General features: G+C 36.4%; 1 protein-coding gene across 9 annotated transcripts; it reads left to right on the top strand.

Annotated features, from left to right (window-relative positions):
* Positions 1 to 31838: 31838 nt before the first annotated feature.
* On the top strand, positions 31839 to 42701 carry LOC114296805 (uncharacterized). Of its 9 annotated transcripts, none has more exons than XR_014365009.1 (10): positions 31839 to 32562; positions 32697 to 32725; positions 32818 to 32889; positions 34675 to 34824; positions 36565 to 36681; positions 36832 to 36907; positions 37059 to 37154; positions 40627 to 40887; positions 42070 to 42306; positions 42448 to 42701. XR_014365009.1 is itself a non-coding variant. In XM_082921697.1 (8 exons), the coding sequence occupies exons 3-8, from the start codon at positions 32872 to 32874 to the stop codon at positions 42598 to 42600; spliced, it is 936 nt and encodes a 311-aa protein (XP_082777823.1). In that variant the 5' UTR covers positions 31839 to 32562; positions 32697 to 32725; positions 32818 to 32871; the 3' UTR covers positions 42601 to 42701. The 9 variants fall into 9 exon arrangements, 5 of the variants coding, with proteins under 5 accessions (XP_082777823.1, XP_082777828.1, XP_082777827.1 ...); XR_014365008.1 differs by having other exon boundaries at positions 40627 to 40891; XR_014365006.1 differs by lacking the exon at positions 40627 to 40887.
* The last annotated feature ends 29388 nt before the right edge of the window (positions 42702 to 72089 follow it).

Below are 72089 nucleotides of genomic sequence, written 5' to 3'. Positions count from 1 at the left end.
CAATTTATAATGCGGACAAATTGGCTATACTCTATATTGATGAGATTGTTAGACTGCATGGAGTGCCCGTGTCCATTGTTTCTGATAGGGACTCGAAATTTACATCGAGATTCTGGCAAAGCCCACAGACTGCATTGGGTACTGAACTGAGATTGAGTAGTGCATACCATCCTCAGACAGATAGCCAGTAAGAAAGGACCATCCAGACTCTGGAGAACTTACTGAGAATGTGTGTCCTTGATTTTCAAGGAAATTGGAAAAGCCATTTGCCATTGGCTGAATTCCCCTACAACAACAATTATCACTCAAGTATTGGTATGGCGCCTTTCGAGGCATTGTATGGCAGAAAATGTCGATCTCCGATTTGCTGGGCAGAAGTTGGAGATGGGCCTTTGCTTGGCCCTGAGATTGTGTATGAAACGACTGAGAAAGTAAAACTGATACAACAGAGACTGAAAACTGCACAGAGCCGACAAAAAAATTATGCGAATGTCAGAAGACGAGACAAAGAGTATGAAGTAGGTGATCACGTTTTTGTGAAAGTGACACCGATGAAAGGCCAGACTCGTTTTGGAGTCAAGGGCAAACTGGCGCTGAGATATGTCGAACAGTATAAGACTATTGAGAAAATCAATCCGATGGCGTATCAAGTAGCGCTTCCTCCTGAAATGGAGTATACGCATAACGTGTTCCACATTTCTATGTTGAGGGACTACCTCCGGGATCCTTTTTATGTGATAGAGCCGACTCGTGTAGTGCTGAGTGATGACTACACTTATGAGGAATGACCTGTTCAGATTGTAAAAAGACGGATCAAGAAGTTGAGAAACAAAGAGATTCCGCTAGTGAAAGTTGACTGGCAAAACCATGGTGGCCTGTATGCCACTTAGGAAAGGGAAGATGACATGGCCAAGAGATATTCTGAACTGTTCCCTCTGAATCCTGTTTTCTTCCAGAATGAAAGTAACTGGAGCTTAGAGGACTAAACTCTTTTTAAGGAGGGGAGACTGTAATAACCCTCACCACTGATTACTGATAACCCTACTCATTACTGCTAAACTGAGATTGATTATGAAAAGTAATTGAATCGACTGAAATACTGAACTGACTGATTGAATGTACTAGTTTAAATGCATATCTATCTGTTGACTATTAAACTTATCTATCCATGTTTTATGTTTAAACTGCAAATTGAAGGCCTTATCAGCGGCCGAATCTGAAATTGATTGATGACTTATGATCATTAGAATTTATGCGATTTTATGACATATTTAATTAAAATGTGATTTGGTGTGTTTAAATTAAATTGAATTGAGCTAAATTGTAATAGTTGGCTTAATTACCAACATACCACTTAGTGGGCCAAGTCTTAAGCCTTTACTTGATTCACATATGTGAGCCTTAACACATTTCATCAGCCATTTGAGAGACACAAAACCGACTCTGAGAGAGAGGTAGAGGAACTTAGCTTCATCTTGAATTTTGCTTGGAAATTTGAAGGAATTGAAGGATTGAGTGCATATTTGAGCTTGCATATCTTGCATCCTAGACCTAAGGTAAGAACTCATCTTCTTGATTGTTAAATTAAGTCTTATGTTGCATGGTTTATGGAAGTCTAGAGATTAAGGTCATGAATTAGCTTAATTTGGTGAGTGAAAGCTTGAATCATGCATGCATGTTTATATCCTAGCATTTTGAGGTTGAAGACATGGAATTTGGAACATGCATGTTCATATTATTGGTGTAGCCCATGGTTTCATCATGTTTTGGAAAGAATTGGCTCAATTGAGCTAGCTTTTGAAGCTTTGAAGTTGTTGAATTCATACATGTTACACATTCATCATGTTCTTGAAGTATTATTAGAAATTGGGTTTAATTCCCTCACATTTGGGCCTTGATTTTACAAATTGAGCTTTGAATCATGTCATACTATGTATTTACAAGTGTTTCCCAGAAAATGGGCCCAAAGGAATCGAATTTGTTACATTTGTAGTTGAATTTGAGCTTGAGGTACAAATTTGGGAATTCCAGATTTTGAACTCACTCTCGAGTGGGGTGACTGGCACTCGAACGTGGAAATCGTGCTCCCAGCATTTTGTTTTATTTTGAAGTCAGCTCGAGTGGGGTAATTTACGCTCGAGCGGGTGTCGAGCGCCCAATTGAGCGTGAATTTCACCTATCCAGCATTTTTGACTGTTTTTCAGTACGCTCGAGCGGGTAAGTCTGCGCTCGAGCAGAAACCTTTGTCTGCATTTACGCTTGAGCGGATTAACCGACGCTCGAGCGGGACTCCTGTTTTCTGAAAACTCTAAAAATGCTTTTAACGTGCATCTTTGCATCCTCATTTCATCTTAGGCATTCTTAGGCCTAGTTTAAGGCATCTTAATGAGGATATAGATGTAGAACCACACTGAGGCAAATTAGGGATTAAGTTATTATTTTTCCCAACTGTGTAGCTTAGTGTGTGTTCAATCTGTAACTGTGTAGGGTTGGCATCTGGGGACACGCTCTAGCTTAACTGTAGCCCAGAACTCTGTGAGTAACAACTGTGTAAAGATATGTTCAAATATGATTATCTTCTGAACAATTGAACTGTACTGTTTTTTGAAATGATACTGTTACTGAATGAATGATGTCCTAATTGTGAACTGTATTGTGGCATCCTTAGCAACTACTGTTACTGTTACTGTTACTGCTACTGCTACTGTTACAGAGATCTCTGTCGGTTCCCATGTTGGAACCATTACTATTTACTGATATGATGGCCATCAACTGACTGTTCGGTCTGATAAGACCTACTGTACTGTTTTGCTACTGGATGTACCACATATGACTGTAATGACTGAATAACTGACATACTGATTGAAATGATTGTTTTCAATACTGCAAGGGCATTCATTCTTAACCTCTTTACGCATTTTGTTATTCACTGGGCTTTAGGTCACTACTCATATATATATGTAGGTGTACAGGCACCGGACCGTTACTAGAAGCGTCGGGGTAAACTCTAGTTTTGTCAAGCCAACCTATGTGCCACACTGCGAGGTTCCGAGCCTGCCAAGCTATGGCTTAGGGGTGTTTTAATTTTCCCCCGTCTGTCTCTGTATCTGTTTTGTATTATTGTATAGACTGATATCACTGCACTGTACTGTCTTAATAGGGATTAAGTTCCTGACCTGGATGATTGTAAATGTTGTACAAACTGTTTTGCACTGATTGTATATATGTATGAAAAGTCTTTTGCATACAGACTGTCACAGCTCATTGGACATCGTCTATTTACTGTTTTGGCTTCCGCCATGCCCCTATACTCTGTATTATTGTTTGACTGTTAAGCAGGCCTTCGGTAATCACGGATTACTGGCCGGTTATGGTGCTAAACCCATAGGAGCGGGTTTGGGTCGTGACACTTTCATTCAGATCATACTGGCCTCTGGCCCATTCATTCTATCATTCAAGTCATACTGGCCTCTGGCCCATTTATTCATTTATGTCAGACTGGCCTTCGGCCCGTTCATTCATTCCTTCATGTCAAACTGGCCTTTGGCTCATTCATACTTTCATGTCAAACTAGGCTTTGGCCCATTCATACTTTCATGTCAAACTGGCCTTTGGCCCATTCATTTGGTATAGCAAACATTGTCCACCAATCAAATCAACAAACTTATAAACCTTCATAGAAGTAAGCAATTGGACAACAACATGTTTTAGATATCTTTGTCAAGATATTACTCACAGTGATCGGTTGGTTGGTTTGCCCAGGAGCTTGACCCTACACATCACATAACACATACGGGTCACAAATGATTCAATTCGTTTTTTAATTCACATATTCCTCTTTAGGCTTTATTCTTATCCCTTTAATTCATTTACAATGCTTAATGCATGCCTAAGAGTACTTAGAAGTGAAAAAGAACGGAAAACGAAACACAGAATGCACTTTCAAAATTTTCAGAAATAGGGTCCCTGCTCGACTGTGGACTTCCCTGCTCGAGCAGACCCATGAGGTCTGCAAAAGTACTGGATGCATGAAAATTACGCTTGAGCGTGAAGTCAAGCGCTCGAGCTGAAGATCTGTCTACATAGCTCCTCGCTCGAGCGTGAATTTCCCCTGCTCGAGCGGACACCTTGTCTGCAAAAAAATACTGGGAGCTCGTATTTCTCGTTCGAGCAGCGGTTCTCCTGCTCGAGCGGACATCAAAATTTCTGGGTTTTTCAGTAATGTTCTTGAGCTCAAATTCAACCTTCAAATCAACATATCTTGCATTTTATGGCTCAATCTTCACATAAACATGTACTAACATAGTACAAACACCGAATTACAACATTATGAAGCTCAATTCCATGAATAAAACACATGTATGTTCCAAATTGACTCAAACTCATCACCAACACACTAATTTCAAACATTCAAAGCTCACACTTTCATGATTTGCTCATGCATGTGGGAGATACTCATTATCCTCAACTTAATTGGTGAAGAGATGATCAAATACATGGACCTCAATCAAAAATCAACATGGATTACATACTCTATGCCCAAACATGGAAATTCATAGCAATTTCCTGCATGCATGCATACATTGACCTTCAATTCAACATGATCAACTCAATTTCATTTCAATTCTCACTCTTGATTACCCAACTAGCTTGAATACACAATTTACAAACTAAAATCCATGAGTCAATGGTTGATTAAACACCTAGGAGCCTTAATTCTCACAATTTATGGTAAGTTCTTGAGTGTGCCTTCAAGATCACTAAGCTTCTTGAGCAAAATTGCACAATTCTCCCCTCTCTCTCTCTATAGCCGGCCTTCTTACCCTCACAAATGTATAACTCAGATTTTGAGCTCAAAAGAAACAAATGAGAGTGTATATGGCCCTTTAAATAAAAGTCCCACTAACCAAAATTATAAATATTAAATAATTGGGCACTATATCCTTAATTTAATCTAATTAATTTGATCCGAATGAATTTCCAATTAAATTTCACCGTAGGCTCTAAAATTTATGCCAATGAAAATGGCGCAATCAATTTCGGGTTTCGTGGCCGATAAGGCCTCCAATTTAAATTCCAAAGCAAATAATCAAACAGGTATTCCTACGGCAAATAGATAGAAATTCAAAACCACATATTTTCACATAATGGCACACAAAATCATATCAAACACATAATCACATTCATAATAAGGACCAATTAGCATAATAAGGAACAGGGTTATCACAGTCTTCCCCTCTTTAGGAAGTTTGGTCCTCCAAACTTAATTTACCTTCATCGGGAAACAAATGGGGATATCGTAGTCGCATTTCATCCTCTTTTTCCCATGTAGCATCCGTCCTATAGTGTTTTTTTCCATTCCATTTTTACCATTGGGATGGACTTGCTTCTCAGCTATTTCACTTGCCGGTCAATGATTCGTTCCGGCCATTCGGCGTACTCTATATTTTCACCAATAGCTACCCGGTGATAATCAATCACATGAAACGGGTCTCGGAGGTAACCCCTTAACATCGACACATGAAACACATTATGGATTTGCTCAAATCCTGGTGGCAAAGCAACTCTATAAGCAACTGGGCCAAGCCTTTCCAAAATCTGAAATGGCCCAATGTAACGGGGCGACAACTTGTCCTTCTTTCCAAACCTGATTTGGCCTTTCATTGGGGACACACTAATAAACACATGGTCACCGACCTCATACTCAAGAGGTCTTCTGCGAACATCTGCATAATTCTTTTGTTGGTCCTGAGCCGTTTTGCGCCTTTGTCGAATAGTTTTGATCTTCTTAGAAGTGTCTTGCACAATTTCAGGCCCAAGTAAAGCTCTATCCCCGACTTCTGTCCAACAAATCGGTGATCTACACCTTCTACCATACAAAGCCTTATATGGTGTCATACCGATGCTGGAGTGAAAGCTGTTATTGTATGCAAATTCCACAAGTGGCAAATAGTCTTCCCAACTCCCTTGAAAATCTAAAGCATACATTCGAAGCATATCTTCCAAAGTTTGTATTGTTCGTTCTGACTGCCCATCTGTCTGTGGATGGAATACAATACTGAACCTTAGTTCTATCCCCATAGCTTCCTGCAAACTCTTTCACAATCTTGAAACAAATTTCGGGTTCCTATCCGACACAATAGATATTGGAACTCCGTGTAAACGGACAATCTCATCAATATATATTGTAGCCAATCTATAAGCATTAAATGTAGTTTTAACTGGTAGAAAATGTACAGATTTAGTCAGTCTATCAACTACAACCCAAATAGAATCTATACCTCGAAGGGTCCAAGATAGGCCAACAACAAAATTCATAGTCACATGCTCCTACTTCCATTCAAGAATAGGGAGAGGTTGAAGTAGACCACCCGGTTTCTGATGTTCAGCTTTAACCTGCTGACACTGAAGACATTTTGACACATATTCTGCAATCTCTTTCTTCATTTTAGGCCACCAATAACTTTGTTTCAAATCCCGATACATTTTATTGTTGCTCGGATACATAGCAAATACTAATTTATGGGCTTCATCTAAAACCCTTTTCTTTAATTCCGGAATATCTGGGACGCACATTCGGTTTCGAAACCTCAACACTTCATTTTCAATGTTAAACTCTGCTTTCGGGCTTGTCTCAAATTCATCAATCACTTTCTTGAGGAATTCATCCTCTTTCTGCTTCTGTTTAATTTCATCAATGATTGCCGGTTCAGCTGAAATAGCGACTATTAATCTGCCCTGTTCACACAACACTACTTTAATTTCAGACTTCTCAAAATCTTGCAGGATTTCTTTCTGTTCAATAAGCAAACAAGCCATACTCCCCGTTGATTTTCTACTCAAGCCATCAACAACTGTATTAGCTTTCCCGGGGTGATACTGGATCTCAAGATCATAGTCTTTTATCAGTTCAAGCCATCTCCTCTGTCGCATATTCAATTCCTTCTGCGTAAAGAAGTATTTCAGACTTTTGTGATCCGTGTAGACTTCACACTTTGCCCCATACAAACAATGCAGCCAGATCTTCAAAGCAAACACAACTGCAGCCAATTCTAAATCGTGTGTTGGGTAGTTTTTCTCGTATGGTTTTAGCTGTCGGGAGGCATAAGCAATAACCTTTCCGTTCTGCATTAATACATAACCCAAACCTTTACCAGACGCATCACTGAAAATTACGAAATTTTCCGTACCTGTGGACAATGTCAGTACTGGTGCAGTGGTCAGTCTCGTTTTCAATTCATAAAAGACAGATTCTCTTTCGTTATTCCATTCAAATGATTGCCCCTTGCGTGTCAGTTGGGTAAGAGGTACAGCTATTTTTGAGAAATCCTTCACAAATCTCCTGTAGGACCCAGCTAAGCCCATGAAGTTGCAGACTTCTGTCACATTAGTCGGTGTAGGCCAATTCACAATTGCCTCTATTTTCTGTGGGTCCACTGAAATTCCTTCCTTGTTGATCACATGCCCTAAGAAAACAACTTCATCCAACCAAAACTCACATTTCTTTAGTTTAGCAAATAATTTCCTTTCCCGAAGTATTTGTAGGACAGTTTTCAAATGATGTTCATGTTCAAGTCTATTCTTAGAGTATATCAGAATATCATCAATAAAAACCACAACAAATTTGTCAAGGTAGGTTTTAAAAATTCGATTCATTAAGTCCATGAATGCTGCCAGAGCATTGGTCACCCCAAATGGCATAACAAGAAATTCAAAATGACCATACCTCATTCTAAATGTGGTTTTCTCAACATCTTCTGCCTTTACGTTTAGCTGATGATACCCGGATCTCAAATCAATCTTGGAAAACACTTGCGAGCCCAGTAACTGGTCAAACACGTCATCAATACGGGGTAAGGGATATTTATTCTTTATTGTTACCTTGTTCAATTCTCGATAGTCAATACACAAACGTAGGGTTCCATCCTTCTTCTTCACAAACAATACAGGTGCACCCCATGGTGAAGTGCTAGGTCGGATAAACCCTTTTTTAAGCAGGTCTTGCAATTGTTCTTTCAATTCTTTCATTTCAGTAGCAACCATTCTGTAGGGAGCTTTAGAAATAGGTTGGGTGCTGTAGACGTCCCCGAACGTCGTTGGAGGAAATCCCGTTTTGTTCATTGGGCTCACTACAGTTCGGACTCGATGTCACGGTTCTTAATCTGATATCGCAAAATGCAATACGAGATTGATAAATCACCAAAGAGTCCAAATTCGACAAATCATTTTGAAAAATTGATTTTTAAAAGAAGTGCCAAACATGGACTGCTTTGCCAGATATAGAGTCGCCACCTAAATATTTTATTTTGGGGGAATTTAGGAAACCCTGACTCGTGCCTAAGGCCACGTGTCCGTCATCACCAAAGTTGCCACGGCTCGGGAACTTGGGTACGATTGGGGAAGGTCATTTTATGAGCACCCTCGCTCGTCCAATCAAAAATAGGCCACTACTAAGCATGATATCTTGTTTTTGAAAAACACATGTGCTCTTATTCCGGTTATTAACCTAGAATTACTATGTGATGCGCACAGCATACAAGTATAGACTAAATTGCCTAAGTTGGAATAAAGCATCTCATATCCGTTTATTTTGAAAATGAATTGAAGTTTGCTACTCGCAAGTAGGCTAAAACATGGGTTTCAATGAATTATTCTAACTCAAGCAACCCAACCTTCACCCACAGACATTCAGGCAGTTATATCACATAAGCACATAGCCTCCTGGTAAGCATGCTATCATGGCAGTCACTCACACGCATGCAAGGATGCTAAAGCAAAAGCACTCACCGAGTACTCCAAGCCAAAACAGAAACTAGTTAGTAATCAATGCATAATCCTAGTTCATGTTAAGATGGCTAATGCAACACATGCAAAATGCAACTAAGATAGGCTCGGCTATTCTAAACATGGCATATGAAATGCAACAGATAACATGTATTCAACTTGAAATTGAAATACAATGCAGTTAGTATGATACGCCGAGCCCGGTGCATGCAAGACAGATGAATGGATGCAAACATGCGAGCATAAGGATGCTAATTGAAACGTGTCCTAAAACTAACCATCGAAAGTAAGTAAGTAAAAGGGAGAAAGACGTGGGGTTGGAAGACATACATCATACACACGCACACTTATTACAACATTACCCTCCTCAGAGGGTTCGAATGAATAATACACAACCAACTAACTAATCTAAGCTAATCAAGCTAATTATTACACAACATTAGCTAATTAACAAATTAACTAAATAAGCAAATGAACTAGCATGCAAACTACATATGATGGACTGCCTCAGCTCTGCTTTGAATGATAAAGGATGCATGCATGCTCGAGTCGCCTCGTCGGGAAATCCATCACGATGCCCCGATTTGCCTCTGTTTGCAACTGGTCTCAGAATACTGTACAAAGCTCCAGAAGGCTGAAACTCTACCATGGGAACCTGTAGGGATACTACCGACCAATTTTTGCTGCTGGTTTCTGGTTTGCTGCAACAGAGAGTAAGAAAGGGGCATGGCAAAGTATTTTCAACATATGTGTGCACGACCACTCTTCCCATTATTGCATAAGCTCTAGGGAGGGTAGTCCTCGATCCTCGTGCCACCAATCATGCATGTCGATGCATGATGGCCGAGAAGTCGAATTGCACGACTCCATATGAAATGAATGCACATATGAACACAATAAGGCCTAAACTCCATCATGGGTAGTCAAGAGTGTCGGCGACTGGAAATTGAAGCACGTTTCATTACTTTGAGTATGAAACGTCCCTCGTTTCCTGTGTTTGGACTAACTCCTATTCCAAACACGATGCGACACACAATGCACGCACCAATGCAATTCTAGCATGCAACCTAAATGCAATGCGACTAAATGATGCAAACATGCAAGGGATGACATGTAAGGGTGCGACTAGCATACGCAATGCTATAAACTAAGAATAGCATACTCAATGCACATGACGCTACATGGCATACGCAATGCACATATGAAGACTATCAATGAGATGATCAAGGCATACACAATGCAATGGTCAATCATGCAACAACATGGACTATATGGCATATGCAATGCAAGATGGACTTAAACCAAGATGGATGGACCTTAGGCACATCCAAATCAGTGGCCAGTAGGATGAAAATGAGACAACAAAAATACGTGCAAACATACACAAATGCAAAGGACCAAACCTAAGGCACAAAGTGCAACTCTATCAAAGCATGGCAAGCATGAAATATGGCATACAATGACACAAGTTCCAGCTCTGAAATGACATACAAGGTGGTCTCGAATTATGCAAACAACTTACCCGATGCATGTTGGATGACTCAAGTACCGAAATTAGTGAAGTGCATTACACTAGAGGTATGCAAAGCGATGCACAAATGACTAAACTAGCCCCAAACAGTCCCTATGCAGGCCCAAAACAGTAGGAAAATTGACTAAAATGGTGGGTCAAAAGGCACGGAAATGAAGCTCATGTAATGGTCCATAAATGAGGCATACAAGCACAACCCTCAAATGCATATAAGGAGTGGAAAACATGGGAACATAGCAACCTTACATGCTCTGAAATACCATGCACAATGACCCCAAAACATGCAAACACCTCAATATAAGCATGCAATAGGCTTCAAAACTCAAAACTAGGCAAAGGTATTGCACTACAACCATGCATAGCAAACATCATTCGACCATGAGGCCTAAAAACAGAGCTAAGGCAGTCCAAAATATGCAAAAAATCAGTTTAAGGTATGGCCAAAAAGTGCTAGAATCAAAGGCCAAAATAGCATGCAATGTAAGCTAGTAAAGAGGATTTGCACTACAAGCATGTGAGGCAATCAAGAGGCCACTAAACCAGCAAAATTCAGAGGTATGACATGCCAAATAAAGCCCCAAAACCCACTGAAACATGGTTAATGCATGCAAGAATGAGATGCTCCTTTGATATGCTATGAAGAGGGTTATTCTACACATGCAAGATGGACATCCAATATGGCAAAACAAGATCTGGACAGAGCCTATGCAGGTCCTAAAACTCATCAAAAATGGCCTGAAACATGGCTTGGAAGCATGCAAATAAGGGCTCCTTTGTAAGGCCAAAAATGCTAAAAAACAAAATAAGGAGAGAGAGTGTCACCCCTCTTTGATTTTGGCACTCAAAATAGCATGCTAGCCACTGAAAATCCACTGGATTTCAGTGGCTAAAAAGCCAAGCAAAAGCCAACACAAATACTCTAAGGCATGGCTCAAAATAAAGTAAAATGAAGCATGCAAGGGGGTAGATGACCCCCAACAGAAAAATGATCTTAAACAAACATGTTAAGGGCCTCAAAACAAGACTTTTTTCAGTTTACACCAAAACTCAAATATGCTTGTAAGTATGGGTAAAAGATGGAGCAAAATAAAGCTTAAAAGAGGGAATAGTGTGTTACCCTTGTAGCTTCAGCAAAACCAGCAGCTTCTTGGACCAAAAACCAGCTCTTTGAGACCTCTCAAGACCCTCTAAGAACCTTAGATCAATGGTGGAGGTGTGTGGCTATGAGGTGTGGTGTTAAGGGCCAAGAACAAACACCCTTTCTAAGCCTAGAATGTAGAGATATAGAGAGATATATGTGCTTTTCCTTAGACAAATTTTTTTTCAACCTCTCTAAAGGAGAGGGAGGCCCTCTCTTATAGAGAAACAAGAGGGTTCAAGCTTCTTGGAGAAACTAGAGCAAAGGTTCAAGAGGTTCAAACTTTCTCAAGATGCTAAAACAAGGGTTCAAAAGGTTCAAGCTTCCTCAGGAAGCTAAAACGAAGGTTCAAAAGGTTCAAGCTTCTTCAAAAAGCTAAAACAAGGGTTCAAAAGGTCCAAGCTTCCTCAAAAAGATAAAACGAAGGTTCAAAAGGTTCAAGCTTCCTTAAGAAGCTAAAATAAAGGTTCAAAAGGATCAAGCTTCCTCAAGAAGCTAAAACGAAGGTTCAAAATGTTCAAGCTGTCCAAAAATCGTGCCAAACGGAGAAAGTTAAGCGGTCCCGAACCAAGGCGCACGGCCGACGGCTCCGAAAATCGAAAACTGGTTTCCAAACTGGAACAGTGGTCTAGGGGTGGGCGCGGATCAGTTGCGGCTACGAAACCTCCAATCCGCCATCCGTCTGCCAGATTGGCGGATTGGAGAAAATCTATCCGCATCCGTCCGCCAATCCGGCGGATGTGGATTGAGCGGATTGGCGGTTTGGCGGATGGATGCGAATCGGTTTGGCGGTTTAAGATTTTATAAATTTTTAACAAAATTCAACTTGTGCACTTCCTCAAAAAAAAAAAAAAAAAGTATTACAGTCAATGACTTAAAAAACTATTACAATCATTGTATATCTCATCCAAAAAAAGAAAGTTTGAAATTTAGAATATCACAATCACTGCATGGTTTATCCACATATTACAATCACAGTATGATTCATTCACATAAAGTATTACAATCTGTGGTTCTTAAAATATAATAACAATTCAAACCACCAAAACCATGAACAAGGCAGTAATAGAGATTGTATGTCTCTGTATTGTCACATTTATATATGTTTTTGAAAACAAAAATCAACAAGCATATATCATATTTTCTATTTATTATTTTTAGAGTTAAATTTAAAAATAAAAAAAATATAGATAAATAATACGTTTATTTTTTCAATTCAAAAAATATATTCAAGTTGAAAACTTTTTTTCAACAGAATATTTAAACTCTTTTTCAATTGAAAACACAAACAAAATATTTAAATAAATTGAAAACATAAAGTCTTATAAATTATTAGGGGTGCTCGCGATTTGGCGGTTCGGTTGCAGCCAAAGGAATCTCAAATCCGCCATCCGTCCGCCAAATTAGCGGATTAGAGAAAATCAATCCGCAACCGTCCGCTCGTCATCACGCATCCGTCCAAATTGCGGCGGATCGGTTTGGTTTGGTCGGTTTTGGCGGATCGGTATATCCGCTGCTCACCCCTACAGTGGTCTACGACCATGAAAAGTAGCCTACGACCACTGAGAGATGGTCTACAAGACCTTTTCCTCCCTTTAGGAAGAGAAAATAGAACCTGGTTCGCAAACCGAGGCAAAGCACAAAAGAGTCCCAAGGTCCGGAGGCAGGGCTCTCAGCCGAGACTCTATAACCTCAGAACGAGTACAACATATGTCATCACTGAGTGCTCAATCGATGACGTCTGAGTCTTAAGGTCGGTCAAAAATAGGGTGTCTGCAGGTGTCTGGCATAGTCTCAATTGTAAACTCTATCTCCCTGTCCACAAATTCCCCTGGTAGCTCATTTGGGAACACGTCTGGAAATTCTCTAACAATAGGGATATTATTCAATTCAACATCTACAGATTGTTCAGTCAACACATAACACAAGTAACCCTGGCACCCTTTCCTGATCAGTTTACATGCCTTCATTACAAATATTAAATAGGGTGGAGGCACTACCCCGTTGTCCACAAACACAATTTCTTCATGTTCTGGTGGTCTAAACACTACCCGTTTTGTCACACAGTCAATGGTGGCACAATATTTAGTTAACCTGTTAGGTCCCTGTGTTGTCAAATCCGGAGACAAAACCTTGTGTTGATTCAAAACTATGTTTTTGTGTTTTTGTACTGTCCGCTCGAGCGGAGACTTTTGAGCTCGAGCGTAGATTAGCAGGTCTCAGTATTTTGACAGGGCAAGCACAGATACTGGTGGGTGCGATTTTACGCTCGAGCGGAAACTCCTACGCTCGAGCGCATCTCAGTTTCTTCGCATGCAGTTTTTTGGTCAGTCCGCTCGAGCGAGCTGTTGTGAGCTCGAGCGGAGATCGCGGATCCAGTTTTCTATTTAAAGCTGCTAAGGGTGTTTTTGTGAACGAGTTTTTTCCTAGATCTGATAAAAACAAACTAGGGTTGTGTTTAAAGTCTTCTTTGGAGATTTTTGATCTTTTTCCTTGATGTTCTTAAGAGAGTTCTGAACTTATGCTTTGAAATTCATACATCAAGGAGGTTGCTTCTTAAGTTTCAAGTGAGTTCTCTTCGGTGGATTCCGAAGATCAAAGCGTAGGATCCAAAAGGCGTTTGAGTCTACGCAGTCGTTAATTCGACGAGTGAAGTTGTGGTGTGGAATCAACTTCAGAATCAATTCCGTGACGAAGGTGTGGTGAAAAGAGTTACAGAAGAGTCAGAGACAAATTGACTAGTGTTGGGTATTTTGTATGATTTCTTTGTAATCTTTTCGTTCTTCAGTAGTGGATTGATAGTGGCGGTTCGCCCGTGGTTTTTGATTACAATTGAAGGTTCTTCAATTGTGGTTTTTTCCACGTAAAAAATCGTTTGTGTTGATTTATTGTTTATTCTCAAAAACAAACAAACTAAAATCACTCTCGTAAGTGTTTGATGATTTTAGGTTGAGTGTTTTGAATTTATTGGGTTTTGGAATTAGTTAATCTTGATCTAATCACAAATCACGTAGGATTTTCAATTGGTATCAGAGCAGGTCACTCTTTGTTTTTTTTTTAAAAAACTATAGGAGTGTGATTTTGTGTGATTAGTATCATGGATTCTATTCGTGAAGGTAACTCCACTCATAGACCCCCATTACTTGACGGTACAAACTATTCTTATTGGAAAGCTCGTATGAGAGCATTTTTAAAATCCATCGATGAGAAAGTTTGGCACTCCGTAATCTTTGGGTGGAGTGAACCTACAATCACCGTTGATGGGATTGATATTCCTAAACCCCTTGATAAATGGGACACAATCGATTACCAGAATTCGAGTTGGAACAGCAAAGCTCTAAACTCCCTCTTCTGCTCTGTCACACCTGAAGAATTCCGTCGAATTTGCACGTGTGAAATAGCAAAAGAGGTGTGGGATATTCTTGAAACGATTCACGAAGGTACCACCTCTGTTAAAAGGGCAAAACTTCAACGTCTCACGTCCGCCTTTGAAACCCTTTTTATGCGCGACGATGAGACGTTCGATGAATTTTATGCAAAACTCAGTGATATCGTGAATTCCTGTTTCACTCTCGGTGAAAAAATCCCGGAAGCAAAAGTTGTTGGAAAAATTTTGAGGTCCCTTCCCGAGAGGTTCCAACCAAAGGTGACAGCCATTGAGGAGGCTCAGAATGTTGATACCCTCAAGCTCGATCAATTGGTTGGAAATTTGCAGACTTATGAAGCCCACCAAATTTCTAAGAAAAAGCAAAAAGAAAATATGGCTTTCACGAGTGCCCATGAGACTGCAAAACCTCCGGAGACTGAATTTGATTTAGAGTCTGAAATGACGGCTATGCTTACAAAACAGTTTAAAAAATTTTTGAAAAAGAAGCTGAATTTCAGAGCCCCTATTTCAAAAGATAAGAGTAGTGACAAACCCAAAACTGTTCCACCAAAATTTGCTCAAACTACTGAAAAAAAGATTGTAAGGGGACCAGGGGTCAAGTGTTATGAGTGTCAAGGGTTTGGTCACATTGCCCTTGAATGCCCTTCGAAAAAGAATCGAAAGAAAGTCTACACTGTAACTTGGGATGATGAAAGCGGGTCGGAGCAAGAACCCGAAGAACCTGAATCTGGAGAAGACGGGGATAGTGCTTTTATGGCTTTTTGGTCCACTTTTACTCAAACTCTTCCAAAGCCAGCGGAGTTAGCTCGTGGTCAGAACTTGCATCATGCTCCTACTTTTGATGGGAGTAACTACCTGTTTTGGAAAATCAGAATGAGGGCTTTTCTGAGAGCCTTTGATCCAGAAGGCTGGCAGGCCATTGAAGAAGATACAGAAAGTGTTGACAGTCTGAGCAATCTGAGAGCCCTTAGCACTATTCGTAGAGCAATTTCTGCTGAAGAACAGCAACGGGTTGTTCGTTGCACAAAGGCTAAAGAGGCATGGGAAATTTTGAGCCAATTCCATGAAAGAGGAAACTCACATTCACCACCATCCAGTGACTTTTCAGTCTTAGTTGCAAGATTGGAGGAGGCAAAGGAGAATGAAGAGCAAAAAGAGGATGATGACACATCTGAGGATAATGAGGAGATCAATGGCGATGAACTACAACAAGCCTACGAAAAACTGTACGAGGAATCCTTGAATTTGTCCAAACTCAACGACAAACTCTCTCTCAAGCTCAAGACATGTGAGAGTGAGAATGTCAGGCTGAAAGGAGAACTTGTAGCAGCAAAGCAGAATATCGTCAAGATCTCGAGTGACAGGCAAGACTTATGTGGAAAATTACTATCCTCTGAAACTGAAAGGAATGAACTCCTGAAGGTGTATTCCACATATAAAGAAAAGCTTGAAAGTCTTGAGCTGTCACAAGCCAGATTGGAAGAGATAGTCTGTCAAAAGGATGAAGAGCTTCGGGTTGCTAGAGCTACTATTGCCATGTGGAACAAAGGTTCAAAATCTTTAGAAGACATCCTCGGGTCTCAACAAATGGGTTGCGACAAAAGCGGGTTAGGCTATGGTGCAACAGCACACAAGGGACAGGCCTCTACTTCACATGACAAGAAGACTCAAGCAAAGGGAAAATTGAAGGTAGACCAGGCTGATCTGTCTCTCCGTCTACCGAAAGCTGGTAAAATCAACAAAAAGGAGGTAAAACCGGTTTTTATTTGTCATCACTGTGGTAGGTATGGCCACATTCGTCCTTACTGTTTTGAACTTTTTGGTAAGGTGTCTCAAAAGGGTAGAAATTCTAATACTTTTTGGGTTAGGAGACAACCTTACATGTCTAGGGTGAACACCAAGACTAAAAAGATTTGGATTAGAAAAGAGGATTTGACTTGTTTTGTTGCTCACACTGCTCTAAAAGCACGTGATTCACACATGTGGTATCTAGATAGTGGGTGTTCTCGTCATATGTCCGGTAACAAATCCTACTTCACCTCCCTTGAAAAATATGAAGGAGGAATTGTTACCTTTGGAGATGGCGACACTTCGAGAGTCATTGGTAAGGGCTCTATAAGTGTTGCTGGTCTTCCCAAGCTAGATAATGTTCTACTAGTTGATGGTCTTAAAGCAAATCTTTTAAGCATTAGTCAAATGTGTGATTCCCATCATGAAGTATTGTTTTCTAAAAATAAATGTGAAATTTTGGATAAAAAGGGAAATACTGTCTTACATGGGGTTCGCACATCTGATAACTGCTATGGGATTGTTACTACTAATGATCTCACTTGTCACTCTGCCATCATTAGTAACATTGACCTGTGGCATCAAAGATTAGGTCACATGAATTTCAATGACCTAACTAAGATAGCCAACAAAGAGCTTGTGAGGGGAATACCTAAACTAGGTAAGAATTTGAGCCATGTGTGTGGACCATGTCAGCTTGGCAAGCAAACCCGTGCTCCTCATAAAAAGGTGAACAGCTTTACAACCAAACGTCCTCTTGAATTAGTTCACATGGATTTAATGGGTCCTACTCGCACTGAAAGCATCGGAGGTAAAAGATACATTTTTTTAACTGTTGATGATTTTACTCGATTTTCGTGGGTAAATTTTTTAAGGGAAAAATCTGATACGTTTGATGCTTTCCAGGCCTTAGTCCCTAAAATCCAAAATGAACAGGGTGTTTCCATTGGGCGTATCATAAGAATCCGAACCGATCATGGTCGTGAATTTGAAAATAGTTCGTTTTCGGATTTTTGTGATATGCATGGAATCAAGCATGAATTTTCTGCTCCTATTACTCCACAACAAAATGGAGTTGTTGAGAGGAAGAACAGGGTTGTTCAAGAAATGGCTAGGGTCATGCTCCTTAGTAAGAAACTTCCTCCTAAGTTTTGGGCTGAAGCCTTAAATACTGCTGTGTATGTCATAAATCGCGTGTATTTAAGGCCCGGCACTTTACAAACTCCATATGAATTGTGGAAGGGTTTGAAACCTAATGTAAAATACTTCAAAACTTTTGGGAGTAAGTGTTACATCTTCAAAGACAGAGAGCCTTTGGGCAAATTTGACTCCCGAAGTGATGAAGGTATTTTTCTAGGGTATTCAACCACTAGTAGGGCTTTTAGAGTCTATAACCTGCGAACTTCATCTTTAATGGAATCTATCAATGTGGTTATAGATGACACAGGTGCACCTACTCCAGCAACAAATGAGGATGATAATGATGAGTCTCCAATCTTGGACACGGAATCACAAAATCAAGGAGAAGGTGCGGACCCATCACAAGAAATGGTGACAGTACCATCTTCACAAGTAAGGTCAAGCCCAAAGAGTGCTCCCAGGGACATCACTCCTGTTGCCCCTGTCACCGCAAGTCCTGAGCTTAAACCATCAGCTAGGGTGAAACTGAATCATCCAGCTCAACAGGTGATTGGAAATGTCTCGGATCGAATGAAAACCCGAAGACAGATTCGGGATGAGGTATCACATATGTGTTATGTTTCTTTAATTGAACCTAAGAATTTTAAAGAGGCCTTGCTAGATGATAGTTGGGTCAATGCTATGCATGAAGAGTTAGGTCAATTTGAACGTAACAAAGTATGGACTCTAGTTCCTAGACCTAGAGACATGAATGTGATAGGTACCAAGTGGATCTTTAAAAATAAATCTGATGAGAATGGTACAGTTGTCAGGAACAAAGCTAGGTTGGTTGCTCAAGGCTACACACAAGTAGAAGGTGTTGACTATGATGAGACGTTTGCCCCAGTTGCACGTCTCGAATCTATTCGTATTTTACTTGGTGTTGCATGTTTTCTTGGCTTTAAATTGTTTCAAATGGATGTGAAAAGTGCTTTTCTGAATGGGTACTTGAAAGAAGAGGCATATGTTGAGCAACCAAAAGGGTTTGAGGACCCTAAATGTCCTAATCATGTCTACAAGTTAGACAAGGCTTTGTATGGATTGAAACAAGCCCCTCGAGCTTGGTATGATAGACTTACTACATTTCTTCTTGACAATGATTTTCAAAGGGGTAGTGTGGATAAGACTTTATTTGTGAAACATACTAAGTCTCATATTCTTGTTGCTCAGATTTATGTTGATGATATTGTGTTTGGATCCACTGCTGAACATCTTGTGAAATATTTTTCGGATTGCATGACACATGAGTTTGAGATGAGCATGATGGGAGAGTTGTCTTATTTTTTGGGTCTTCAAATTAAACAGTCTCCTACGGGTATATTTGTTTCTCAGTCTAAGTATGCGAAAAATCTTGTGTCTAAGTTTGGTCTTGAGTCTGCCAAACATGCACGCACTCCCATGAGCACCAGTCTTCACCTCTCCAAAGATTCCTCTGGTATTGATGTTGATCCTACCCTTTATAGGAGTATGATAGGGAGTCTTTTGTATCTCACAGCCAGTCGTCCTGATATTTCTTTCAGTGTCGGTGTTTGTGCTCGTTACCAAGCCAGTCCTAAAGAGTCTCACCTTCTCGCGGTAAAACGCATCATCAAGTATGTAAATGGGACCTTGGGGTATGGGGTTTGGTTTTCCACTGATACTACAGCTGAAATTACTGGTTTTTCTGATGCCGACTGGGCAGGGTGTGCTGATGATAGGAAAAGTACCTCCGGGGGGTGTTTTTACCTTGGGAATAATTTGGTCTCTTGGCATAGTAAAAAGCAGAATGCCATCTCTCTTTCCACTGCTGAGGCTGAGTACATTGCTGCAGGGAGTTGTTGTGCACAAATGTTGTGGATGAAGCAAATGCTTCATGATTATGGTATAGAACTGAATACCCTCACTCTTTTTTGTGATAACACAAGTGCCATAAACATTTCAAAAAATCCAGTCCAACACTCTCGCACCAAACATATTGACATCCGTTATCATTTTATTCGAGAGTTAGTGGATGAAGGCATTGTTATTTTGGAACATATCCCTACTGAGCATCAAAAAGCTGATATTTTTACAAAACCCCTTGATCTTCTTCGATTTGAGTTTCTTAGAAAGACCTTAGGTGTAATGCTCAGTAACTAGATTGGTTCCTGTGGTCGTGAGGTGAGTGTGAGTGGCTGACTTACTATTCTTAGATGTGTTAATCTCATTGTGATTGAGTCCTGGTTTCTTTTGCATCAAAATATTAAATGAACACTGCTCATGTTTCCTACAAGATTTGTTTTTCATCTTAGTTCATAGCTCATGCTGAATGCCCATACTCATTTACTTCGTGATCTCATTCTGTACACATTCTTGAGCTAAACTGTTGCAGGGGTTTCCACATAAGTGATCAAAGTTCTCTATGGACCACTGACAGTGTTTCTTGTACTTTTACGGAGAAATTGACCCATACTAGTACATCATGGGTGATGTTAAGTCTCTTAACCATCTACCGCCTTAGTTCACTTCCATGGTTTCTCCCTCAGTACATGATCTCCGGGCATTAGGAAAAGGCTACCTCAGAGGCACCAACCAGGCCATCATTCTGACTTCATTCTTCTCTGGTTGGAATCCATACTCTTGAGCGTGCATGCCACCAGTGAGTGCCCACAAGAAAAAAAAAAAATCATCTGAGGGGGAGCTTCCGCTTTTACTTAACAAATACCCCGTGATTCCTAGTGGTTTGACTTTTCTCTGTGATAGTCAGTTACTCGTGTCGGAGGTCCAGCCATCCGATCACTACTAGGATTAACTCTAGCTTTGTGACTCTCAAGGATTGCACACACACACATTTTTACATGAGCTCTCATATGTGTTTTTGAGTTATGCATTCTCATGATGCGTGTGGCTTTGATTTAATACTATCTGTGTTGTTCATGAGCTGGTGTTTCATCTCTTTTCTAAAAATTTGCAGGACTCATAATTTGATGGATTTTCTTGTCTTTGTGGTTTAGTCTACTCTTGCTCTTCTTACTTGTTACAGGACTTTCTAGGTGTGTTTTGTTTTTTAATATATAAAAAAAAAAAAAAATGTTTTTTTTTCCTTTTCGCTCGAGCGGATTTTTTTACGCTCGAGCGTGTTTTTCACACTTGCAGCAGTTTGTTCGTGTTTTGGCAGTTCTGAGAGATGGTTTTTTGAGCTCGAGCGGCCCTTTGCACGCTCGCGCGGGAGTCTGCTTGCATTGTTTTACGCTCGAGCGGTACTTAGTACGCTCGAGCGGACCAGTTTCATACTTAACTCCCTCTCTCGACTCTTCGAGTTATTTTTTCTCTTCCTGGTTCATTCTCTCGATCTAGGGTTTGTCGTGTGGCTGCATTGTGGTCGTTTTTTTCTCCCATTCATCATCCTACCCACTGATTTGCTCTTTGGTAAGTTTTACCCTCTTTTATTTTCACTATTTTTTGTTCTATTTGGTTCTAATGGTTGTTGGGTTTGTAGTTTTGTGGGGTTTTGTGTGTCGTGTTTGTGATTCTCTCTCTCACACACTTTTGATATTGATGGTACATGGATATTGATGGTATGTGTTGATGGTACATGGATATTTGATGGTATGTGTTGATGGTACATGGATATTTGATGGTATATTTTGTTTTGTTTTGTTCTTTTGGTTATGACACATGGATATTTTGATATTTTGTTCCGTTGGTTCTATTGAATGGATACATTTTGCTATATTCTTATATAGTTCCACAAGTTTTGGTTTTTCTGGTATGTTGCTAGTCTTTTCACAGGTGAATGGTGGATGATGAATTGGATTGATGGATCGATATATGGCAAGATTGGAAAGCTTGTTTGTTTATAGAGTTGTTTTGAGTGTTTTTGTATTTGTTTTTTAATTTTGTCTAGTGCTTGTGTTTAAGGACTTTTGTTTAGAAAAGTTTTGTCCGGGAATTGACAAAGGGGGAGATTGTTAGGTCCCTGTGTTGTCAAATCCGGAGACAAAACCTTGTGTTGATTCAAAACTATGTTTTTGTGTTTTTGTACTGTCCGCTCGAGCGGAGACTTTTGAGCTCGAGCGTAGATTAGCAGGTCTCAGTATTTTGACAGGGCATGCACAGATACTGGTGGGTGCGATTTTACGCTCGAGCGGAAACTCCTACGCTCGAGCGCATCTCAGTTTCTTCGCATGCAGTTTTTGGTCAGTCCGCTCGAGCGGGCTGTTGTGAGCTCGAGCGGAGATATTGTTAGGTCCCTGTGTTGTCAAATCCGGAGACAAAACCTTGTGTTGATTCAAAACTATGTTTTTGTGTTTTTGTACTGTCCGCTCGAGCGGAGACTTTTGAGCTCGAGCGTAGATTAGCAGGTCTCAGTATTTTGACAGGGCAAGCACAGATACTGGTGGGTGCGATTTTACGCTCGAGCGGAAACTCCTACGCTCGAGCGCATCTCAGTTTCTTCGCATGCAGTTTTTTGGTCAGTCCGCTCGAGCGGGCTATTGTGAGCTCGAGCGGAGATCGCGGATCCAGTTTTCTATTTAAAGCTGCTAAGGGTGTTTTTGTGAACGAGTTTTTTCCTAGATCTGATAAAAACAAACTAGGGTTGTGTTTAAAGTCTTCTTTGGAGATTTTTGATCTTTTTCCTTGATGTTCTTAAGAGAGTTCTGAACTTATGCTTTGAAATTCATACATCAAGGAGGTTGCTTCTTAAGTTTCAAGTAAGTTCTCTTCGGTGGATTCCGAAGATCAAAGCGTAGGATCCAAAAGGCGTTTGAGTCTACGCAGTCGTTAATTCGACGAGTGAAGTTGTGGTGTGGAATCAACTTCAGAATCAATTCCGTGACGAAGGTGTGGTGAAAAGAGTTACAGAAGAGTCAGAGACAAATTGACTAGGGTTGGGTATTTTGTATGATTTCTTTGTAATCTTTTCGTTCTTCAGTAGTGGATTGATAGTGGCGGTTCGCCCGTGGTTTTTGATTACAATTGAAGGTTCTTCAATTGTGGTTTTTTCCACGTAAAAAATCGTTTGTGTTGATTTATTGTTTATTCTCAAAAACAAACAAACTAAAATCACTCTCGTAAGTGTTTGATGATTTTAGGTTGAGTGTTTTGAATTTATTGGGTTTTGGAATTAGTTAATCTTGATCTAATCACAAATCACGTAGGATTTTCATAACCAATCCGTGCCCAAAATTACATCAAAGTGCCTAAAGTTCAAGGGTAATAAATCCACATATAAAACGGCATTCCTAACACGCATGTCACAAAAATGATATACAGATTCACACAATACAGATTTCCCGGATGGTGTAGATACACATAGCAGATATGACAATAATTCTAGAGGTCTACTCAATCTAGATGCAAATACACATGTCACAAAAGAGTGTGTTGATCCGGAGTCAATTAACACAAAGGCATCCTGATTATATATAGAAATAGTACCTGAGACAACTGCGTTGGCATTCTGTGTATCGCCCGGAACAAGCGCAAAAAAACTCTCCCTTGTCTCACGGTATCTCCGGTGGTAGTAGATCTCATAGTATTTCCCGACTTCGGGATCGATGCAGTTGAGCTAACAGCTAGCTTTCCACTATTCTGATTACAATCTCGGGCCATGTGCCCTTGTTTACCACATTTGAAACAGGCTCCTGACACACGGTAACAAACCCCACGGTGCCTTTTACTACAAATGTTGCACATAGGAGATGCATCTCGGGAAGAATTTGAAGTATATGAGGAGCCCGTGTTTTGCTTTTTTGAAAATTTCTTCTTTGAGAAGAAGCCTTGCCTTTTGTTGCCTTTCCAGTCAGTTGTTGGTTTAGTTTGTCTAGCTATATTGGCTTCTGATATTATGGCACGATCTAGCACCCCAATGTAGGTTTCTAGCTTCAAGACATTCGCCCTTTCTAATATGTCGCTTCGAAGCCCACCTTCAAAATGCCCTACCTTCTTATAATCAGTATCAATCACATGTGGTGCAAACCTGGCCAATTCAATGAATTTGACCTCATACTCGGCTACAGTCATACTGTCTTGCCTAAGCTCCATGAACTCTGACACTTTCTTATCCCGAACACACTGATGTAAATAAATATATATAGATTTAACTGCATAAAAATTACATTTTGTATATATATATATAAACAGTTGCAGATTAATGTAAGCATTGAGTTCAAGAAGTTAATATTACCTTATGCTAAGTATTTACTCTGTCACAGCTCTGTATTTTTGTAATAAAATATCAAACTTAATATATCGACCCATAAAAAGTGCAAATTTCCAGAAATTCAAATTATTAATTATTTTTTTTTTGGTCAGGAGAAAGAAATTTAGATTACCAATATCATGACCCGAACCCGCCCCCAAGGGTTAAGGACATAACCGGCCAGTAATCATGAGATTACCTACGGCTTCAAACCATTTCAGACTTAACTCATCAGAGCAAAGGGGCCAAACGGAAGCAAAATTTAAAACTTTATCCATAGAGCTGTGCTTACATGGCACATCATAACAAACCATGCATAGACATATTAATAACTCACAACAGAAAACACAATAACATAAAGTTCTGTACAAATAGGATCATTTAAGTCTAAGTCTACCCATGAAACTATGTACAACAGATTCAAAGTCTTCGCTAACATGACAAAATATAAATACATAGCAAAAGGGCGAAGACAAGTCTCGTGCATGAGACGCAAGGGCTGACTCTTCAAAACCTTGGTTGTTCCACACAGACTTCACTGAGGCTGGGTCTGGACCTCTCTTGGCTCACCTACAAACACATGAATGAGCGTGAACGAAAGTCTAATGAATAATATCAATTAAAGAAGATGCATTGGAACAATATACATCGGACGGCCTTAGGCCCAATTCATATTTCTATCTACTATATAAATAGATATGGATCAAGTAACTTCAGTTCCAAACATTTCGGACGGCCTCGGGCCCAATCCATTCATGTCAAACTGGCATTTGACCCATTTGTCTTTCATTAATGTCAGACTGGCCTCTGGCCCATTCATACTTTCATTCAGATCATACTGCCCTCTGGCCCATTCATTCTATCATTCAAATCATATTGGCCTCTGGCCCATTTATTTATTTATGTCAAACTGACCTTCGGCCCATTCATTCATTCCTTCATGTCAAACTGGCCTTTGACCCATTCATACTTTTATGTCAAACTGGCCTTTGGCCCATTCATGCTTTCATGTCAAACTGGCTTTTGGCCCATTCATTTGGCATAGCAAACATTGTCCACCAATCAAATCAACAAACTTATAAACCTTCATAAAAGTAAGCAATTGGACAACAACATGTTTCAGATATCTTTGTCAAGATATTACTCACAGTGATCGGTTGGTTGGTTTGCCCTAGAGCTTGACCTTACACATCACATAACACATACGGGTCACAAATGATTCAATCCGTTCTTTAATTCACATATTCCTCTTTAGGCTTTATTCTATCCCTTTAATTCATTTACAATGCTTAATGCATGCCTAAGAGTACTTAGAAGTGAAAGAGAACGGCAAACGAAAAATAGAATGCACTTTCAAAATTTTCAGAAATAGGGTCCCCGCTCGAGTGTGGACTTCCCTGCTCGAGCGGACCCATGAGGTCTGTAAAAGTCCTAGATGCATCAAAATTACGCTCGAGCGTGAAGTCGGGCGCTCGAGCTGAAGGTCTGTCTACATAACTCTCCACTCGAGCGTGAATTTCCCCCGCTCGAGCGGACACCTTGTCTGCAAAAAAATACTGGGAGCTCGTATTTCCCGCTCGAGCGGCGGTTCTCCCGCTCGAGCGGACATCAAAATTTCTGGGTTTTCTAGCAATGTTCTTGAGCTCAAATTCAACCTTCAAATCAACACATCTTGCATTTTATGGCTCAATCTTCACATAAACATGCACTAACATGGTACAAACACCAAATTACAACATTATGAAGCTCAATTCCATGAATCAAATACATGCATGTTCCAAATTGACTCAAACTCATCACCAACACATTAATTTCAAACATTCAAAGCTCACACTTTCGTGATTCGCTCATGCATGTGGGAGATACTCATTATCCTCAACTTAATTGGTGAAGAGATGATCAAATACTTGGACCTCATTCAAAAATCAACATGGATTACATACTCTATGCCCAAACATGAAAATTCATAGCAATTTCCTACATGCATGCATACATTGACCTTCAATTCAACATGATCAACTCAATTTCATTTCAATTCTCACTCTTGATTACCCAACTAGCTTGAATACACAATTTACAAACTAAAATCCATGAGTCAATGGTTGATTAAACACCAAGGAGCCTTAATTCTCACAATTTATAGTAAGTTCTTGAGTGTGCCTTCAAGATCACCAAGCTTCTTGAGCAAAATTGCACAATTCTCCCCTCTCTCTCTCTCTATAGCCGGCCTTCTTACGCTCACAAATGTATAACTCAGATTTTGAGCTCAAAAGAAACAAATGAGAGTGTATATGGCCCTTTAAATAAAAGTCCCACTAACCAAAATTATAAATATTAAATAATTGGGCACTATATCTTTAATTTAATCTAATTAATTTGATCCAAATCAATTTTCAATTAAATTTCACCGTAGGCTCTAAAATTTATGCCAATCACAATAGCGCAATCAATTTTAGGTTTCGTGGCCGATAAGGCCTCTAATTTAAATTCCAAAGCAGATAATCAAACAGATATTCCTACAGCGAACAGATAGAAATTTAAAACCACATATTTTCACATAATGGCACACAAAATCATATCAAACACATAATCACATTCATAATAAGGACCAATTAGCATAATAAGGAACAGGGTTATCACAACCAAACCTATGAAATAATGTCAATGTCCAATGGTTTATTTTATTTTTTGGGGGCAAATAAATACATAGGACGATAAGGAATTAGTTTTCTTTTAGGTGAATTACACTAATAGTCCCTATAGTTTGGGGCTTGTGTCACTTTGGTCCCTGACTTTTCAATTGTGACACATTTGACCCTGAATTTTGAATCTTGTTCCAAATAAGGACAATTGAAAATATTATTAGATTTTTCAAAGGTAAAATCGTCAATTTAATAAAATATAAACTAATTTTACAAAAATAAATGTCAAACATATATTTTTGGATTTTTAAAAATTATTTCTACCCATTAAAAATAAAATTATGTAAAATTGATAAATCTTTTAAACATTTTTTTTTTTACCAAATTAATTTTTATTATATGTTTGGATGATGATCATGTAAAATTAATTTAAAAAAAATTAATCATGTAATTTTTATTAATTTTTATCAATTTTACATAATTTTATCATTGGTGGATAAAAATAATTTTTAAAAAATTAAAAATATTTTTTTGATATTTATTTTTGTCAAATTAGTTTATATTTTATTAAATTGATGATTTTGTCTTTGAAATTAAACAATGGTAACTTCAATTGTCCTTATTTGGAACAATATTCAAAATTCATGGTCAAATGTGTCACAATTGAAAGTTCATGGACCAAAGTAATACAAGCCCCAAACTATAGGGACTATTTGTGTAATTTGCCCCTTTTTTTTTTTAATAAAAAAAAATACGTCTCTGATTGCGAGTGCAGTTATTTCCCTCTTATTATTTTTATTTATTTATTTATGAATTTCTTTTTGGAGGGCTTGTTTTAAATTTCAATAAGAGTTATGATATAAAAGTAAAAAATAAAATACAATATAGAATAATGTAACAAAATATGTGTAGTCTTCACCTTAAAACAAAAATATATATTAAGATGACTTCATATAAGAGATCATTCTTATGTAGTTTTTTTACATGATTTTTTTTTTTTTTTTTTTTTTTTTTTTAACAATGTTACATACACATAATTCACACACACAAAAATATCGGGAAATTTTAATATATAATTCAAATTTATTTAAGATGTGGGCTCTATTATGTAAAAGATGAATCTTAATTATAAATTAATTTTTTTTAATATATTTCTGTCTATAAATTTTGTGTGCATATTTTTACTATTATTTTTTGAAACATTTACATACAAGTTTTAATTTATGAACTTATACTTCATTAAGTCTTAATTAAGATTTTTTAGATCTTCAAGTCCCATTAAATTTTTAATAGTTTGAATTATCCTTCAAATAATGATTATTCATCATTTATAATTATCTATAAAGGAATATGATAATTTGACATTTATTTTGATTTTTAAAACTTTAAAATATCAACTTCAAAATTGAAAAAACTAAAATATATATAGTGTGCAAAAAAAAAAAAAAAACTAATGTTTTTTTTAAAAAAAAAATGAATTATTTTTTGTGCAAAATTGAAAATTTAGTGCCTACAAATGAGGATGATGATGGAACATCGATGTGTAAAATTGGAAAAAAAAATTAAAAATGAAAAAACTGATAATGTTCTCAATTTTAAAATATCAACTTTAAAATTGAAAAAACTAAAAAAATATATATATATGTGCAAAAAAAAAACTATGTGTTTTTTTTGTATTTTAAAAATGAATTATTTTTTGTGCAAAACTGAAAATTTAGTGCCAACAAATGAGCATGATGATGGAATATTGATGTGTAAAATTAAAAAAAAAATTGAAAAAACTAATAATATTCTTAATTTTAAAACTAAAAAAAATTATTAGTGTTCTCGGTTTTATTGAATAGTTGAATCAAACCAATAAGTAGAATGGTAAAAACATTTAAATCTCATGCTTTTTTTTTCATCAGTTAGTGAAACAATTATCTTTAACATTACTATACAAAATTGTTAATGTTCTTAATTTTAAAAATTGAAAAAAATTGATAATATTATCTATTTTACTACATAGAATTTATTGGTTCAAAAAATTTTAAATAGGATCTGTACTATCCTAACATTTATAAATATTATTTTTAAATAATTAATTGTGTGTGTGTGTGTGTGTGTGTGTGTGTGTGTGTGTGTGTTGTGTTGTGTTGTGTTGTGTTGTGGAGGGTGGGTAGGTGGGTTGGTTCAAAAGAGAGCTGAGATGATGAATGGAGTGGTAGTTACGGGTAATTATGGGCTGGTCGTTGCTAATCCCATCCGAGTCAGTCCATGATTTATAAGATTTGGACCATGTTTTGTGCCCATACTGAGGTACTAGACAGATTTATAATGTGGGGCATAGTCTAAGAATATTGTTCCAAGTCTAACTCACTTGCAAATGCATTAAATAATATCGGAAGTGCTGTAGAGCTCTAATTAGAGCTGTTATAGTGTAGTTCTAATAAGTTGTCTACCTAAAAAAAAAAAAACAACAATAACAATGAAGTAAAAGACAAAAAATGGGGAGGAAGAAGACAAATTAATGCTCCATTAAAGCTCTCTTTTTAGAGGTCTAAATCATTTGTGAAATAATATATGTGTGTTGATGTGTACTATGTACATTTATAGGCTCTTTTAACTTGCAAACGTATAATATTTTTTACAGAATTCTTTATTTTTGAAAATGTTTTTTCAAAAAAATATTTTTCTATATTTGGTAATGGAAGGAAGTTGGATGTGGAGGCGAATGTGGTGGCATGGTGATAGGGTGATGGCCGTGGTGATGGCGACAACCATGGTGGCAGTGGCTATGGTTATGATAGTGTGATGGTGGGGATGAGAGTAGTAGTGGTGGTATGGGAACATTAGTAAAAATTTAACTACAAGTTCACAAGATAGTGGTGAATGGCCTCGCCCTTGATTGGAATCATCTTTAGATCAATCGATGATTGTAAACATATTTATTTCATAAAAAAAAAAAGATAGAACGATAATAGGTATTTTATCTATTTAAACATTACTGTAAAGTATATATTTTATTTTTCCTATCAACTGTTTTATGTTTCTATTCCAACCATATTTTTTATTTTAACTATTCATTCAAATACTATTAACTTTATAAAATGTCACATCAACAATAAAGATGGATGGAAATAATTCTAATGATTAAATACATTTTGTCTAGTCTTTAAGCTACATGTAACTAGTAAATATGAGTTAAAATGCTTACTCATATACCTAGTGCATTGGAGATAAAAAAAATAAATTATACTAGGTATTTTGACTAACAAGCATTATATGCCTAGTGGGCTGGAGATACTCAGCCCACGAAGAGAATCCTCTCCCAAAATTAGCGGATGGGTAAATTACACTAACACCCAGTAACACCCCTTGAGATTTTTGTTTGATACAGATGCTCCATCACTTTTAAAAAATTACATTCTCCACCCTAAGATTTGTACTCTCATTACAAATTAACCCTTAGATTATTGATGTTATGTCTTAAAATTTTTTGAATGATGATATACAAACATAAATCTTATATAGATTTTTCAAATACAATGACATACCTTAATGGTGATCTTTTACTTTAAAATAAAACACTCATAAACATAATTTATATTTACAACAATATCATTATCACGACATTTTTATATATTTTTTGTATAAATTTTTATAAATGAATATAATTTTTCATTTTTGTTTCCACCATTATATTTAGATTAGATTAATTTAATCTAGATATATTTAATAAGTATAAAATTTGTACAATTTTTTTTTTTAAAAAAAATCTATTGAATACAACAAAATAAGATAATATATTGAATTTTTGTGTATTTGGTGAATTTAAAAAAAAATCACAAAATATTATACTTCTTAAGTATATCTAGATTAGGTGTATTTAAAAAAAAAATCTTAAAATATGAAGAAAAAAAAATTCAATAAAATAAAAAAATACGAAAAAAAACAAATTTTTTGGGTGATTTAAACCAAAGAAGATGATTGTTATTTTCCTTGAAATAACATGAACAAAATATCTGTATTATTTTATATGTATAAAAGTTAAGGGACAAATATGTCATTTTAATCTGACTAGAGGTAAGTGTATTATTTCAAATATGAGGGAAAATCTTTATTAAACAAAAACTCAGGGATGTCAGTGTAATTTACCCATAGCGGATCATAGCCCAAAGCGCATCTATCCTCCCAAGTTCTGAGCTAATTTCCTGGACCTAAAGAGTTCAAAAAATGTCAATTTGGCCCAATACAACCTGACCCAATTTATCAAAATTCGGCCCAATTATCGAAAGCCCAATGTCAACTTTATATTAATATAGTGGTGTGGAACATGTTAGTCTTTCAAAACTTTTTTTTTTATACATATTCTCTCCCATTTTTAAAACATTTTTTACATAAATTTTATCATTAAATAATGCCGTAAGGCACTTATCACTTTTCTCATCTATATTTTTTTATCTCTAATGTCATCCCATCAAATAAACGTGGCCTTGAATGTAAATCATATCAATTTGCTTACAAGTAAATGTAGATTGCATGAGGTGGGATGGTGAAAAAAAGTTATTATTAATCTCCCCACATGTATCTCAGCTATTGATTTTTATGGCCTCCACATGAGGACTAAACTAATCAACACTAAATGTGTGTAATTACTAAGAACAATGGAACATGGCATGGTATCTTACTTCTATTTTTAATAATATTAGGAACGGAATAAATGGAGGAGGTAATAGTGATGGGGTGGGATAGAATATAAATAAATTAATTTATAATCTTAAGTATAGTGGTACTAATAAAAAGAATAGTAATATGATATATAAGAAATAATAATTTATAAATAATAAGATTTTAAATATATAAAATGATAAATAAAAAGTGAGATTGAGTGGTTAAAGCCCCGTTTGTTTGGGGTTATAGGAAGGGGATTGAGACTACTAATACCTTGTTTGTTTTGAGAGATGGCCTTAAGACTACTAATAGCTTGGTATTACTAATACCCTTGGAAGGGGGATTCATAGTGAGGAGGTAGAAATGGTATTAGAAAAATAGTGAGGGGATTAGAAATTTTTTATTTTTTTATTTTTTATATATTGGGAAATTTTTTTTTTAAAATATTAATGTTTAATTTTTATATTTTATTTATTTATTTTATTATTTTATATAAAAATAATTTAGCAATTTTTCACTATCAATCTCCTCATTATCAATCACCTCCATTCTATCTCTGAAAGTAACACTACAAGAATTTACACATTTTGCGACCACTTTTGCCGACCAAAAAAATTTTGGTCGCAAAAAAATCACATTTGGCGACCAAATTTTAATTAGTCGCGAATGATCATTATTTTTGGCGACCAAATATTATTGGTCGCAAAAGGTTATATTTTGGCGACCAAAAAATGAGTTGGTCGCAGAAAGTGGTATGCATTTGCCGACCAACTACAAATTTGGTCGCGGAAGGTCACATATTTTTTTGCGACCAAATTTTTGGTCGCCAAAAACTTATTTTCAGCAACCAAAAAAAAGTAGTCGCCAAATTAAAATTTTTAGCGACTAATATTTTAGTCACCGTTGATTGAAATTTGGCGACTAAAAAAATTAGTCGTTATATATTTGAGATTTTGCGACAAGAAATGAATTTAGTCGTTAAAGGCGAAATTTTTTTAGTGGGAAATCTCGCGCCCACCCCTGTTCTCTGTTTACAATTACACACAACATTTTGTTCAAATTCTCCTCCACCGCCAAACCTCACCCCATCGCCACAGATCGCCACATCTACATCGTCGATGATCCTCCTCCTTCTCGTACGCCTGTGCCTCCGCCGAATCCGAGAAGAAAGTCGAGATCTGAATCTGATTTGAGTCCTAGGCCGAGATCTGACCGTCGTGAGCGATCCACAGCGACACAATGGCTTCCAAATCCTATAACCAGATCATCGATATCTACGACGACCTCATCCTTCAGGTACATACACTACCTATTCCTTCTATTCCATGATTGATCTCTCTTCTTATCAAACCCTAATCCTACGACGGTTCTCCTGCCTCTTATCTCTCTCTCTCTCTCTCTCTCTGTGCTTGATCTCTATGCCGTCTCAGAGCTTCAAGCAGTTCGATTTCGTCTAAAGGTTCGATCAATTTCAATCTCTCTTTTCTCTATTTCAATCTGTGTGTTGTTTGTATTGGTTTAGCTTTAATTAACCTTCTTTCAAATTTGCAGGTTGGACTTGTTGTGTATGATTCACAAGTTCCGATTGGTGCCACTCCTGAATATATGGCTGGTTATTACATGGTATTATCACTAGCTAGCATGTTTTCTTGTTCTTCCTTCTCCCAATTGATGTTCGCAAAAGAAAGTTGTATCAGCTGTACACTCTATCTAGAAGTCTTTTTTTTTTTTTTTTCCTGAATCTGTAAGTACTTAGTGTTCTTTCTGACTTCCTCTCAGCTGAATTTCTGTGGGTTTTATTGTGTTTTAAAGCTGAAAATCAGTAAGAATTTTAGGGTTTCAATTACTTTAGGGATGACCTAGGTTTAAGGTTGATAAAAATGGGGAAAAGAAGATCAAAACAGGGGCTGTTCAGGAGCTTTGAATAGAGCTTGTGAATAGTAAACTGGAAAAGAAAAAACAAAAAGAAATCTAGGCATCACACCATGATTCCATATGCATTCCACCTAGGGTTAGGGTTGCATTATACAAACTTGAAAGAGGCTTCAAATGAAAGTTTATAAAGGCCTCATATGGGAATTGGCCATTTTAGTGAGATTTTTTGATTTTTTGGCTTTTTTATGAGGTCAAAAAAATTTAATGTGTTTGGGAATAATTATTTTTGGTTGTATGAAAAACCATGAATTACTAAGATGTTTGACCCTTTTTTTTGTTGGCTTTTTAAGTGATTTTGTTTTACGTTTTGGCTATCCAAAAAGCCAAGTTGCCGAACAGTGCCAAAATATCAACTCCATTAAATTATAACTAAGCTTTAGACTTCCAAAACCAATCTAAGATCAAATAAAGCCCGGGTTGGAAGCTCACTGTTGAGGAGTATTATGATCGACAGTCGAGGCATATTCTTGATACCATCATCAAGGCTCTTTCGAAGGTGATCTGGGGTTAATTTTGGGGTTTGAAATGTTGTTCCTTGATCTGAATTCAGTTGGGTTCTGTTTGTAAACTGAGTTTAATTAGTTAGTACTAGTTGCTTGATCTATCCTTTTGTTGGGTTTTACTGATTTCAAAGGTGATCTGGGTTTAATTTTGGGTTTGAAATGTTCTTTATTGATCTAAATTCAGTTGGGTTCTGTTTGTGAACTGAGAGTTTAATTAGTTAGCAGTAGTTTCTTGATCTTAATTTTGTTGGGTTTTACTGATCTTCATTATTGATGAACAATGATTCTGCTTTCGATCTAGCTTAACTATAGTGCCGGTAAACTTACTGAGAAAAAAATTATACTTCATGCAAAAGAATCTAATGGCATTCATTACGGAATAAGATACGTCCACACAAATTCACATTTTTGGTTGAATTTTGACAAATTATATATTTCATCAATTATTGGACCAAGTGAATTGGATGTAAGTGATGAAAAAAAAGTCTGTAATATATAGTAGAGTAATTTCACAAATGATTTTTTAGATACTCAGGCATTTAGTTTATTGGATGAGAAAATATATGCAAACTTGTTGGCTTTGAAAACTACTAATGGAACTAAAAAGTGAGAGGCTCACTAGCAGGTTTCCGTTACCAAATGCTCTCTCTCTCAAGAATGTTCAATCTAGTAGTTTAACAAATGATTTTTTGGGGACTCAAGCATTTAGTTTATTGGATGAGAAAATATGCATACTTGTTGGCTTTGAAACTACTAATGAACCTAAGAAGTGAAACGCTCACTAACAGGTTCTCTCTCTCTCTCTCTCTCTCTCTCTCTCTCTCTCTCAATTATGGTGTGTGTCAATTGCCTTGAACTTAATTGGGGTTGGATTGCTAGTTTATTGATATTATCTTTGCCTAGTCTATGGCAAAAAGTTATTAATGTTGAATGCTATACTAATTAACATTCTTTGAACTTGGATTTGCAGGATCCTCGCTGCAAATTTATATGGGAGGAGATGTCTTATTTGGAGAGATGGTGGAAGGATGCCTCAGAAACTAAAAAAGAATCTTTCATCAATCTAGTGAAGAATGCACAGTTAGAAATTGTTGGAGGTGGGTGGGTGATGAATGATGAGGTAAAATCCGCAAACATGTGGATAGTTTGAACTTGCGTGTTTCACCTCTGGGCTTCCTTATAAATTTATTTAGGGTGTGGGTTTGAATGCAATTTCATGAAATGCAGTTCTATTGGCTATTGTTTTGTGCAAGCTAATTCATCACCATCTTCAAATCAATCAGAGAATGTGCATTGCCATGCTTGTGGGGCACTAAAAAATTGCCACTATTGTGCTATGTTCTTTCTCTGATGTACTAACTCCTAGTGCTCTGACTGCAATTTATGAAAACTTTATTCAATGTCTTTGTCTCTGACTGGAATTATACATCTGAAAATCATAATACTAAGATTGAATGAAGTTATTTACATAATCTTAGACTTATGCCAAGGGCTAAAGGAACTGATCTTTCATTTGTTCTCTCAGGATTGTTGGGCAATTGTATATTGAACAAGCTTGACTTACTAAATTTGAGACAACTTTTTGCAAGCTAATTCACATTATTTTGCTATCATTGAACAGGTATTGAACTCCCTCTTCATAGGTTTTGTAGAGACATAAAATTTTTGGTATCTAAATTGAGTAGTTAATCATTGAACAATCTACATATAGTTTTTTGATCTAAGGCCTTATGGTGCTTTTAACTGAAGTAGGCTATGTAGATTGCTTTGCATGAGGAGATTATTAATAGAAATGATTATGTTGGTCTGATTGTCCCCTATACAAGTATATGACGAGTATATGAATTGTAGATTGCTTTACATACCAAACACAAGCTTTTAAGTGGTATACGAGTATATGACGTTGAGATATATATATATATATATATATATATTTTAAACTTGTGCTTGGTATGTAGTCTCACCAAAGGTTTTTAATCCTTGTTACTAAGTACATCATCTTTCCTAACATTTTTGGGCACCCTCGTGCTTCTACCCTTCTGATGGAAAATTGAGCCTTCAAAGGAAATTATAGTTCAAAATGCAATTAATAACAATCCCTTGAATTTTAGACTGAAACAAAGGAGTAAAATAGTTCATTCACCCTTTCAAAGTGAACTGGGATTTATGTCCAATTTGAAATGATCCAGTCCCTTTTGAATGGGCCATTTTTTGTTTGATATCTATCCAATTTCTTAATATAGGTTACAAATTGGACTAAATTGACCCAATGTAATAAATTAATGGATGAAATTGGTAAAATTGAAGCTATATGACTATATTGAAACTAGAGATATATCACAGGTATAATCTGTTTCGGGCTTTTCATGATGTTGCCACATCATTTTGACATGATTGGTAGTTTGATTCTCTTTGTTTTTAGCGATTACCAACTGTTGAAAACTACACCAAATTCCAACTATAGAATTTAAGCTCCAAATCTATTTTCAGTGTGGTTCACTTGCACAGCTGTAATTTCCTATATTCCGTCTTTTATAAAATCTGGTCAAACCCGGTATCTCTTCATATTTACCATGTAATTGCAAATTCATATAGAGCTAAATTTTAAGCATATGTAGTTGGAAGCATGTTGGATGCACACACATTGAGAATTATGATTAATATATTTTTTTCTGTCTTTACATATTGTGAGTGCTCAATGTATGCATTGAGGTTTGAGGGTACTTTTCTGTAACCATATGAAGATAGAAGAAATTGGATCTCCAAAAAACTGTTTGAATCTGATATAAAGACTCTTCAGAACTTCAGTTTCAGGTTGTGGACTGCCTAGTTGTTTTTGACATTTGTGCAAATCTTTCAGATGGAAGAACTGATGAAGAACCAGATGTTTGCTACACATGCAGTTGCTGCTGCAGGTTCAGCCACATTGGGCACTGCCCTCACTTACCCTCTTGATACTATCAAAGTCCTTATACAGGTTCGAAGTTTGAAACCAACCTCTGTCTGCATTTGTATGCTCATATGTGTGTGCGTATGCATGTTGGTGTTGATTTTGGAACTGTTTGTTAGCATATGACTATCTGTTTCTAATATTGATGCTTATTTGTTGTGGTGGAGAAAATAACAGGTAGGGTCAGTTTCTAATAAACAGCTGACTACAGCTCAGGTTCTTGATAGAGTTAAAACTTTATCAGGACATGCAGGTAATTCGATTAACTTATTGTCTTGCTTGAGCTTCCATTAGTGCAATGAGTCTTGTAGATAAGGTTAACAGCTACATGTGAGCTTAAGTTATTTATGATTCTGGTTTATTACTGCTAGTTAAATGAATATTCTCTTCAATGAACATTGTAGGTTTGTACAGTGGTTTTGGGTGGTTAATGTTGGGAAGGATTTTAGGTGCTGGTGCTCGCTTTGGTACTTATGAAATTTTGACAACTTTTTATAAAGGTATATTCTTCATTCTATGTGCAGTTAGAAGTTATTGTGTTTGTTCTTAATCTGTTTCGTTAGATGAGCAAACCTAGGGGAGAAATTAGGAGGAAAGGTTCTAAACTGAAATGACAGGCACTTATTCTTTAAATATTTTGCAAAATAATTTGAATTCTACTTGTCCCGAGTGTTGGTTCTCAATAATCGAGGGTGCTGGGAGCTTAGGAGGGTTAAATTGGATATAGACCGAATCCATATTCACGCACATGGAAGCTCGAATAGTTTGCTTAGTGTTTGGTGAATATGTACTTGGAAAATTAATGGGTTTGCAGAAAAGAAAAGGCAAAAAACAGCAGGCAAAACAGCACTCCTATTGGCACCAAACAGAACAGACAAATCAGATTTTCCTTGAGCTACATTGCCCTGAATTACAACAGCCCAACAGTCAGTCCAAACACAATGCCTTGACCTGTAGCAGCCCTTCATCCAAACCAATCCCCAAGTTTGTTAAAACCAACACAGCAGCATAACAGATCAAAACAGATAAGATATCAGAGCATCCCTTCAAGCACCAAAACAGAACAGGCAAGTCAGGTTTGCCTTGAGCTACAAAACCCTGAAATACCACAGCCCAACAGTCATACTAGTGTCATGTTTTGGGCCTATAATCTATTACCAGTTACTTGGAGAAGGTGAGCCACCAGATTAGGTGTAAGATGTTATTAAGATGTTATCATTACGCATTTAATTCAATTAGGCACCAACCATAATTGTGACAACTGATTGGAAGAGAATAGCTCTAAATTGAGCCTGGAGCAACTATAGCATGCATGGAGGGTTGTTAGAGGAAATAAATTCCCACATGAACTACCTGGATAAGTTGCATTGACAAGAGAGGGAGAGAGAGAGACATGATATTATCATAATAACTAAAAGAAATAATTACTCTTCTGCTATCTTTGAAGGTATAATACTCTTATTTGGCCTGTATGTTCTTCCTTAGTGGTTAATTATCTTAGGGCTCAAACATTTTCTTAAACTAAAACATGTTGGCTGTGTTTCTGTCCATATTGATCGGTTGAACTAGAAACTTGTTACAAAGACCTAGAAGGGATCAGGTGAGTAGGTAGAAACTGATGAAAATGAACTGTTAACATGAATGATGTCGACTTTCCCAGTCAATATTAAGTGTATGCTTAAGTAAGAGGATATGCTTGGAAACACAGTTACAAGTAACGCCTTTGAAATCTACATGGGATTGGTTGAACCTAGTTTGAGTAAGAGGATATGCTTCGTTTCTGTTTTCTGCCCCATTTTCTCTAGTTCAGATTAAACAAGAAGCTTAGAGCCTTTATGGTTTTTTTTTCATTGTTTTTGTCGTAATTTTCTGTGTGTGTGTGTGTGTGTGTTTTTTCGAATATTATAAATAATGATGTACGCCTTGGGGCAATACAACTTTTGATCAATATTATTCAGTTTCTCTTTGGGAATTCATTTATTCCTTGTGGATTTAAGGTGTTCTTCAACCTGCTAGAATGATAGCTAGTCTCGTGTAAAATTTACACTCTGTCACTTAGAATCGTTGGAATGAATTTGGCATGTGTTTGAAGCATGAAACCAAAGCTTTTGATTGAAACACAATGAGATCTTCGCCTGCCATGGTCTTTTCTTGTTGAGAATTGAACAAACAAGTATAGGTCTTATACTGCATGTACAACATCATATCGTATGCCCTCTTTAGATGGGATTGAATAGCAGAATGTGGGTGAGAATAGGGACCTAGTCATCTTATAAATCAGGAGTAATCCTCAGTCCTACTCATTGTGGACACTGTAGAAAAAGCCCTTGTCACGATCCTCCATCCTTATCTTACACTTGGAAATGGTGTAACTAAGGTGTACCTTTATCCCATGTAAAACCAATCACTAGATGCTTGATGGGATCACTGGTATCATGGTATGCCTTAATGCACCAAGCAACAATCTATCCATTTTTCCATAAAAGAAAATCAATTAGCATATTGGTCCACATATGGAAAATTCTAACATCTAGTTGGCATCAGTTTTTCTTTTATGCCCTAGCTTTGTGTAATTAATTGTCCTCATGGCTTGACAATGTCCTTCTTGGCATGCATTTTATTGCAGCTGGGAGAAGGACTAGTATACGAAGCCGTAGATGCCTCAAACGTCTTTCCCCATTTCTATGGTCCATCTCGGAGTTTCAGTCCTCTCCCTTTGGATGCAGTTACAAAAGCAGAGAAGCTTACTTTATCAGGTGGCCAATTCAGTTGTAGTTTGCTAAGTTGAATGGCAACAAGTTTTGTCATTCATCTTTGTGTCTCTACCTGATTTGGTGTTAGTTTAAATGGGCAGATTTGTCAGTGTTTGTCATTACATACTGCTGCCCAGATTCAAGGTTCCACTTGGCAATTTATTGTCTCTGTGTTGATTGTGTTGTTAATGTTGTTCAAGCTTTCAAAGATTCTGTTAGGCAATCCCTCTATATGTTTAAGCCGCTTCATATTTTTAAGCATGGAATTAAACAGCTAGTGGTTCATAGAGTTTGGCATTTAGATCGTTTTTAATCAATTATTGATGCATTTTTATTTTTTCTATTTTGGAAGATTGTTTGTCTCGGCAGCTATTGCCCTTGCCTAATCAGTCTACATGCTCTGTGAAATCAATTTACTTAAATAGTTAACAAGGATTTATTTTTTCATCTTCGCATTGAACTTCATGATTTTTATTGGGTAGATAATATTGTTAGCAAAAATAATATCTGGTTGCCTGGAGGCTGTGTTGTGTTGTCTGGTGCGTTAATGAGATGTCCAATAAAGCTTACTTCTCGTTTCAATTTGATGAAAATGTAAAACTAATTTGCATCTCCAACCCTTTCACCAAATCTAGATTGTGCTTAAAATGATTTGGATTGACTGGATAAAGAGAGATGCAATGGCTATGCAGTAGAGAATGGTGATTTGGTTGCGGTGGCAGGTGGTGGTGGTGATTTGATTGCATGTATGTTTGGTATCATATGGTATATTTATAAGGTGGTAAGTGTTGTCCTTTTTTTTTTATAAAAATTGTTCTGTAACATTGAATAAGCATGTATGTCAAATATTACATCACAAAAATAAGAGCAGAATTAGGAGAAATGGGAAATTTATATATGGTTGGTTTTGCCTCACATTTACAACAAAAAATATTCTCACCATTGGCCTTATAGGCCAAGTGGTACCTGGGTGTTCTCCCAACCTTGATGTTTCAGGGCTCGGATGCTCAAGTTTCTTTCCTGTCTTGATTAGCCTAGAAAATGGGCAGGATCTTGTATTATTGATTATTTAGTTTGGTAGCGGTTCCATACAGTGATAGCTGATTTGTGAAAAAAGAAAATTTTGTTGGACAACAGACATAACAATGAATTTATTTGGCATTTCCATTTCCGCATTGCTGGACATGATTTTTCTTATTTGGGGGTTTTCATCTTGCAGATTTCTAGATCAATTGGTGATGTTTATCTAAAAAAGGCTGAATTCAACAGGGAGCCTTTGTATGCTAAGTTTCGCCTCCGTGAACCTTTTAGAAGGCCAATATTAAGCGCTGAACCATCAATTTGTGTGCATGAACTCCAACCAGATGATCGATTTCTCATATTTACTACTGATGGATTATGTGAGCACCTTAGCAATCAGGAAGCAGTAGACATAGTACAAAATCACCCTTGCAATGAAAGTTTATCTTTGGCTCTACATGTTAGTGAGTATTTTATTTGGCAGTGGATGAGTTCATAATTCTTGGATGCTACATAATACGATATCGAACTGTTTAGTTCTTCATTATCATCACCAGTACTGATCTCGTGGCCTATATTCTTTTTTAACATACCTAGAACCATTGCTTTGGTTATTGCTAAAAAAAATTCTGATGTGTATTGGATGTTAGGTATGTATTTTTTCCCGTTCTTACTATTCCTCTGTTTTTCAATTTATTATATTAATGATGTAGTCAATATTGGAATTTCTGCTTGATTTTCTGATACAGCCTTCCTGAATTTTGCATGGTCAATAACTGGGATGGCACCATTTTTATTAAAATCATGATCTGAATAACATCCAAATCAGCATAAAATCAGTATTATAGCAAAATCGCAAGTAGGATAGTGTAGGATCTGGTAGAATCATTGAGCCAGTGATTTTTTTTTCCCTTTATTATTTTAATATACATCATGTTTAACGGTCTCTCTCTCTCTCTCTCTCTCTCTCTCTCTCTCTCACACACACACACAATATTTGATCTGATCCACGAGACCCTGTACTTATCAATCTGACATAGGATCCTGATTTTAGCAACCATATGTGTTTACAAAAGCATGCGTGATTCACTAGTGGTTTTGTTGCACTTGGTTGTATTGGACCGACATAAAATAGCAGTAAGCAATTGCTTCTTCCAACTTTTTTGTTAGCCAGTTACTGATTTATTGACATATGAAAATAGCATAAAGCAATTGCTGCTGCACTTTTTTTTTGTCTTCTGCTATGAATGCATTGGTTGTCACTAGCAGTTCTTTCCCTTATGTTATGTTATGGTGCTTATATGGATAAGAAAGAACCATGTGAACCAGATGGGTGTTGATTCTCCAGATTTTCTAATTTTTTATTGAGAGTTAACCATGGCTTGGGTTTTCAGCTCTTTATTGATGGTTTTCTATATTGTAAAAATTGACTTGGAGAATACATTATACTGAAAGTGGCACAACTTTTGTGCTCTTGCCATTTTCTTAATAATTTCTAGTGGGATAGCTTGAATTGACGTGTGATACCTGAGATCATTTAATAGTGTTCATGAGTCAATCATAATATTTTTGAATTTAAGCTTGGTTATCTGCTTTGATTTATGTAATTTGATTGGAGTTTCCTCACATTCATTTTAAACAGGTTCCTGGTCAGCGGTATTGTCCACCCGTGGAAGTCTTTAAGAGTTGCTGCAGAGAAGTTAAAAAAGGTTGTGTGAGACCAAACAGCTCCCGGTATTATCTCTCTTTTGTTGATCAAGGTGGAGAGGGGAATCGATCAGAACCAGTAGAACCTCATCTGGTAGTCCAAATGGACATAGAGAGTTCTGTACTGTACCAGAAAACATGCCTCGACTATTGTTTTGAAAAACCAATAAAGGTGAGAAATTTACATTCACATACGTAAAGAGCATTGCCTCGACTATTGGGTTCCAATTTCTCTATTTCGTTTATTTGTTAATTAATTTTATATATTTATCATGTTTCTCTGATAAATTTTTCAATTCTGTTTCTTTATTAGGTGCCTTACATCACTACTGCTTTGATGGATGCGAAGCTTGGCACGGAAGGCCGCAATGATCTTTTTGATTGGCTATCAAGGAAACTTAGTGGATTAAGCAATTTTCCTGATGCTGTAAATCTGAATTATGTATTGTTTCAAATTGTTATGTGAGATGGATGTGACTTGTGAATGAAAACTTAGAATAGTAATATTGTGTCGAATGTTAATGATTCAGTTAATTTGAATGATGTTTTAAAATTATAGGTTTATTATGGATTGAATGAATTATTAGGAATTATAGGTGTATTGTTTTCCTACTTTGGCGACCAATTTATTAGTCGCGATAAATAAATAATTTTTTTTCCCAAAAAATGGCAATTGCCGACCAAAAGTTTTGGTCGCAAAAAATACATCTATTGCCGACCAAAACAAATTTGGTCGTGGAATCTCACTTTTGCCGACCAAAAGTTTTGGTCGCGAAAAGTAACAAATGGCGACCAAATTTTTTGGTCGCGAAATGTGATAATTGGCGACCAAAAAATTTGGTCGCGAAATGTGATAATTGGCGACCAAACTTTTTGGTCACGAAATGTGACAATTGGCGACTGAAAAATTTGGTCGGGAAAATATCACTTTTCGCGACTAAAGTGTTTTAGCGACAAAATAAATTAGTCGCGGTAATTACATATTTAGCGACCAAAAATTTAGTCGGCAAATCCAACTTTTGCCGACCAACTAAAATTTTGGTCGCGAATTACTTTTGCCGACCCTCAATTGGCGACCAAAGTAGCGACTAAAAAATTTGGTCGCGGATAACTTTTGCCGACCAAAAATTGACTTTTAGCGACCAATTTTTTTGTTGCCAAAAGTGTTAATTCTTGTAGTGTAAACGGGACCTAAGTGTAATATCCCAAGAATACCATAAAACTTGTGATTGAATAGTGAAGGGGTGTTTCATGTGGCCCAAAGGAGATGCCATATGATTTGGATTTTACTCCCAAAAGTTAGATCTCATAGCGAGGTAAGAAAAGGACGTCGTCGTTTAGGTGTAACATCAGTCCAGTTGTCCTACACTTGCACACCAAATTCAAGTTCGAATGATTTTTATTTATTTATTTTACGCCGAATGGTGGATATAATTATCTCTAGTATGTTTTTTGTGGCAAAAATATTAGAGATTTTAAAAAAATTATTATAATTTTTACATAATACTTAGGTGCAGATTGTGAGTTTCACAGCTATATAAATATTATATAAAATTTTTAATTTTTTTTTAAATTTTTAATATTAAAATTAAGACCGTAGATTAATCCCATCATCTCCAATTTGCTACCAACAAATCAAAATGGAGATTCCACTTTTAGTGCCAATTGGCACGAATATCATTTTCTAATACAGTTAAACATTTATATTAGCTTAAACCCAATAAAAAAGATAAATATGAATAACTTTTAATTGGGACATATGTTGGAAGAAAGTTCTCCGAACCACCTAAATTGATAGGCTGGCCAAAATTAACCAAACACCAACCCTAATGAAATTGAGAGTTTGCCATATATTATTTGTTGTTTTGAGAAATTGGTTAAAAATTAATTTTTTAAATTTTTTTTTAAAAAATTATGTAAACAAGTAAAAAGATAACATGACTCAAAATAAATTAAAAATCAAAATTTAACTTTTAACTATGTTCCTAAATTAGACCTATGACTAAAAATATTAACACACTCCATGCCGGATGTGATAGAAGGAGTTTCTTATTATTTAAAAAAAAAAAACAATTTAGGATTTAAAATTTGGAGAAATATTAACACACTCCACGCCGGATGTGGTAGAAGGAGTTTTTTTATTATTTAAAAAAAAAAAAAACAATTTAGGGTTTAAAATTTGGAGAAATTATGCTTCAGCGTAGTTTTCAAAAAGTAACTAAATATTCATGAAAAAATTTATAATTTTAATTATTAATTTTATAAAATTTATCATTAATTTATAATTATTATTTCAAAAGAACTGATTTGATATTTTCCCTTAGAATTTTGTATGAAATAATTCATGATTTGATCTAGGGGGTCTTATTAATTGCTGATAAGATATTAATTACTTTCTTTAATTTTGCATAATTATGTCATATCATCTGTTAGCATATTAATTGGTGCGTATACTTTTATTCTAATTATTTTAATGACTATTATGACTTTTTTAAGGGTTTTGTCTCAAGGAGGAGATCATAACTTCAACTTTCTCTAAGGAAAAATTGAATGTAAGCACATTGTACTTTACAAAAGCGGAGAGATTAATTTTTATAGGTGCTAATTTACAACTAATTACTCACTTTTGCATATCAAAAAATATATAAGTCTTTTTAACAAAAAAAAAATCATAAATATTCATGTTGTAAATGATATAAAATGGATAACTTACAATACATCTCTTATAGATTTTTTTGAGTTCCTACATTGATAATTTGATAGACATAATAAATGACATTTAGACTCATCATATAAAGTAAGTTAATTCATTATTATTTTTGAAATATAATACTATACCCCAAAAAAAAAAATCTACATATAAATTTTACTCATAATGCACTTTTGAATTCATTTTTACCTCCGTTCGAAATATAGTATTATACATACGAACGGGGATCTATACATAACTTTATTCAAAAGAACATAACGTTATTCAAAACGATATGACAAATATGAATTTTTTAATTTTATGAACAAAATTCATGAATATAGCTTATATTTCAAATTAAATTGTACATAAATTCTTTATTTATGATTTTATTTTTTCTTTGTTAAATATAATTGATTTTATATGTAAATATAATATTTATTGAATAAATTCATGTGCACAAATCAAAATTTTCATTTAAAAAAATAAAATTATAATTAAATAATTATCTCATATTTTGGAAATTTTACATGCTCGTTTGGGAAGAGTGGGTTTGGGACTTTTTGGCTAAAATAACCATAAAAAAAATAAAATAGATTTTTTAACCAAATAGGATAAAAATCACATTCAACCCATAATCATTATACTTTTTCTCTCACAAAAGTCAAAAAGTCCATCCCAAACGAGACTTTTTAACCCCAGGCTAAAATAATCAAAAAATTCAAAAAGCCAACCCACTTCCCAAACGAACCCTTAACAGTAGAAGGCTGAATAATTGCATCGTCTAAAAATAACAAATATAATGGACAAAACAAAAAAATGTCATGAAATAGGGATTATTTACATAGAGAGCCTCTTAACTATTAAGAAGTATTATTTTCATCCCTTAAATTATAAAAATGTACAAATAAACTCTATAAACTATTGAGAAGTATCATTTTGTTACCCTAAATTATTAAACCGTACAAATTGACTCCTTAAACTATTAGTGTGTTTCACGTTAATCCCTTTTATTAACGGTCCAATTTGTACGTTTTTATCATTGGACATTTGTTCGTCTTTATAGTTTAAAAGGCAAAGTGATACTTTTCAATGGTTTGAAAAGTCTATTTGCATGCTGTTATAATTAATAGGGTCAAAATAATATTTCTCAATGAATTAAAATAGGCACACATAGACACAAAAATATTTGAAACCTACTAGATAATTTCTTATTATAACAAGCTATAAAGGAGTCCATATTTTGAACCTAATGCCATGTAGTTCCATTTTGAGTGTCTAAATAATACACATATTTTTTTATTACTATTAAAAATCCAGAGATTCACAAATTAAGATCAATATACAATTTGATCAATGATTCATTAACATAATTTTTTTTCCATCCAAATCTGTTCAAATGAGACTCTTTATTGATAAGAGTTTCTCATTTTGAAAACTCATACCAGTAAGAGTTTCCATTCTTTTAAATTTTTTTTGCTTTTAACTTTGTTAGTGTAGTAGAATATTTTATAATTTCGGGAAGGAAATTTTATTGCAATATAAATAAATTTATGTTTCAATAATAAATAATTGATTGTGGTTTGAATTTTTTTTTTATGTGATTATCCTATGGTGGTAATATTCGTTTATTGTTACGAAAATATTAAAGGATGAATGGATGTCAAATTAATATAGGATGTGGTTATTAATATTCAATTGCTTATAAAATTGATTCAATAAGTTCCAATGTCACGTATATCCATTTAATGATACAAATAAATTGGATTTAGTGGCATTTATATCAATTGTAAGATAACAAGTGTCATTAAAAATCCATGTAGTGACATTTTTTAGATTGCAAGTCTTCTTTAATGACACTTCATAGCGTCACGAATAGTGTCTACCATGACATTAAAGTGTCACTGAAAGTGTGTAGCCTTGATGGTGTAATGGAACTTAGAAGTGTTACTAACTCTTTTTTTAATGGCGCTTGATAGTGTCACAAATAGTATCCATCATGACATCAAAATATCATTGAAAATTTTTAGCCATGATGGTGTAGTAATACTTGTAAATATCTACCGTGACACTAGTATCTATTATGGCACCGATAGAAATGGTACTTGTTCAAAATGCAACAAGACTAAAAATTGTCATTAAAAGAATAGTTTTGTGACACTTTCAAATGTCACTAAATTAAGAAAATGTTGTAGTGTATATTAATTTTTATACAAAATTATATGACTTAATGAGAACCGTTTATTTTAAAACAAAACATTTACGAAGATGATTTATATTTGTAATAATATAATTGTTGCATTATTCTTGTGATATTTGTTATATAAATTGAAAAAAGATTGAAAGTTCTAAATTAAGTGCTCTAAATAGCTCTAATTAGTGTATGGGTTCCATGTGATGTGATATTTTGATCTGGATTTCTTTTTCTTTTTTTTAATTTTTTTTCCACATCATTAATGCTCTTTTAGAGCTCCTCAATTAGAGGGATGTATCATTTCTAATATAAATTTTAGCTATAAATATAATTTTTAGTAAATCTAAAAAAAATAGAAATTTTATTTTTTATATAGATTATATTGTTTTGGACAAATAAAAATTAGAGAAATTGCAAATAATTAATATAGTAAAAAAATATTTATATTTTTATGATGATATAAATTTTCTGTATGTATAATACAATTTCTTCCTATGTTTGATATGCAATTTTCCCGTAGAAATTCATATATTCTTTGCATATTTCAAAAACAATAATATTAAGAACACAAAAATAAAAAACAGAACGAGACATAACTTTAAAAACAAATTATATCTCATTTTATATTTAGGGATTGTTTGAAATGTACTAAATAAATGTATTTTTTGACTTTTTATGAAATATGAGTTGGATATGGGTTGGGTTTGAAATAATATGATAGAGAAGTGATGTGACTTAAATAAGATAACGTGACTTAAATAGAATAGTGATTTTTTAACTTTTTAATTTTTTTAAAAAATGACAAATAAAGCCTTAGGCCAAGTTTGGCAAGTCAAATATAATTCAAAAAGTCAAAAAGTTATACAAAAAGTAAAAAAAATATTTGTATTTACAAATGAAAAATATTTTATATATTTTTATAGTATAAATCTACTGACAACATCACCTTCGTTAAGCAGGCCATCATACACTTCTCTTGCCACAGGAGAGCCGTACAATCAATTAATTTTCTTTCACTACATACTTTATTTATACAATTTTTTATTACACATTTTTTCTTAAAAAGACAAAAAGTTAATCCAAATATTTATATTTTTTTCCTCAACTTTTTAGTTGAAAAATACAAAAGTACACTTATTTAGGATACCCCAAACAACCTCTTAATTTATGTACACATAAACTTATTATTTCTAAAGGCTCCATTTGTTTGGGGTTATGGGGAGGGGATTGAGATTGATAGTGAGGTGTGACTACTATATAGGGTGTTTGTTTTGAGAGATGGGGAGGGGACTCCTAATCCCTTGGTATTAGTAAATGCCTTGGAAGGGGGATTGGTAAGGAGAATATAGAGATGGTATTAGAAAAATAGTGAGGGGATTAGAAATTTTTTTATTTTTTATATATTGAGAATTTTTTTTAAAATATTAATATTTAATTTTTTATATATATTTATTTATTTATTTTATTATTTTATATAAAAATAATTTAATAATTTATCACTATTAATCTCCTCATTAATAATCTCTTTATTATTAATTTTTTCACTATGAATCTTTTCTATTCTATCTCTGAAAATAAACGGGACAAAATGTGAACAAATTTATTTTGACTGTGATATGATACCTACCTAGCACAAGCAGTGAAGCATCCTCGCGCGTGCAAGGGGGTAGCCCCATTAAACTATAGTTTGACCATCTCTTCTCATTGCACACATACCCAACCCCCAATCTATCTTGACAATTTTCAGTTTTTAGGTTAAGGGATTGTTTGGAGTGTCTTAAATAAGTGTATTTTTTATTTTTTTAAATTAAAAAATTGAGGAAGAAAATATGAATATTTGGGTTAATTTTTTAACTTTTTATGAAAAAATATGTAATAAAAAATTATAGAAATTGATTTGTAGGAAAAAATTAGGATTGAGAGTTGTGCAGCCGTAATTGTTGATTTTTGGTGAATAGTGTTAACTTTTTAACTTTTTGAGTAACTTTTTGACTTTTTTACAATATGCCAAACTTGACCTTAGTTTTATCATACAGAGTATAAAGTAATTTAAAAAATTAAAATTTTTTATTTAACATAATTAATTAAAAAATAAAATTTATAATTACTCTTTTATATAATAATAAAATTACTTAAATTATAAATTAAAATATATTTTTAACATCATTAAAAATAATTAATTGACGTGATAATTTATTAATAAAAAGAACATTTTATTATGAAATTAAAAACTTTAAAAGTAAAATATATTTTTCAAAACTACAAAAAATAATTTATATTTTAATCAAATCTCAAAAATATATTTATAATTTATCTATATACAAAATCACCTCACTCCTCTATTTCTCTCTCATCTTATGGATTCACGAGCCGAAGCGTGCACGAATGCATGCGCCATTGCGTCTATATATATATACATGACAATTATATATTAGAATAGATATAACTATCATATAGATCCCGACGGTGATACTCTCAGATGCGCATAACGCACATCCTCTTTTCACGCTCATCATTGTTCCTTCTTTTTATCCCCTGTTACCGCCTGTTCTCCTGGGCGTGCCCTTCTCCTCTCACTCTCCGCCACGTGTACCTCTACCCAGCTTTCCCGGATTACCCTTCTCTCGTAATCATAATTTTATTTAAATATAAAAAAATTTAAAGGATTTATAGAATTTGTTACTATTTTAATAATATAAATAGTTCATTTTATCAAAAATTTTTGAATTAATTTATAGGTTACACTTCTTTTATATTCATATTTTTATTTTGGGGTAAATTATAAGTACACGTCTTGAGGTTTGTTTAAAGTACAGATTGCTCTTCTAGTTTGAAAAATTACGAATATCTCCTTGTTAAATTTTTTATTTAACATAATTAACTAAAAAAATAAATTTATAATTGCTCTCCTATACAATATTAAAATTACCTAAATTATTAATTGAAACATATTTATAACATTATTAAAAAATGTTAATTGACTTGATGATTCATTAATAAAATGGACGATTTGTTATGAAATTATAAACCTCAGGGAATGAAATGTAATTTTCAGAATCACAGGGGAGATTTATATTTTAATCAAACCTCAAGGGATGTAGTTGTAATTTATTCTTTATTTTAATATGAGAGAATTTAAAGGGTACATAGGGTCTATCATAATCATATTTTGATACTTTAAATAGTTTTTTTTATAAAAATTTCACTATATATCATTAATAAAAAAACATTAAGTCGATCCGATAATTATAATCTCAATTATTTTATCGTGTTTGTTAATTTAAAAATGTATTTATTGTCAATTTTTTTTAGAAAAATATAATAAAATAAAAAATTTATAATTATTTGATAAAATTAGTTTTTTATTTTTATTTTATTTTAATCCTAAATGATTTACATTACAAATCTTTATAAAATTAATAATTTAGGCCTATTTTGACAAGTTGGTTAAAAGTTAATTTTTTTATTTTTTAACTTTTAAAAGTCATATCACTTTTTTTTATTTTTTTAATATATTTTTTAAAAAAATAAATCAAAATATTGATTCCTAACTTACTTTCCAAAATACTCCTTAAATTATCAATACGGAACACACGAGAAATTCTACAAATTCCTCTAGTTCTTTCACTAATATGAGCATTAGAGAATTTCAGCATTTAATTTAACAATAATGCTGCATCTTCTCAATTTATCACTTTCATTATCTTTAATGATGTGATATTGAGATTAGATTCCATATAATAAAATATTTAATAAATTAAAATTCGACACTTACCAGATATATTATTAGAGATGATTTTTAAGAGTGATAAATTAGGTATTTTAAATATTTTTCTTAATTTAATTTAAGAAAATGTTTGGCACTCTAACAACATCCTTACAATTTTGGGGCAATTTGAAAAGTTGGTAAAAAATTAATTTTTTAGTTTTTTACCAACTTCTTTCAAAAAAGTCACAAAAAAGACACCAAAAAGTCAATTTTTTTGCCAAAAAACTACTAAAAAAGTCAAAAAATTAAAAAATTAATTTTTTACAAACTTCTCAAAACACTCATTTATCTCTAATAACGTGGAATGGTAGATTTCACTTCTAATGATGTGAAATGATTGGTTTTAATTTTTTATTTTTACATATTCATGCCTCATTTGGGGGCTTAATATTTTAGTTAAAAAGTAAAAAATCACGGTAAATTATCACATTATTTTTTAAATTTTTTTATATATTTTTTTTTATAAAAAATTAAAAATTATTAAAATAATATACTTCTAAACGAGATCTCAATTATATGTGATTCTACTATCTTATCACAACATTGGCTTTGCTAAACAAAGGCTATTTTTCACTTTTTGGGTTAAAATTCACAATAAAATAAAATAGAATAAATTAAATAGTCAATAAATCTTAGGTCCAGTTTGGCTAAACTAAAAAAGTATACTTATTTCATCTTTTTATCTTTTTTGGGTCATATCAATCAACATCTCCTTTCTATTTTTTCTACACATAATACAAGAAAAGTCAAAAAGTACACTTATTTAGTCTTCCCAAACTTGGCCTTAGTTTGGCAACTACAAGTTTTAGTCAAAAAAATCAAAAGTTATTATAAGTTGTCACATCATTCTCTCTATTTTTTTAATATATCTTTTCTTTAAAAAAAAAGTTGTTAAAATAGTTTGTTTTCAAATGAGGCATAAGATAAAATATCACATCAAACTCATAATCATTTAGTTTTTCTTTCAAAAATATTACGTCCAAATATAACAAAATTCAACCATCTTTCTAAATATAAATATTTTAATCTATTAAAATAGTAAAAAAAAAAATTAAAATAATTTAGTAAAATAACCAAATTGGAGTAAAATGAAATGTAGCAAAACTCCATAATTGAAGGTTGAGGACTTGCTTCCGGTCCAGCATTTGGATTGAAGGGTTCAGTCCGGTCCATTGAACTCATTTTTTGATTTCTTTTCGATAATTCAAATTTTTTATATTTTAAAGTTTTTTGAGTACATTAATCTTGTGAAAAATCACATCGATCGGATAACGGATATTATATATTCGGATATTTTTTTTATAAACAATTTATTTTTTTACCGTTTATTTTTTTCAGATAAAAGTAATCCGAATACATAATATAATTTATCTGATCGATGTGCCTTGTTAAACGAATAATGTACATAATAAATTCTAAAATATAAACAGTTCTAATTATCGAAAAAAAAATCTACGAATAAATTTAGGCCAAGTTTGACATGCTTGAAAAAAGATAAAAAGTCAAAAAGTCACTATCCTATTTAAGTCACATCATCTTATTTAAGTCACATCACCTCTCTAACACATCACTTCAAACCCAACCCAAATACAATCCATATTTCATAAAAAGATATTTCATAAAAAGTCAAAAAGTACACTTATTTAGATCATCCCAAACAACCCCTTAATGAGCTGTACTAAACGGAACTGTCTCCGATCTGAACCGAAGAAGAATGACCGGACCCTAATTTAATCCCCTAGTTCCCGACAATTCAACGCGTTTGGTCCTCAAATCAACGCCTTCGAAACTTGGTCCGAACTTTCCGGTCTTCCCGTTTTGATCACCGTTCGATGGGCGTACCGGACGTTTGACTGTTGCAGATTTAGCGGTTGTGATTGAAGGAGGAGGAGGTACGCGCGAGGTGGAGGGGAGAATCGCTGTTGTTGTCAATGTTGTCAAAGATAAGACGGCGTGTTCAATTAAAGGGACTTTTTCTTTTGGTACTAAAGTCTGCAGTTGTTCACTGTACTAAAGATTTGATTGTCGGAATTGAAAGATTTTCTCTTCATTTTTTAACTCTCTTGCTAATACCATTTTAATCTGTGTGAACATGGAATTAATTTAGTTGATTAATTTGTAATTAATTTAATGGATTTACTTATTCGTATAAAATTACAATAGTATCCCTCGCACATGTGGGTCCAGTTCATACTCTATACGTCGCCCAGATCCTGGCCCGGCTCGCTAGCTAATGGGGCTCCGAGCTAGTAGTCGTTTGAGAAAATAACTATTTTGGTTAGTTTTCTCAATTTTTTTTTTTTTTAAAAAAAATGTATAAAAAATTAAAAAGGGTGATGTGATTGCTTCAATTTTTTGGCTTTAGCCAAAAAGCCAACTCCTAGCCTTAGTCCAATTAATTGAAATTTAGGGCTAGTTTGGCATGTACTAAATAAGTCAAAAAGTCAAAAAGTCACTATCTTAGAGCATCTCCAACGGTAGTAGGCATTTTACCTATCCAAATATTACTATAAAGTATATATTTTATTTTGCCTATCAACTGTTTTATGTTTTTACTCCAACCATGCTCTTTATTTTAGCTATTTATCCAAATACTATTAATTTTATAGAATGCCACGTCAACAATAAAGATGGAGGGAAATGATCCTAATGATTGAATACATTTTACCTAGCGTTGAAGGCTAGCTACATGTAGCTAGTGAATATGAGTTGAGCCAAAATGCCTAATCATATGCCTAGTGCATTGGAATTGAAAAAAGTGAATCACACTAGGCATTTTAACTAACAAGTATTATATGCCTAGTGCATTGGAGATGCTCACATCATCTTATTTAAATCACATCATCTCTCTAACACATCACATCAAACCCAACCCAAACCCAATCCAAACCCACCAATAAGTAAAAAAGTGCACTTTTTTAGGACATCCCAAACCAACCCTTATTATATTTTTGAAAATATAATAGCACAGTAGTGATAAAATTAGTAATAAAATTTATACATTTTAATAATAAAAATAGTATACTTTTCAAGATTTGCACTTTTTTATTTTATTTTATTTTATTTATACTGTTATCACTATGTCGCTAGTTTCCCTATAGTTTTAGAAGTGAGGATGGTTTAGACTGGTTCGATTTAAGAGTAAATCATGACTAAATCGTTACTTATAGTTTTATAAAATGTGAAATCAAACCGAATTATAAAAATCTTAGAATCAATCTAGACCAAACCACTAAAATGCTGTTTGGTTCAATTTGGAACACAATTTTTAAAAATATTATTATCATTCACAATATATGATCTCAAAATATTATTCATAACTTAAGAATTATTTAGATGAATATTTATAATTAGTTATACCATACAATAACACTTGTAAAAGTAGAGAGATGTAACTTATGTATATACTAGTGTATGCCAATGCCTAAAAACACGGTATAAATAATGTTAAGATCAAAATATAATTGTAATTTATACGTATCATATTGAAATTTGTGAAATTTGTGTCATTTTTTGATAAAAATACTGAAAAAAATATATTGAATATTTTTATGTTTTCATTTTAGTTCCTGTTTTACGGACTTCAACTTTTTGTTTTCCACTTTCTTAATTCTAGTGGTAATAGAAGGCTCCTCAAAAGGGCATAAAAATTCTATCAGTTAATTCTGGAAATACATGATTGCGTCTTTCGCTTGTTAACTACTCATAATTTCTAAGTCAAAGTAATCTCCACAAAATTTCACTATTTCATTTAGAACTATATGCATCATCATGAAGTAGACTTCAACTAACTTAACAAATAACTTCAGTGACACCCCGACCATATGAGAAGCTGCAAGGCAGCACAACCAGTTAAAAAAGGAAAACTTTGTATTTATACAAAAAATTCATACAAAAAATTCCACAAAAATGATGTGGCAATGGCAATTTTTAAAATAAACTCATTGTCATCCATGTTTTGATTTAAAACAAAAGGTTCACATTGATCAACATCATTTTATATGAAAATTCTATACGAATTTTGTGCTTGTTTATCATTATTCTTAAAAAAAACAACAATAATCAATCTGATCATTCTTATCTTTCCATAATAAACTACATAACCGCCCCCCCCCCCACACACACACAACAAATCCACAAAGAAAACTTTATTCATACCAAAAAAACAAAAAACCGACAAAAATGATGTGGCAATAACATTTTTTAAAAACGAACTCATTGTCATCGTTATTAGTGTTTTGATTTAAAATGAAACTTTCAATTTGATCCACATCATTTTGTATGTGAATTTTCTATTTGTATATTTAAAATATATATATAACATTCAATTCCATCATTCTCATTCTCTTCTTTCCATAATAAACTACACAATCCACACAGCACAACAAATCAAAATTTCTCAAAGAGTTGAAAATGCACTAGAAGTTCATTTCCATGTGGATCACCCAAATATATTACTAAATTAATCATCCTTCATAGGAGCAAACTTATACTAACATGCCTTGAACCATTTTCAGTTCAGACAACATTGTTTTTACCTTTGGATGCTGTGCTACCCTTCTTGTTCGATTGATGAATGTAGGAAATTGTGATGTAACTGAAACATTCTTAATCTAGAAAAAGATATTATCCTCCCAAATCTTCATCAAAGTCCTAACTTTCTCAAATCTTCATACCAATAATGTCAAAAACATTTAACATGAGCCATTTTTTGAGAGAACAAACCTTGGGAAGGAAATTCAGGTCTAAACATTGGTGTCTCTAGTATCACAGTTAGGGGTGGGCGTGGGTCGGTTGCGGCCACGGAACTTCCAATCTGCCTTCCGTTTGCCAGATTGGCGGATTGGCGAAAATCAATCCGCATTCGTCCGCCAATCCGACGGATGTGGATTGAACGGATTGGCAGATAGATGCGAATCGATTTGGCAGTTTAAAATTTTATAAATTTTCAACATAATTCAACTTGTGCATTTTCTCAAAAAATAAAAATAAAAATTACAATCAATGACTTAACAGAATATTGTAATCACTGGATGCCTCATCCAAAGAAATAAAGTTTGAAACTTTATCTATATATTACAATTACAGCATGCCTCATCCACATAAAGTGTTATAATCTGTGGTTCTTAAAATATGAAAATAATTCAAACCACCAAACCATGAACAGAGCAGTAGTAGAGATTGTATGCCTCTGTATTGTTACATCTATATTTGGGGGTGTTTGGGAAACCTTGAAAGAGGCTATTTTAGCCTCAAATGGGAAAATAGCCAAAAAGCCTCACCAACCATTGATTTTCAAAAAAAAATAATAAAATAAAAAATAAAGTCAAAAAGCAACGGCTGCTGCAGCAACGCAGCCTACACTGCCACCAACAGTGTAGGCTGCAGACAGGTTAAATTACGATATTACCCCTGCATAATAATTTTGGAAAAAAATAAAGTCAGGGGCAAATTTGTCATTTCAAATTAAACATCATTTCAAACACATTTTTCAATACAACAATCAACCCAAAAATTTAACCCAACTTCCCAAACACACAAACTAAAATAGCCTACTAAAATAGCCAAAAAGCCTACTAAAATAGCCACTTCCCAAACGAGGCCTTTGTTTTTGAAAACAAAAACCAACTAGCATATATAATCTTTTTTATTTATTATTTTTAAAGTTAGATTTAAAAACTAAAATATATAGAGATAAATAAAACATTTATTTTTTTCAATTCAAAAAATATATTTTAGTTGAAAACTCTTTTTTAACATAATATATTCAACATAATATTAAACCATTTTTCAATTGAAAACACAAATAGAATATATAAACAAATTGAAAACACAAAGTCTTATAAATTACTAGGGATGTTCAGCGGTTTGGCGGTTCGGTTGCGGCCAAATAAACCTCAAATTCGCTATCAGTCCAAAACTAGGCGGATTGAAAAAAATCAATCCGCAACCGTCCGCTCGTCATCACATATCGTCCAAAATGCGGCGGATTGGTTCGATTCGGTTGGTTTGGACAGATTGGTATATCCGCTACTCATCTCTAATCACAGTACTTTGCAAAATCTATCAATGACAAATATTTTTTGCATTTAGGCCTCGTTTGGGAACAGGCTATTTTAGTAACCTTTTGACTTTTTGGCTAAACTATGAGGTAAAAAAAAACTAGTATGTTTGGAGTGACTTTTTTGCTTTTTACGAAAAGATGTGCAAAAAGTAGAGAGAAAAGGAAATCTTTTACTTTTTGGTATAGATTATAGGTTTTTTCGTTTTTTAAGTAACTTTTTGACTTTTTAGCAAAAATGTTAACTTGCCAAACGAGGCCTTAGTCTCTTGATTTTACCCTCACACCCCAATTGAACAACTCACAAATAAATAACTCATACAGATATCTAGAGCCTAAACATAGATATATCCATGTGTGAGTGTGAGTGTGAGTGTGAGTGCATGTGCATGTGCATGTATACCAAATTGAATGAGAATTTACAGATGAACACACCTCAGCCATTTTATTCTGCTTCTTTAAGTAAGATATGAATAAAGAGCCAATCAATGGGACTTCAACTAACTTAACAAATAGCTTCAGCGACACTCCGACGATATGAGGAGTTGCAAGACAACACAACCAGTTAAAAAAGGAAAACTCTATATTCATACACAAAATTCATACCAAAAAAAAAATCTACAAAAATGATGTGACAATGGCAATTTTTAAAATAAACTCATTATCATCCATGTTTTGATTTAAAACAAAAGGTTCACATTAATCAACATCATTCTATATGAAAATTCTGTACAAATTTTGTGCTTGTTTATCATTACTCTTAAAAAAAACAACAACAGTCAATTTGATCATTCTTATCTTTCTGTGGAGATATATTTTCTGAGTACCAACATGTGGCTAAGGTGACGCCGACGTGTCAGCCGAGGTGCCACATGTCCTGGTCATGACGCCGAGGTTATCTCGGCGAGGCCGAGGTTATCTCTGAAGATATCGGAATCCAAGATAAGCGAATAAGGGACAAGAGTCCTGGAATGAGAGAAGACTTCAGTTAGGAAATGATAAGACTCTTAGAGAGTTTATCCCAATCCTACTGAGAGTCCAAGATTAGCAGTAATCCTAACTTCATTAGAGCTAGGCTCCTATTAGGACTAGGATTGTGTTGACTATAAAAGAAAGGCACCCCCATGGGTCCAAGGTACGCAATTTATATCCTGAATAGTGAGTTTAGCAGTATTTATTATCTTTGAGAAATATACTGACTTGATCGTCGGAGTGCCCCTGGGTGGACGAACCACCGCCGGAATCTTCTCTTTCTGTTGCAGGTCAGCCCGGTGTCATCTATTTTGCCAGTTCTCTCTAGCTGATTACTAAATTGGGCAGTGTGATCAGAAAATCACTCACACAATTTGGCACCGTCTGTGGGAAAGAAAGGAGAATAGATGGCCAGTAATGGACAGAAGGAAAAGATTGGGGACGACACTTCTGCTGGGAGTAGGAGACCTATTGACCTTGATATCACAGGAGACGAATGCAATGCAGAAACTCGTGACCAGAATCACGGAGTAAAAGACGTGGCCAGACTGGCGACGCACCAAAGAAACCAGATCAAAGTGGATATTACAACGAGGACGACCTCCAGGTATGGAGATAGGTGCCTGCGGAGGGACGAAGAGGTAAAAGCGATGGCAAACAAACTGGCAGACCTGCAGTCATTCGTCAATTTCATGATGCAAAATAACGTCATGCAGCCACCGTTCCCGCTGCAGGACACGCCAATTCCAGCGGCCAATGCCTAGAAGGGAGGGCAGAAAACAATCCCCGTAGCCCCTCAGCACAACGAGAGTGAAAGATACTCTCACCGACCTTCTAGGGAAGTCGGACGAAGAGAGTCAAGAAGAGAAGAATCACGGAGGACGCATCGCACAAAGGAGGCAGACCCCAAAGGACATTGGCATGTTCAGAGGCAGGCATTGTGCTTCGACACAACTCATGGAGAAGGGTCGAAAAGGACTCACCACGAAGCTGAAAGTAGTGCACCAAAAAGACTGAAAGCAAGAGATAGCCGAGCCCCTGGGCGAACGAATGAGGACTAAAGAGATTACCTTAAGAGGAAGCAACAGAATGTCGACGCCGAGGTAACCTCCCCAGATAAGCTGAGGACACCATTCTCGGTAGAATTGGACAGGTTTGAGGCACCGAGGAGATTCAGTATGTCGAGATTTCAAATATACGATGGTAAGTCAGACCCCAACTTCCACGTTGGATTATATTTGAACTCAATGGCATTGTATAGTGGGAACGAGCCGTTGCTCTGCAAAGTGTTCCCCTCATCTTTCGGAGAGATTGCATCAGATTGGTTCCACAAATTACCAAAGGAAAGCGTGAAGACTTGGGAAGGCCTGGCCGAGATGTTTGTGGCCAGGTTCGTGACAAACAAGCTGCAGCCATTAAGGGTGGACGCATTGATGGCCCTGAAGATCAACAATGATGAAGGCCTTAGGGCATATGCAAAAAGATACTATGAGGTGTTCAACCGAATACCCGAATGCAATCAAGAGGTGGCGGTCGCATCCTTCAAGAACGGCCTAAAAGACAACTGTCCACTACGAAAGTCTTTGGCAAAGACACTACCAAAAAGTATGGAAGAGCTCATGGCGAGAATCGAGAAGTATGCCAGAGCCAAGGAAGACACGTCGGGAACTAAACAGATAAAGCAAGAGAAAGGAAACGGCTCGCCGAAGCGAGGCCGAGGTAACAATGGATCGAGCAAACAAGAAATAGAACTGAGGGCCACACAGGCAGTAACAACTGTGTTCCGAATCCCGATTCCCAAAGTCCTGGACCGGATTCGGAACCAACCCTATTTCAGAACACCAGCGAAGGCACCAGGAGAGTTTATGGGAAGGAACGTTGGTAGACATTATGTTTACCACAATGAAGATGGGCACACGACTCAGGGTTGTAAAGCCCTGAAAACACACTTAGAAGAACTGGTGAGGCAAGGCCATCTGAGAGACCTCATCGATGAGGCCAGGACAAAGGAAGAACATGCCAGATTGCCTCAGGCGCCAGCAGCTCCGCCTCCCCCAGCACCACAACCTCAGGCAGGAGGACCTCGGGTAGTCAATGTGATTCACTCGAAGGTCAACAAGAATGAAATTAGGGGAGAGACCCAGAAGGTGAAGCACTTGCAACATGTCTACCAAGTCAGGGAGAAGAGACATCAGACAGAGGAGCGCCAAGGACCAGTAGTGTCCTTTTCGGAAGCCGACCTTGAGATGGTACAGCATCCGCATAATGATGCCTTGGTAGTATCCCTCCAAGTTAGGGAGTGCTAAGTAAAACGCATCCTGATTGACCACGGCAGCTCTTGCGACATCATGTACGTTCGATGTTACAACGAGCTCGGCCTTCACCCAGATGATATGGAGCAATCCAATAGCCCAATGATCGGGTTCAATAGAACGTCAACATGGCCACTGGGAACAACCAGCTTGGAGGTGCAGGTGGGCACCAGGAAAGTAACAACAGAGTTCACCGTAATGGACACACCCTCCCCTTACAACATCATTTTGGAAAGGCCATGGTTGCATGCAATGGGAGCTGTTCCCTCAACACTGCATCAACTATTGCGGTTCCCAACAGAGCATGGGATTGAAGAGGTCAGAGGAGATCAGCTGCAGACAAAAAATTGCTCCATGGCAGCAATGAAATCCACCTGCAACATTCGAGAACCAGAAAAAGCAGAGATCGAAGACGAGGACGTGGAGGTCCTAGAAGATGTCGACAAGGAGCCAACCGAGAAGAGTGAAGAAGCACTGAAGAAAATCCTCGTTCAGGAAGGGGATGGAGAACACTTCTTTCTTCTCAGCTCGGGCTTAGCCAAAGAAGAAGAAAAAGAATTGGAAGCTTTTTTTAGAGCAAACATTAAGGTGTTCGCATGGACGCCTTACGAAATGCTAGGCATTGACCCTGAGGTCACTTGCTATAAGTTGAACGTTGACAGGTCGGTCAAACTTGTAATTCAACGAGCAAGAAGATCGACGATGGTACACGTCGAAGCAGTGGAAGAAGAAGTAGACAGACTTCTTGAGGCTAGGGCCATTCGAAAGGTAAATTACCCGACATGGCCATCGAACATAGTAGTGGTGAAGTAGAAGAACGGTAAATGGAGGATCTGTGTAGACTTTACCAGTTTAAACAAAGCCTGTCCCAAAGACAACTTTCCTCTACCCAAGATTGACCAACTGGTAGACGCCACTTCGGGGCATGGGAGGATGAGCTTCCTAGATGCATACATGGGGTACCATCAGATAGCCATGTACCCGCCAGATGAAGAGAAGACTGCGTTTATCACCCCCAAAGGACTGTATTGCTACAGAACGATGCCTTTCGAGTTGAAAAACACAGGAGTGACTTACCAATGGTTGGTAACCAAGATGTTCAAACATCTAATTGGCAGAACGGTGGAAGTCTACATCGACGACATGGTCGTGAAGACCAAGGAACCCGAAGGACATCTGGCCAGCCTCAAAGAAGTATTTGAAATCCTTAAGACATATCGGCTCCGACTCAATGCCTCGAAGTGTGCATTTGGAGTTGGATCTGGTAAGTTTTTGGGATACCTAGTGACCAGAAGGAGCATTGAGGCCAGCCCAGATCAGCTCAAGGCCATCCTAGAACTAAAGAGCTCGGCATCGACAAAACAGGTGCATATGCTAACTGGAAGGGCCATAGCCTTGAATAGATTCGTCAGCAGAAGCTCAGGCAAGTGCAGACCTTTCTTCAATTTAGTGAAGAAAGCCACAGACTTCCTGTGGACCGAAGAATGCGAGGCCGCCTTGGCCAACCTAAAGAAGTATCTGACCACAGCTCCAGTCCTTTCAAATCTAGAACCTGGAGAGGAGCTGTTTTTATACTTAGCCGTTTCAGAGCATGCGATAAGCGCAGTAGTAGTCCGAGAAGAAAAAGGGGAACAAAGGGCTATTTACTATGTAAGTAAAATCCTGACTGATGCAGAAACGAGGTATCTACCCTTAGAAAAATTGGCACTAGCTTTGGTAATGGCTTCAAAAAAGTTGAACCATTACTTCCAAGCCCATAAAATTGTGGTGCAAATAGAGCACCCCTGAAAGTCCTTTCTACAACAAGGAGACCTGACATGAAGAATAGCCAGGTGGCAGTCACCCTAGGCCAGTATGACTTGTAGTACAGGCCAAGGACAGCAATCAAAGGCCAGGTTTTGGCTGACTTCGTGGTCGAGTTCACGCCAGAATCCATTGAACATCGAGCTCCGTTGAGCCAGGGTGAACGATGTCCAAACAAGCAAGGAGAAGCTCAGCCAAAGGTGAAAGAACAAAGAAAAGAGGAAAAACTCAGACCCTACAGCATTTACATCGGCGACGCCTTTCGACTGTTCGTTGATGGGAGTTCAAACCGATAGGGAGCGGGGGTAGGAGTAGTGCTGATATCTCCAAATGGTCAGATAGTGGAACAGTCCATTCGTTTGGGGTTCAAAGCCTCAAATAACGAAGCAGAGTACGAAGCACTCATTGCAGGGCTGAAGCTGGCAACAGTAGTGCAAGCAGATGAGGTAATAGTTTTTTGTGATTCACAACTGATAGTTAACTAGACAACAGGCGTGTTTGCAGCCCGAGATGAACGAATGTCGGCCTACGCAAAGGAGGTCAGCAGGTTGTCAGCCTTGTTTCAAAACTGCCGACTACTTCAAGTAAGCCGAGATAATAACAGCCACGCCGATGCGTTGGCTAACCTAGCTAGTGCGGTACAACCTAGAAAAGAAAGGACCATAGTGGTTGATTACTTGTCGGGCCCAAGCATCGAACTACTGACCAAAGAGCGCGAAGCAATGTGTGTGGACATGGGACCAAGCTGGATGGATGCAATTGTTACATTCCTGAAAGAAGGAAAGCTGCCAGATGATCACAAGGAGGCACACAAGATCAGATTGAAGTCGGCAAGATTTAGTCTAACAGCAGTGGGACACCTCTACAGAAGATCCTTCACTGGATCCCTTTTGAGGTGTGTACATCTTTCACAAGTGGAAGATTTTTTATATGAAATTCATGAAGGAATTTGTGGAAGCCACGTTGGGGGCAGATCACTCGCCCATAGGGCCATTACCCAGGGATATTGGTGGCCTTACATGCAGAAGGACGCAGAAGCATATGTGAAGAAATGTGAAAAGTGCCAGAGATTCGCACCACTGATACACCGACCAGCAGCAGACCAGAAGCCTGTATCTAGTCCTTGGCCATTTTCCCAATGGGGCATGGATCTCGTTGGGTAACTACCCCAAGCAACTGGGCAAAAGAAGTACTTACTGGTAGCAACTGATTACTTCACTGAGTGGATAGAAGCTGAACCCCTTGCCAAAATCCGAGATGTGGATGTAAAGAAATTCATTTGGAAAAATATCATCACCAGATTTAGGATTTCAAGAGCAATAGTTGCAGACAATGGAACACAATTTGACAGTAAGCTAATTAAGAGCTTCTGTGCAAAGTTCAAGATCAATAACTACTTTTCAACACCAAGCTTTCCCCAAAGTAATGGACAAGCAGAAGCATCCAACAAAGTAATTCTGGACGGGATAAAAAAGAGGTTGCAGGCAGCAAAAGGAAAGTGGGTGGACGAGCTGCCCAATGTGCTCTGGGCATATCGGACTACGCTGAGAAGGTCAACAGGGGAATCCCCCTTTGCCATGGCTTATGGCACAGAAGCAGTTATTCCGCTGGAGGTTGGCATCCCAAGAATCAGAACCCAGGGAGTAGAGAACAGAACTAATGATGTACTTTTAGCCCGAGATCTGGATCTTCTAGAAGAACGAAGGGAGAAAGCTGCAATTCAGCTCACAGCGTACCAGCAGCAGCTTGCCAGAACTTATAACAAAAGGGTTAACCCAAGGGAGTTCCAAGTCGGCGACCTGGTCTTGAGGAAAGTCGTCGGCAACAAAAGGAAAGGATCCTAGAGAGGGAAAGCTTGGCCCAAATTGGGAAGGACCCTATAGAATAATCTCGGTACTGGGTAATTGGACTTATTGGCTTGAAAATAATGAGGGCAAAGAGTTGCCAAGACCTTGGAACACTTGCAATTTGAAAATTTTCTATCATTAGAATTCCTTTGTTCTTTTGTCATTTGCCGAAGTAAATAAATAAAGATTCAGCTTGGTTTTCTTTTCAAAATACTTGACATTGTCTCTAGAATACATGTATAATGAGAACCCAAGTAGAACTTAGGTTCACATGAGGGGGCAAAGAGAGGCGAAATCATTGTTTAACACTTGTTGAACTTTGTGGACAATTTACAAGTTGAAGTTAAACCGAAATCATTGCTCAAATGCTTGTTGAAATTTGTGGACAATTTACAAGTTAAAGTTAAGCCAAGGTTAAACACTTGTTGAAATTTTATGAAAAAAATTACAAGATAAACCAAGGTTATGCCAAGAAAAGTACTTGGGTACTTGCCGAGATAAAACATCAGTTTGTATAACCGAGGTGTGTCACCCCGAGAAGATTGCACGAGGATTGAAGTATATATTAAAAATATGCAAAAATATTCCAAGTATGGATGCATACAAAGCAAGCATGCAAGCATTCAAAAACAAAAGAGTTGTTGTATTAAAAACACATCGACAATATGGAGAAGTTTACAATACTTCAAAAAAGAAAAACAAATTACAGGAAAAGAAGGGAAAAACATAAGGCTAAGACTCCTCAGCAGTAGTAGTTGGTTGAGTTTGAAGTTCAGACGATTGTTGGGAAGATATCTCAACAGCCTTATCCGCCGTGAGCTCGGCGTCAATTTCTGCAAAAGTTTCATCTAGGCTCTTATCGGCAAGGGGAACGACGGCCGATGTCTTCTCAACCGCAGCATCTTTTGGGACCTCTTCACCCTCTTCATCTTGAGTCAAGTCCAGGACTTGCTCACTCAGAGAAGGGGACTTGGTCCCAGTAGTCTCCTTTGATTTCCTCACCAAAACTTCCTCATCGACCTCATCCTCAGAATCAGATTCGTTGTCAGATTGACTGGGAGGTGGAGTTAGAGGGAATGGCATCAGCATTACTCAAGGAGGAGTCCTCAGGGACATCAAGTTTCTTCAGCAAAGTCATCCAACCAAGAGAGAAACCCTTGTTGCATGCTTGCTTGACTTGTTTTTCATAGGCCTCCGTGACATCGGCCATGCCCTGGGCATACGCCTTCTCGTCGGCGTCCTTGATTTCGGCCACTTTGGTGGCCAATGCGTCTTGAAGTTCTTTTTGGGCCTGGGCCACTTTATCCTCGGCCTCCTTCAGTTGGGCTTGAAGGACTTTGTTTATCGCCTCAGCAGCACCAACCTTCTCCTCAGCTTCGTCTTTTACTTTAATAATGACCTTGGTCTGATCCTCTAGGGTCTTCATCTTGGATTGCAAGTTTTTATTGGTTTTTTGAAGGCTGGTGACCTCCCTTTTTTTTTCCGGCTAGCTTATCACGGTTCTCAAAAGATTGCATTGAGAAAGAGTGGGCATGCTGGATGGCCTAAAAGAAAACAGAAGTATTAGAAAATATTCTAAGTATGAAATAAAGAGAAAGAAAGAAAAAGTACCAAGAAAAAACACTTACCTGAATAGAGCGCTAAAGCATCAGAGTATAGTTCTCGTACTCGCTGAACTTGGCGTTTTGCTCCAGATCGCCTGGAAGAAGCAGAGTAGTACTAAGGGCAACGCCGACATTGATGTCATCGGCACTATCACTAGCCATAACAGTCTCATCTTCCAGAGTGATTTCGGGGGCCCAGGGGGCATCAGGCTTTTTAAACCCCGAGGTCGTTGCAGAAAATGACCTCAGCTGTTTGGATTTGGTAGATTCGGATGGAAGCGTTTCAGCGGACCTCTTCGCGAGGACAGAGGCAGTTTTCTCACTCGGAGCCAGTTTGGAAGTTGGCAAGGTATCCTCAGAATCGATCTGAGGCACATTTGCCTTCGGCTGAGCCTTTTTTATTCATTTTGGCTTTGGAGGAGGCTGGGTTTGTGTTGGCTGAGCGTCAACGTCAGAGGGAATACTGGCTAAGAGATCTTTAGTAACCAGTTTTGGGCGGCCCATCTCAGTAGCAAGAACAAGTCATCGACGACGTTTTCGTTGAGATGGGGGGATCAGGGATGGAGCCGAAGTAGACGGCTGTTCTGCTGGATCAGAAGTTGATCCTTGATCTGGCCGAGATGAGGTAGCAATTGAAAGAGTTGTGGCAGAGGGAGGAGATAAGCTCTTCTTCTTTTTCCTTTTAGGAACGTCGGGAAGAGCTAATCTGTACGTCATGATGAAATTCAGTACTAGTGGGGCCCTTCGCTTATGAACAGGAAGGTCCAGTAGTTTCTTTAAACCCGGACTTGGGTAAAAAGACTTGCGGGAGTCTTTTCCTGATTTTGGAAAAACTACAAGGAAAAACAAACATCAGCATATTTGAAGTATTAAAGATTTTGAAAGCAAGTAAATGTGAAATACAGGGCTCTTACCATTACCCTCTACGAAAACTGTCCGAAGAAGAGCGTAGACGTGGAGGTCTTCATCTGGGGCAAATTCCCAGTTCCCCAAAGTAATAAAGTAATCATCTCCAGCTCCCTTGTTGGAGTCTGGGAGGTCGGCAACGATTTTGTACTCCGTTGACCTCGACTTGAGGTAGTAAACATAGCCTGTGTCCTTTTTTAGGCCACACATGGTATAACAATACTGGATATCGGCTAAAGTGACCCTAACGTTCTCTTGTTTTGCTAAGGCTATGATGCCATTAATAACTCGGTAGGAGTTGATGGCGAGCTGCATTGGGTTTAACTTGTAATAATGGATAATCTCGCGAAAAAGAATGTTGAGTGGGAGCCGAAGTCCACACTCGATGAAAGCTACGACAGAAAGAGGCATGGAATCAGCTGTGGGCATAATAGAATCATCCTCTCCAGCTAGCCTTACTTGGACATCGGCAGGGATTTCAAACTCTGTCCTAAAGTGATCTAATTTGGCTGGGGTATCTATGACAACCCTCACTCATGTTTACTGATAATAACACTTATTAGTGCTAATCTATTATTAAGCATAATCTATGATTAAGCATGTTAATTGACTGACTGACTGAAATTCTGAATCGATTGATTGATTGTGCTAGTTTGAATGCAATTCTATCTGTTAACTATTAAATTATCTATTCATGTTTTATGCTTTAAACTGCAAATTGAAGGCCTTATCGGCGGCCGAATCTGAAATTGATTGATATTTTGTGCTAATTAAGATTTATGTGATTTTATGGTATATTCATTTGAAGTGTGATTTGGTATGATTAAATTGGTTCAAATAATGCTAAATTACAAGAGTTGGCCTTATTTGCAACTTTGCCACTTAGTGGCCCACTTCCTTACACATATTGAGGCTTGAATACACTTAGGCAAAACATTTCCTCAGCCATTTCCTTAGACTCAACCGACTAGAGAGAGAGGGAGCTAGGAGAAACTTGTCTTCATCTTACATTACTTGGAAACTTAGTAGTTTTGAAGAGAATTTGGCAAATTGAGCTTCCCTTCCTATAATTCAAGACTTATGGTAGGGAGTTCTTCCTTTTAATTGTGTATTTGAGTTGATTCTTGCATGGCTCATGAGCCTCTAGTGATTTAAGTCTAGAATTGGTCCTAATATGTTGAATTGAAGCTTAATCCATGCATGCATGTACATGTTCTAGCATATTGAGGTTGTTTTCATGGAAATTGTTACATGCATGTTCATATTATGGTTCTAGTACAAGAATTCATCATGTTTTTGGAAGTTTAGACTCATTTGAGCTTGCTTTGAAGCGTTGAAGTTGATTTAATTCATACATGTTGTGTTTTACATCATGTTCATGGAATTTGTTTGAATTGTGTTTAATTGAACTACCTTTGGGCTTTGATTTCTCAAATTGATCTTTAAAATATGTTATATTATGAGTTTTGAAGTGTTTTCTAAAAAATTAGCCCAAAATGATCGAATTTGGTACATTGAAACTTGTTTTTGAGCTTGAGGTTCAAATATGGAAATTCTAGATTTTTGACTCACGCTCGAGCGGAGTGACTGGCGCTCGAGCGTTAAATTCGTGCATCCAGCACTTTACACTGTTTTACAGTCCGCTCGAGCGGGGTATTGGACGCTCGAGCGAGGACTTGTGCCACACGCTCGAGCGGGTATCGAGCACCCAATCGAGCGTGATTTTCACACATCCAGTACTTTTGGCATATTTTACAGTCCGCTCGAGCGGGGTAACTCGCGCTCGAGCGGAGTATTTTGTTTGCCTGTACGCTTGAGCGGGTAAACCCACACTCGAGCGAGACCCTTGTTTTCTGAAAATTTGTTAAGTGTTTTAAAAGGGCATCTTTGCATCCTCATTTCATCCTAGGCATTCTTAGGCCTAGTTTAAGGCATCTTAATGAGGATATTGATGTAGAACCACACCGAGGCAAATTAGGGATTAAGTTATTATTTTTCCCAATTGTGTAACTTAGTGTGTATTCGTTCTGTCACTGTATAGGGTTGGCTTTCGGAGACGCGCTCTAGCTGCTTATAGCCCAGAACTCTGTGAGTAACAATGTTGTAAAGATATGTTCGAAAATGAATATTTTCTGAATGATCAATTGAACTGTTTTCTAAACTATTTACTGTTAATTGAATGAATGTTTGTCCTCTATTCTGAACTGTATTGTGGCATCCTTAGCAACTACTGTTACTGTTACTACTACTGTTATAGAGATCTCTGTCAGTTCCTATCTTGGAACTTCTGTTTACTGTTAGGATGGTCATCATTGACTGTTCGGTCTTTTAAGACCTACTGTTTACTGTACTGTTCAGCTAATGGATGTACCACTATGACTGTTATGACTGAATGATTGATATACTGATTCAATGAACTGTTTTCAATACTGAAAGGACATTCGTTCTTAACCTCTTTACGCATATGTTATTCACTGGGCTTTAGCTCACTGCTCATATATATATGTAGGTGTACAGGCACCGGACCGTTGCTAGAAGCGTCAGGGTAAACTCTAGTTTTGTCAGGCCAACCACTGTGCCTCACTGCGAGGTTCCAAGTCCTTCAAGCTAGGACTTTTGGGGTGTTTTAGTTTCTCCCTTTTTGTATCTGTTTTGTAACTACTGTATAGACTGAATGACGTTGTACTGTACTGTTCTAATAGGGATTAAGTCCCTGTCCTAAATGATTATATATATTGTACATACTGTTTTGGTATTGATTGTTTATATATATATATGAAAAATCTTTTTGCATACAGACTGTCATAGTTCATTGGACATCTTTTAATTACTATTTTGGCTTGCACCAGCCCCTGTACTCTATATTACTGTATTACTGTTAAGCAGGCCTTCGGTAATCTCGGATTACTGGCCGGTTACGGTGCTAAACCCATAGGGGCGGGTTTGGGTCGTGACGGTATCTACCCTATGCTTCTACATACCCATAATGTCGGCTTGAATTAGAAAAGTTGGATTTTAGAAAGAAAGGGGTTTTGAAGGGTTTTAGGGACCTCGGCAAAAGCTTAAAATCTATGGGGAATCATTTCAATTTTCCCTAAGAAGACTGTCTTGAGTTCTACAAACAAGTCCCAAACCTAGATCTATGGAAGCAAAGATCAAAGGCACGAATCTGGAAAAGACACAGAAAAATAGAAAACAAAAGCGCGTTTCAGAATCAAGAACAAGGGAGAACTACCAAGAACAGTGGCCAAAGTGCAAACAATATTGTGAACAGTGCGTATATTTTAGACATGGGCAAAGGGCAAGGTCATGAAATAGAAGCACACTCAGATATATGATTCACAGATCGAATGTTTAAGCAAAGCAGTAATAGCGACAAGTTCAAGAAGAAATCAAGAAACTAAAATAAGAAGGAATAGTGGCTTACCAGAAAAAAATGAAGGCGGTGTGAGGATCGCCGAAACAGTGAAAAACCCGCCAGAAGGGATGAACGGAACGAGTTGCAGAGCAAGGAGAGCTTGGACAATGGAGGATTTGGAGAGAAAAGCTAGAGAGAGAGAGAGAGCAACAGAGACAATGAAAAGTGAAAGGGCAAAAAATGGAAACAAATTTTGTTAAAAATTGGAAACGGCGGCAAAAAAGCCATCAATGCGCCTAAGAGGACGGTTTTGTCAGACGGCACGCGCAAGCGCAAGGCGGTTTTCAGGCGTGTCGCAGGTACGATCCAATATAGGAAAGACGCGTGTCGTAAACAGTTGAATTATTGTGTATGACAGCTCATACGCGTGAAAGGGTTCTTGAAATTCTTGTTCTTTAACGAAGACGTGTCGGCCAACATAATGTTCTCGGCAGAGATACTGTAAACCAATGTACTGGAAGGAAGTACCAATATATAGGTTTCATCACCTCAGAATGCCGAGGTAATAGAAGCTAGGGGGCAGTTGTGGGGACATATTTTCTGAGTACCAACACGTGGCTAAGGTGACACCGACGTATCAGCCGAGGTGCCACATGTCCTGGTCATGACGCCGAGGTTATCTCCGAAGATATTAGAATCCAAGATAAACAGATAAGGGACAAGAGTCTTGGAATGAGAGAAGACTTCAATTAGGAAAGGATAAGACTCTTAGAGAGTTTATCCCAATCCTACTAGGAGTCTAAGATTAGCAGTAATCCTAAGTTCATTAGAGCTAGGCTCCTATTGGGACTAGGATTGTGTTGACTATAAAAGAAAGACACCCCTATGGGTCCAAGGTACACAATTTATATCCTGAACAGTGAGTTTAGCATTATTGATTATCTTTGAGAAATATACTGACTTGATTGTCGGAGTGCCCCCAGGTGGACGAACCACCGCCGGAATCTTCTCTTTCTGTTGCAGGTCAGCCAGGTGGCATCTATTCTGCCAGTTATCTCAAGCTGATTACTAAGTTGGGCAGCATGATCAGAAAATCACTCACACACTTTCCATAATAAACTACATAAACCACAAACACACACAACAAATCCACAAATAGAACTCTACTCATATCCCAAAAAAAAAAAAAAAATCGATAAAAATGATATGGCAATAACATTTTTTAAAACAAATTCATCGTCATCGTCATTAGTGTTTTGATTTAAAATGAAACTTTCAATTTGATCCACATAATTTTGTATATGAATTTTCTATTTGTATATTTTTTTTAAAAAATACAACAATCAATTCGATCATTCTCATTCTCATCTTTCCATAATAAACTACACAATCCACACAACATAACAAATCAAAATTGTTCAAAGAGTTGAAAATGAAATAGAAGAACATACACTTCATACCCATTCAATCTCTAATACCCATCTTCAGAACTTGACCACAAATTCAACAAATTTCCCAGAAACTGAGAGAAAATCTCCACCAAATAGCCTCTATGGAAATTTAGAGTCTTCAGCTCCAGAATTCATCAAGAAAAACCTTAAATACCCCAAAAAAATGAAGTGGGTATTTCTGTGTTGCCATTAAAGGAGTCTTAATGTCACGACCCAAACCCGCCCCTAAAAGTTCGGCATCGTAACCAGCCAGTAATCCAAGATTACCAAAGGCCTTCCTGTACAGATTAAAAACAAACGGGGCTTGCGGAAGTAATATACAACAATACCAATAGTCCAATGAGCTGTGCATCTATATGAACAAACATGTACTTACATAAATGTTAATTTACCCCCCCCCCCCACACACACACATATATATATATATATATATATCTTATAACATCTTATGCAAAACACATACATGAAGAAATCGGGGCCAACACTTGCTAACGGTCATCACGGCCTAGCCTCAACCAGGAGGCACTAAACCTAGTAGGCTTTCAAATGGGGGCTTGGCTAAAGACCCCTCCTAGGCTTGTCCTCCAGAACGCACACCTATACATATATATACAAAACAGTGAGTTAAAGCCAAGTAAATAACAACAAGGTAAATGGGTAATGACAGATGTTCAAAATAGTAATTCAAACAGTTTAGTCCATCATTGATTCTTATATCTAAGCTTTCTAGCATATCTCATCAATACGTGTCACTCATCAATACGTGTCACTCATCATACCAATACTTGTAGACAGTCATATAAATACTTGTATTTCTAGCATATCTTATCAATACATCTCAACCGTCATACCAATACTTGTAGACAGTCATATCAGTACAAGAATACCAGTACGGTGGTTCCAATTGGTACAGTCAAAGATCTCTATGCACATGTAGCCATGGTATCGTTACCCCCATGCAAAAGCCACGTGAATATAAACTACGGTAT

The sequence above is a fragment of the Camellia sinensis genome, chromosome 3 (assembly GCF_055761805.1).
Source record: "Camellia sinensis isolate YWXY chromosome 3, ASM5576180v1, whole genome shotgun sequence".
NCBI lineage: Eukaryota > Viridiplantae > Streptophyta > Magnoliopsida > Ericales > Theaceae > Camellia > Camellia sinensis.
This window is presented reverse-complemented; position numbering and strand designations above follow the sequence as displayed.

Bases quoted from the DNA above. Each gene is read 5' to 3' on its own strand.
- LOC114296805 (XM_082921697.1), top strand. The intron at 34,825-36,564 runs GTAAAATCCGCA...CAAATCTTTCAG, and splicing joins GGTGGGTGATGAATGATGAG to ATGGAAGAACTGATGAAGAA. The intron at 42,307-42,447 runs GTGAGAAATTTA...TTTCTTTATTAG, and splicing joins GTTTTGAAAAACCAATAAAG to GTGCCTTACATCACTACTGC.